The following is a 72,089-nucleotide window of genomic DNA, read 5'->3' on the forward strand; positions in this document are numbered from 1 at the left end:
TGTTTGGAGAGAAGGTTAATGACATATTTTTGTTGAGATAAGAGAAGACCATTTGAGGTTGGGCGAACCTCAACACTGCAGAAAAAGGAAAAAGCCCCAAGATCCTTCATCATAAAATTTGCTTAAAGTTTACATTCTTTGACGTCAACAAAAGAAGCATCACTCCCTGTAATAATTAGATCATCAATATATATAAGGAAATAGATAAAAGTATCATCCCAAAAATAAACAAATAAAGAGGTGTCAGCTCGAGATGCGACAAAGCTAAGAGAGACCAAGAAAGCGTGAAGCTCCAAATGCCAGGCACGCGGAGCCTGCTTCAGGCCATAAAGCATCTTATGCAAATGACACGCATGATCCGGCAACTCGACACTGCACATACCCGAAAGTTGCACCATTTAAACCTCCTCTTCAAGGTGACCATTAAGAAACGTATTGTTGACATCAAGTTGGTGAAGACACCACTCCCAATTCACAGCCAGACTAAGAATAATGTGCATTGTTACTAGATTAATAACAAGTCTAAATGTATCATGAAAGTCAACACCAGAATGCTGATGAAAACCCTTGGCAACATAGCGAGCCTTATACCAATCAATTGTGTTGGATCGAGATGCACGTGAAAGGGGGGGGGGGTGAATCACGTGGTTTTCAAATCTTGTCTTTTAGGTTTTAAAATCAAAGTATAAGCAGCGGAAAAAGAAAATAAAAGTAAAGAACACAAGAAAAACACAGGCGGTTTTACTTGGTTCAGAGCCTTCGGTGACTCCTGCTCCAAGACCCAAGTCCCGCGGACCTATTGATGGGTAAATCACTATAAACCTCTTCCGGTACCTCCAAAAGAGAGAATCGAGTACAGAGAAAGAAGGAACAAGTGCAACACCCTGCACTTGTCCTATTATAAATAATTAAAACTTAATTACAACTCATTACCCAAGACCTTTGAAGATCGTTAACTTTGGTTTGGTGTCGGTTGGTTCCTCGGTAATAGCCGGGTGCAACAGCGTCGTAGTAGGGTCACAACAGTAGTCCAGAGCAGTTAGAACCTTAATCGGATGCGTAGAATTTTGTATATCAATTATTGAAGAAGCTTTGGGCGAGCAACCTTAAATAGAGCATGGAAGGCGCCTCCAATGAGGCAAGTTTGATCCCGAACAGCTCGGCTCTTATCCGCTATGATGCCAAAATTTTATCCTATGGAAGGCGCCTTCCATAGCCATAGAAGGCGCTTTCTATGAACAGTCCGAAGGCGTCTTCACTAAGGCGCCTTCGGACACTGTTCATCTGAAGCCAATGTTCTTCTTTTTGCCCTGTAAAATAATGTTAATCCAAAAATACCCTGCAAAATAAGTGTTAGGATAATTTAATAATAATACATAGTAGTAATTAGTTCATGTCCTTCTAGGACCAGGAACTAGTCAAGGTCTCAGCTTAGGAATCTCAAATGGACCTAAACTGGACTGACACCTATTGTCCCTTCAATCGAGATGCATCATCACTTGGTCACTCTCCTCCAGTGACTTACCTTAACTTATCAGTTTGTCATACATCCGGTCAGTCCGTCGACCTGTCTGGACTTCGTGCCAGCTATCTAGTTGACCCATTGACCTAGCTGGACTTCTTACCAGATACCTGGTCAGTCCGTCTGTAACGACCCAATTTTCCCTATTTCAAGTTCTAAAAGTCCATAAAAATATTTGGAAATACTTTTAAAATATTCTAGAGATTTTTAGGAATTTTTAGAGTATTTTTACGTAATTTTTGGAGGTCGTTTAGTATGTTTACAAAAAGAAAGAACTTTTGACAAAAATTGTTGAAAGCGAGGTTCGACCTCACGACCTCGGGTCAGACTGACCCAAGCAAAAATCGGCCCAACCAGCTGAGCTACACAGTTTTGTTAACCTTATATGGAGTGAATAATATTTAAGCAGTAGTTAGTGAATAGAGAATAAATAGGAAGAAAAATAGTTGCAGCCGAAACTCGAACCTGCGAGCCGCGCTTTAAGCAAAACGCAGCCAACCAACTGTGCCAGCGGCTATTATTAATTAAGGAAAGAACGGACAAATATTTAAGGTATAGTATTTAATAAAATAACCCTAGGTTATAAAAAGAGGTCAAGTTAAGAGAGGAAAACCTAAAATTCTCTCTCGAAATTTCTCTTCTCTTCTCACGCGACGGCGCCGACTCCTGCTCGGGCGAAAACGCAGCACCTCCTAGGGCTCCGTTTCCGGCGGACGGCGAGGACTTCTTTCCGGGAGTTGTTCACGGATTCGTGGTCTCCTCGTCAAGGAGAACACGCGGATAGGAAGGGATCGCCGAGACCTTCACTTCATCCAAACCCTAGAGCACTTTCCCTTCGGTTGTAAGTCCAAGAACCCAAAGTAAGTGCTTCTCACCTGCGGTAGGAGTAGCTTTCGGGGTTTTGTTTGCATTTTTGTTGTTGTGTAATGAACAAGAGCATCCCTTCATCCTAGCATATTGTCTAGATTTCAACCTTTGCTCTAGCAATTCGGTTTGGGCTTTGGATCAAGTCTTTTTGTTGTTTCTTTTTTAGAGCACGGACATTTTTTTTTGATGGTTTTCCTTGATTGTTACAACATGCTTATTTAGATGTATTTACCTTACATTTCAAGCATGTCTAAGTAGTTATGTTTCCTTCAAGTCACAGCATGATTAAAGGATTGTTAAGATTCAAAAAAAAAAATTAGTTTTACAAGCTTACTACTTGAAATCTGTTGCTGCCGTGGGCCTGACTAAACTTATTTCCTATGACCATGTAGTCTTTTAATTACTGTTGAGTTTTGTTTTGAATATATACAGATATATATCAGTGGCATATGGTTTTAGAATCTCTTGCATAATGTATATATGTGAGAAGTACAAGCAAAGCAAGACCAGGGTCACAAATTGATCCTGAATTCCAGAATTTAGAATCAAAGCACACTAAGTGCTTAAATAAATGCCAAGGCATTTTATTATAAGAAGTATTTAAAGATAAAAAGTATTTTACTTTTAAATGGCATGTACCGGACACAAGGTCCAAGGGATGGGCTCCAAGATGCCCCTAGGCACAAGGCCTAGAAGTATCTTAGTAGTTTTGGGATTAGCTACCTCGATTCTTATTAAGAATGTGCGCTAAGTGGTACAATACCGGGCCCAAGAGAAGTTGATTATTATTTTCAAGTATAAGAGTATAAGTTGGAGAACAAATAGAACAGTTTCTTTCATCTAAGTTGCAATTTTGGCAAGTTAAATCTATTGTTCCTTTTAGAGATGCATGATTTAGTTGTAATTGCTATTTTCATGTGGAGCATGTATTTCCTGCTTTCTTTTATGCACATGCATTTCTTATCGATTTTTTGTGAGTAGATAGCACTTACTAAGCTTTTAGCTTATAGATACTACTTTCCTCCTACTGCAGATAAAGGAAAAGCTCAGGTATGAAAGAAAGGCGACAAGGTGGTGATGGTGAAGGTGTGTGATAGCTGAACTATGGAAGACTTGGGACATTGTTGAGACTCATTTAGATTCTTTTATCTGCTAGGAAAATAAAGGAGTGTACATGCTATTTTGTTACTGCTAGATTGGAGTTATTTTGCATTGTTAAGGGTTAATTTAGATTGGTATTCTAATAGTGTTGGAGCAGTTGGTTAGAGGTTGATAGAGATTAGTTTTCCTTACACTACTAGTTTTGTTTTCTTCTTATCATTTAGCTGGATTAACTGTTACTGCTAAAACTGTTTCGGTTTGGAAGTACTGTGGCTGTTTTCCTTTGATATAACTGAAAGTTTAATTAGACTCTTTATTCAAAATATTAGAAAAAAAAATAGAGATTTGTTATCAGTTTGGTTGCATTGCTTGGTTCTGAAAATGCCTCTTAGTACTGCCGAAATGTTTACCTGTCTTTGTGATTTATGTTGCTTGCTGGAACTTTTGGAATTCGGCTGGAGTTGTATTGTTTTTTTTCCTTCTTCTCTGGGCTGATGGGAAAAGGAGACTTGGGTTGCTGTAGTGGAGGATATAAACATGCAAGAGCGGATACTTTATGTTGCCTGCTTAGTGTTAGATTGCATGCTCAATTTCAATTCTAATATGCTGTAGGTAGCTGAATTTATTTTGTTGCTACGAAATTGTAGTGAGATGTTTTAATTGGTGGCAGAATAATTACTACTTCCTTGCATGTATGCTAGCTGTTGTCAAGTAGAGGCATTAATCTTCTATAATTTTTCTTGATAGCAATTGCCATGCATGCTTGCTATAAAGTGTAGTAAGAACTAAAATAAATGATGGAGTTCTATGCTCAGATTATTTTTTTCGTAGATTTTAAATATTTCTGATATTAGAGTAACTAACATCAGTTAAGTAGAGTTTAAGTAAGTAATAGTCACCCTCAGAGTAGAGTTATAAGAAGGGTGGTTGTTACACCGTCGACCTATCTGGACTTCGCGCTAGTTATCTGGTCGGCCCATCGACCTAGCTAGATTTTGTACCAACTATCCAGTCGATCCGTCGACCTAGCTGGATTTTGTACCAACTATCCGGTCGACCTGTCGACCTAGCTAGATTTCCTATGCACTTAATCAAGTGGTTAGATCATGACGAAACATAACTTAACTTACTTGTCATTCATCAAAACCAGGGTTAGACCGTTAGTGCAAACCACACTAACAATCTCCCCCCTTTTAATGCAATGACAACTTGGATTAAGTTAGGGGGAAAATGCAAGCATGAATAGACACATGATTTGGTTTAAGTTATTCGGATTCTGATTTGTTTCAACTTAACCCTTTAACCCTCCCCCCTTTGGCATTCACAAAAAAAAAATATGAATAGATATAAAACAATTTGCTAGGGAAAGTAAAAAAAGCATTTATAATACAATGATTCCCAGGATTACTTTGAGGGAGGGCAAAATGTGATAACTATAATATTTAAAAAATTTGATAACATATGTTAAAATATGTTCAAAGATAGTTTTGAAATCACTTATCCTTTCAAAAGGATAAAGAAACCAACTTATTAAAAATTTCAAAGTTAAAAAAGTTTTGGAAAAAAATATTTTTAAAAAACTTTTTCAAAGTATTTTCATGACATCTTATAAAGCAGATTTTAAAGATTTTTAAAGACATTTAAAAAAAAATCGTATATTAGTATTTTCACAAGATAAATAAGGTTGAAAATACTTTTAAGATCTACTAACTTTAGAAACTTTGAAGTTTTCTAGAAAAAATTTGAAAATGTTGAGTTCTCAAAAAAAAAACTTTAAGAGATTTACGGTTAAAGTTTTCCAAGATAAAAGTTAAAATTTAAAATTGTTAGGAAAAATTGAGACGATTTTCAAAATAATTTTTCAAAACATGCTTAAATTTTAAAAATGGATTTTTGAAAAAATAAAACGGAATGTGTTCAAAGTTTTGTGATCCTCCCCCTGAACTTGAGATTACTTCAAAATAATCTAATTAACTATAAATCATCCTTAATTGTCTAACCATTAGTTACTAACTAACTATCAGAAGATAGCAGTGTTCACTTAGTTAGTTAGGTTAAGTCTTTTTATCCAATTAGTATTTGACTAAACTTAATTACTTAACCTAATCACTATAAGTTTGGTATTTAATGTCCATACTTATGTTGATGCACTGATATAATCATCTTAAGTCTAGGCAAGCTGCTTATGCATCTCACCCCTTTCTAAGTTTAGAATACACAAACAAGGCAGCCCTAATGTGTTGGTGAGATGCTCAAGTCCTAAATCTATAGAAGCATGCTTTCTATGAATTCAATCTAGACTAAGGCTAAAACTGATTTTGAAAATTCTAAAAACAGGGAATTTTGAGAAACATACATAAAGAATTTTGCTCTAGAATTTAGAAATGTTGAAAATAATATGGAAAATATTGGTCCTAGTCTATTAAACATATTCCTAACTAACGTCGTAAGTTGCTGAATTCACCTTTAGGAAAGAGTTTGGTGAATATGTCAGCTAAGTTTGACTTGGACTCAATGTAATTGAGTTCAATGCCACCTTTAGTGACATGCCACCTTTAGTGACATGATCCTTAATAAAGTGATGTCTAATTTCAATGTGCTTGGTTCTTGAATGATGCACAGGATTTTTTATTAAATTAATTGAGCTGACATTGTCAATTAGTACTTTTATTTTTGTAAAGTTTAAATTAAAATCTTTTAGAGTGTGCATCGTCCATAACAATTACACAACGTATTCTCCGATTGTTATATATTCTGTCTCAGTAGTAGATAAGGCAACCCAATGTTGCTTTCTACTAAACCAACTGACAAGTGATGGGCCAAGTAACTGACATCCACGACTTGTACTTTTATAGTCTAGTTTACAGCCAACATAGTCTGAGTCAGAGTAACCTATAAGTTCAAAATTAGTTGTTCTAGGATACCAAATTCCTACATTTGAAGTTCCTTTTAGATATTTGAAAATTCTTTTTACGTTAGTTAAGTGAGATTCTTTAGCACAAATTTGGTATCTAGCACACATACTAACTGTAAATAAAATATTAGGTCGACTTATAGTCAAGTATAGAAGGCTACCTATGACACTTCTATAGTGTTTTAGGTCAACTGGTTTTTCATTTGGGGCATTATCTAAGATTGTGTTAGTTGTCATTGGAGTTTTTATTTCTTTGATGTTTTTCATTCCAAATTTTTTAAGTAATTCCTTAATATATTTTTGTTGATAGACATAATTTCCTTTATTAGTTTGTTTAATTTGTAGACATAAAAAGTAAGTTAGTTTACCTACTAAGCTCATTTCAAAATTTTGTTCCATTAAGGTTATGAATTCTTGTAAGAATTCTGAATTAGTTGCACCAAACATTATGTCGTCTACATATACTTGGGCTATAAATATATCTTGTTCAATTAACTTTACAAAAAAGGTTAGGTCAATTTATCCTTGACTGAACCCTTTGGAAATTAGGTAGGTGGTCAATCATTCACACCAGGCTCTAGGTGCTTGTTTAAGACCATATAAGACCTTTTAAAGCTTAAAGACATAGGTAGGATGATCTAGACTCTCAAATTTAGGTGGTTGGCCTACATACACTTCTTCTTTTATTAGCTCATTTAAAAAGGTAGATTTAACATCCATTTAATAAAGTGTAAATCCTTTATGGGTTGCATAGTTAAGTAGCATTCTAATAGATTCAAGTCTAGCTACTCGGGCATAGGTTTCATCATAGTCAAGTCCCTCGACTTGACTAAACCCTTTAGCCACTAGCCTAACATTATTTCTAATAATTTCCCCATTTTCACTTAGTTTATTTCTGAAAATTTATTTTGTTTCTATTACCTTTTTATTGTTAGGTGGTGGTACTAAGTCCCAGACTTTGTTTCTTTCAAATTGGACTAGTTCTTCCTGCATGACTATGATCCAGTCTGGGTCAAGTAAGGATCCTTTTATCGTTTTGGATTCAATTTTTGAGATCAAGGATATTTGACTTGAATTTCTAAAGGATAACCTAGTATAAACTCTTAGGTCTGGGTCACCAATTATTTGGTCAATTGTATGATTTGGGTTTACTCTTATGGTTCTAGTAGGTTCATTTAGTTAAAGTTGATCTTCTTCTTCGTGACTTAGGTTTTCACTGGCTCCCCCTTGACTGGTGGTACCTCGAATAAATTCGATTATTTAATTCTGGGTTTGTTCTTGGGTTTGGTTGGACTCTTCAAATTTTACATTTGAGGTTTCTTCAATTCTTAGTGTAACTTTGTTATATACTCTGTAACCTCTACTATTAAGCGAGTAGCCTAAAAGAATTCTAGTTTCTATTTTTAAGGTAAATTTTCCTAAGTATTCTCTTGTATTTAGTATGTAGACTGGGCATCCAAATACTTTAAAGTATTTAATATTTTGTTGTTTATTATAATAGAGTTCAAATGATGTCTTATTATGAGTTTTGTTTATAGTGGTCCTGTTTTGTACATAGCAAGTTGTGCTAACAGCTTCTGCCCAAAAGTATTTTGGCAGATTATACTCATTTAGTATTGTCCTAGAGACTTTAAGTAGAGTTCTATTCTTTCTTTCTACTATTCCATTTTATTGGGGTGTCTTAGGGCATGAATATTCGTGATGATAACCATTTTCAAGGTAGAATTGATTAAAGTTGTGATTTCTAAATTCGTCTTCGTTGTCACTTCTGATTCTTTTAATTTTTTAGTCTTTTTATTTTTAATTTGTTTGTAAAAATTACTAAAGATTTTAAATATTTCATCCTTATTTTTTAAGAATTTTACCCAGGTAAATCAAGAGTAATCATTTATTATTACTAGGCAATATAGACTTCCATTTATTGATTTGATCCCATGGGAGTCAAATAGGTCTAAGTGAAATAGTTCTAGGATTGAATTTGTTTGAAGTTGATTAGTTGATTTGTGAGTAGACTTTATTTATTTTCCTTGTTGATAGGCATTACAAATTGTTGAGTCTAAGTTAGGTAATTTTGGTAAGCCTCTAACTGACCCATTTAATTTACTTATATTTCTAAAGTTTGTATGTGACATTCTTCTATGTCCTAACCAAGTTTCTTCCTTTTGATTTTCAATTTTAAGTTCCTTAGTAATCTCACCCAATATATATTTTCAATCAAGGAATCCTATGATTTTGTGAGATGAATTAAGTTTAATTTCAGGGTTGAATTTAACTTTGTGTTAGATTCAAGTTTAGCTTTGGGCTCAACAAATATGCATTCTTTGGATAAACTTCTGGGCTATAGTGAGTCACTTGGATATCATTAGAGTAATCATACCTTCAAGATTTTTCAAATAGTCATATCCACTGAACTTAATACAAAACTTTTGTCAAACTAGTTAGGATTCGTAAGGGGTAGCTTCAGTTAGTTCCACTAAGTCAAATGTATCAAATCGAAGTCATATCTTCCTAGACATGCATAGACATAGTTTTCCTAACCTACTATCATCTAAAACTTCACCAATACTTTTGTTAAGTTAAACTGTTGTCCCTATTTTAGCTAGTCCTAATTACTCTACCAGGTAAGTTATTATTTTGGAGGTGCCAACTAATTTGGAGCCTCCCCCTGAATTATTGAACATTTTGAGTTTAAGTTTTGAGTTTATGTCGATTACTTTTATAATTATAATATACTTTATTATAATTTTTATTTATATTGTATTTATTTAAGTTAGGTTTAAATAACTTAAGGTTTTTCTTTTGTTTTGTATTTATTTTTGAAAATTTGACTTTAGAGTTTAACGGTGAATCTTTTGATTTATATAATAATTTTTATCGTTAGGTATATAATATTGATTGAATCCTACTTGCGTGGTTAGACACACTTTCGGAACTTAAGCTTTACTTTGATTTTTTATTTTGGTTAACTAAAGATATAAAGGATTTGTTGGTTGAGCTGGGCTTATATCCGAGTCTGGACTTGTTGTGCACAACTCTTTGTGATCCAAGTATCATGTCAAGATACTTGGATCTAGTTGTGAATTTTTCATGTAATTCCTTTAGTTTAACTATTTCATTTTTCAATCTAAAATTATCCTCCTCAAGTTTTGCAATTTGAGTTGGGATTTCAGTTTGAATTGATTCAGTTGTTGAGTTTAATTTTAATTGTTCATTAAGTTTATCATTATCTTTTGTTAGTTCGTTTATTTGATTTTCATAAATAGTTAATTTCCTATTTAAGCATGCAATGATTTAAAAGAATTTTTTATTTAAACTAAAGTATACCTCATCAGAACCTTTAGAAATGAGTATGGACTCGTGGCTCAACTCGGGCTCGGACCGGTCTTCCGATTCACTTTCCGATTCTAGTCCATATGCCTTCAGTGCGAGGTAGTTGGAATGCTTCATTTCTTCGCTGTCTGAATCTTCCCCTGATGATTCGTCTCACATTACTTTAAGAGCCTTCTTCTTTTTCAGATTCAGGCAATCGGTCTTGTAGTGCACCTTCTTGCTATATCCGAAGCAGGTCACGTTCTTCTTGTTGGAGTTGATCTTCTACATGTCCTTTTTGCTGAAATTCTTCTTTCTCCTGGTGAACATTTTTCTTACCAAGTTTACCAGGTGCTCTTCATCATCTGAGTCTAGGTCAAACTTGACTTCAGGTTCCGGTTTGGATTTGGACTTGTCTTTTGATGACCCTGCAATAAGAGCAAGACATTTCTCTGATTTAGCGTTAGTTTGTTCATGCAGTTCTAGTTCACAGAATAATTCATCTAATTTTAACTTTGACAAGTTCCTTGAAATCTTATAAGCATTCACGATGGATGCCCACAGTGCATTTTGAGGAAATGCATTTTAAGGCACACCTTATCAGATCCTAATTCTCGAATTGGTGGTCGATTATATGGAGTCCGTTGAGGATGTCCTTTATTCTCGCGTGTAGTTGACTGACAGTCTCACCATCCTGCATTTTGACATTAAACAATTTATTTAAAAATAAATATCTCTTTGTTACCTTAACGTCGTTGGTTCCCTCGTGCAGTTCTATGAGCTTGTCCCAAAGTTCCTTTGCATTTTCATGTGGGCCAACGCAGTTCAGCTCTTCTTTCGTTAGCCCGCACTGAATTGTGTTGAGAGCTTTGAAGTCGATCTGTGCCTTTTTCTTCATTTCCAGATTCCAATGTTTTGGGTCCATTGGAATTTCGGCATTGTCGACGAGAGTTTTGTAGCCTCTAGTGATGCTGAACTACTGGTCGAAGTCGGTTTCAGGTACATCTCCATCTGCTTCTTCCAGTAAGGGAAGTCGTCACCGTTGAATAGAGGAGGACGAACGGTGATGTACCCTTCAAGTTGTGCCATTTTACAGCTGTAGAAAAAAAACTAAAACGAGGTACCAAGACTTGGTCTTGGATTAGCAGTGTTTGAGATAAATAAAATGTAGAAAAATTTGAGAGGTGTTGCACCTATCTCAAATTAAAACCTAATGAAAATAATTATCTGAATAGGTAAAGTTTTACCAATTTAGATAGAACAAAAAATGATAATTCCCCCGACTTGATTGGTGGTTGCACCAAATCAAAGTAAAACTTGCTCTGATACCACTTGTTGGATCGAGACGCACGTGAAAGGGGGGGGGGGTAAATCATGTGGTTTTCAAAACTCATCTTTTAGGTTTTGAAATTAAAGTATAAGCAGTGGAAAAAGAAAATGAAAGTAAAGAATGCAAGAAAAACACGGGTGATTTTACTTGGTTTAGAGCCTTCGGCGACTCCTACTCTAAGACTCAGGTCCCGTGGACCTATTGATAGGTAAATCACTATAAACCTCTTCCGGTACCTCCAAAATAGAGAATCGATTACAGAGAAAGAAGGAACAGGTGCAACACCCTACACTTGTCCTATTGTAAATAATTAAAACTTGATTATAGCTTGTTACCCAACACATTCAAAGATCGTTAGCTTTGGCTCGGTGTTAGTCAGATCCTCAGCAGTAGTCGGGTACAATAACGTTGTAGCAGGGTCACAGTAGTAGTCCAGAGCAATCGGAACCTCAATCGGACACATAGAAGTTTGTATATCAGTTGTTGAAGAAGCTTTGGGCGAGCAGCCTTAAATAGAGCATGGAAGGCGCCTTCCATAGCCATGGAAGACACCTCCAATGAGGCAAGTTTGATCCCGAATAACCCGGCTCTTATCCGTTACGACGTTAAAATTTTATCCTGTGGAAGGCGCCTTCCATAGCCATCGAAGGTGCCTTTTATGAATAGTACGAAGGCGCCTTCACTGCTTGAAGGCGCCTTTAGACACTGCTCATCCGAAGGTAATGTTCTTCTTTTTACCCCGCAAAATAATGTTAGTCCAAAAATACCCTATAAAGCAAGTATTAGGATAATTTAATAATAATACAGAGTAGTAATTAGTTCATGTCCTTCCAGGAATAGGAACTAGTCAAGGTCTCAACTTAGAAATCTCAAATGGATCTAAGCTGGACTGACGCCTACTGTCCCCTCAACCGGGGCATGCCCTCATTTAGTCACTCTCCTTCAGTGACTTACCTTAACTTATTAGTTTTCCAGACATCTGGTCAATCCGTCGACCTGTCTGGACTTTGTGCTAGCTATCCGGTCGACCTGTTGACCTAGCTGGACTTCTTACCAAATATCTGGTCAGTCCGTCGACCTATCTAGACTTCGTGCTAACTATCCGATCGGCCCGTCGACCTAACTAGATTTCGTACAAGTTATCCTGTCAGTCCGTCGACCTAGCTGGATTTCGTACCAGCTATCCGGTTAGTCCGAGGAGGAGGTGATGACAAATGGAAAAATATGTTCCAAAAACTTAACATGACGAGATACAAAGACTCTTTTGTGAGTGACATCATAGCACAGGAAGACACTCTGGGTGAGAGAATAGCCAAGGAAGACACAAGAGGTTGACTTGGGATCAAGCTTGTGGTGAGAGTAGGACCACAGCCATGGAAAGTATAGACACCAAAATACTTGAAGCTCAGAAAGATCATGAATGGTGGTGAACAATTTTCAAAAGAGGACATATGGGAAAGATCGACCTTAGGCATGCAATTTGATCCTGTCCAGAATCTGATCCTTACGGAGGTCGACGGAGATGGCGTTAGTGTTGATAGAGAGGCGACTTTAACACACCTTGTGTATGCGCGTCAGAAAGCACTACAACAAAAACCCTCATAGACATCAGTTTTCCACCGGTGTCTATTACATTTTCGACCGATGTCTATGAAGGCGATGTAAAAAGTCTGCCATTTTAAACATCGGTTTAAAACCGGTGTAGTATCACTTAACGACACCGGTGTTCGAATCGGTTATTAACCGGTGTAGTATCACTTAACAACACCGTTTCATCAACGGTGTAAAACCGATATAATATTATATGTTAATAACACCAGTTTTGACAGCGGTATACGACCGATGTAATATTAGTTAATAACACCGGTTTTGCAGCGGTGGAAAACCGATGTAATATCAGTATTTTTTAATAGTACAAATTTGATTTCCGAAACAGTAACAAAAAAAATACACAAATATTCACAAATTACACAAATATTCTTCATTCAACTGTATCTATAAAATACACAAATATTCACAAATTACATAAATATTCTTCTTACAACAGTATCCATAAAATACATAAACTAATAAATTAGTTACTTTGGTTTTGCAAAGTAACTAATATTCTTCTTACAACAGTATTTACAACTAATAAATTAGTTGTTGCCTGAATTCTTGTAATTCTGTATCCTGTTCGACTAATCTTTCTTCTGCCATTTTCTTCTGAAGGAAGGCATCATCCAATTGTTTCTGTAAAGCCAGAGCTCGAGCTTCTGCTTTTTCCCATCCTAACAAGTAGATCATGCATGGTTTGTTCTTAAAACAACATAGTTTCTGTGTTGGGAAGAAAATGAAAGGAAAAAAAAAATCTAACATGAAATTGCTTCCTCAGCTACTTTTGCTTGCTTTGCCAAAAGATCATCTTTAGCATTGGACTCGCTGCGGACAGAAGATAGCTGTTCGTTCAAGTTTTCTACAGATTTCTCCAACTCCAGGGTCTTCCCTTTCTGAGAGAAATCATAGGCATTTACAAATTGATTCTCAACATAAGAAGAGACATATGCTCAGTCTAGAAGAGCTAAAAATTTGTTTGGTACTGATGAGTTGTTGCCTTCTTTATTTATAATCCAAAAAATTAACAATAAAAAACCAGTAATAAACAATCAAAATCAGTAATAGAAGATATCGATCTTTGAGTCCGAGAATTGTTTATACTGAAACATTAGTTGTGCAAAAATCAGTAATAAACCATCAAAAAGATGATTTGATTACTGCTAACCTCAATGTTCTTCCCTGTGGACTTCCTATTCCATATCCACGTCTTGCTCTCCATGATTCCCACAAATTACTGAAACATAGAAAGAGCTTGAATTTAGAGACCAGTGAAAAAAATGTCTTGTTTAAATTAAGAATGAAATTGAGAAATCCTTTGACTCTTCAACAGTAATATGTCAAATAACTTATACACCACTTGATGCACCAAGTACCACAATTCACGTCACATCTAATTTATTGCGAAGTTCAACTCTTCAGATATTTACAAATATTAGCTCCAACACACGTTGAATTTTACACGTTGGTTTTGTAAATATTCTTCTTACAACAGTATTCTTTTTACAACAGTATCCATAATATTCATCTATCTATCATTTCAACCTAATAAATTAGTTACTTTGGTTTTGCAAAGTCTCCCAATTGTGTAGGAACCTCAGTAGCTTTTATCCCAAGTTCAGAGAAGAAGAATAATAATGAGGAAAATCAATTTCTGTATTTACAACACTATTTTGATGTTAAATGTTGTTAACATGTTTGTTTAACATTGTTGTCTCCTTGTTTAGGAGCATTCTTCATAGCCCGTATGAATTTTTAAACAAAGATCATGTCTAGTACTATTTTTCATTTTTCTTATTGATGGAATTGAACCCAAATCCTTTGCTAAGAATTAATTTGTCTCTGGAGCACAAAAAATTATGAATTTTCATAACCTCAATCAAAGCATTAGTTTGCTTTTTGTTCTAGCATCTAAAGCAAAAGAAAGTACATAAAGGATAGAGGATAAGGAATAACCATGACAAGAAACTAGGAAAATATATAATAACAGTAGTCCTTCAAAGACAATGAAAATAAAGTAACTAACTTAAATCTGAAGGTGATGCGTAAGTTCAAAAATCTTAATAAAATAAATTAGAAGTCGACATAAAAGGATATAACTTTATAAGTAATTTAGAAATTATAGACAGTTTTAGCAGCCAACAATAAAATAAATTAACAACAAAACTAACCTAAAGACCTTGTAAATAGATTGCAATTTCAGCAAAGAACACGAACTTGCTCTAGGTGCCGGTGCCATATAGAACGACCTCATAAATAGGTTACAGCTTCAACAAAGAACATGAACTTGCTACTGTAGTCATGTAGGATCAGCAAGTGCTCACGTATCTTGACTCGAGGAGATTCTTCAAAGTTTCCTGGAGAATCTATCATTAGTGGCAATACAGTTTAATGACAGAATCTGCTCCAGCTGTGAATAGCCATGGCTGCCTCGGATGAAATTTACAATCTAAAACACTTGTTCAATTAATAAGTTAATGTTAGGTCTAAGATAGGCAGGAATTGCAATTTTTATTTGAGTTAGAAAGCCATCATTTCTTAATCTAGACGCGGTAAATGAAAAACAAGGAAAATAACAAAGTTGGCAACACAACTGACCTCTGTCATTAGAACTGTTGTTGCCACGCAGGATTTCCAATGGGACGATGAGAGGATTCTGATTAAGATCCGAATACACCGTCCCATGGAACACATAAGCAGTGCAGTCTTCGGAACTTGAGGCAAAGAGAGGGTACAGGCGATGGAAGGTGACATTAGTTATGTCTTTGGGATGGGTCCTGTAGATTTGCAGGTTAAAAATCATACACAATAAGATTAGATACTTCTAAAGAGAAGGGTCCAAAAATTGGAAATTCATCATATAAGGGATGCGAGAAGTTAGTAAGATACCATAAAAAGTAATAAAACACAGAGCCTAACAAATAATTTGAGCTTACTTCAAGGTTCTATATGGTTTGGATGAAAGGTCCATATCAAACCACCACATTTTTCCTTCCTTGCTGCCCACAATAACATTGTCGCCTATACATATAATATTTTGTTATAGAAGAAAAGAACACATGAATTCAAGTTTTGCTGAAAAAGAACTACAAGAAAATTACCTGCTGGATGAATTGCAATGGAAGAAACTTCACGAAGACCAGTCTCAAGCTTCTTAACGAGCTTTTGCTTTAAAAGATCATACACACGGACATGATTCTTGGTTGATATAAAGAATATCGACCGTGTTGGATGAAAAACTGCAGCTATTGGAAGACCATGTAACTTCTTAAAAGGATTTTGTGTGTGTTTCTTGGAGAGTTGGTGTATCAAGATTGCTCTTGAATCACCTATAATAAATAAGTCAAGGGAGTTTCAAGGTTTATAAAACGCAGAAAATATAAATGTGCATAACCAATGGCTATAGTGTAACTTGCATATGATATCTAGACATCAACCAAGGAATATAGGAGTTGCTTGCTAACATCATATTCTAAAAGTGGGATTGATACAGTCTTTTATTCTGATTGTTTGTTCAGTGATGTTCCAAACATTAGATAACTAAAACACCTAACCGGTCTTCTATTGCTTCCTCTGGAACTCCTTTTTATGGTACACAAAAGAGAATTTGGTATGCCTAAACTTTTCAGGGCACTTTAGGTTTCATCCTGATTCCAGCCTCAAAGGCTAGGTAACTAGGTATAATGTCATGATTTTTATATATTTCCAATTTGTCAGTGTGTATTAGAAAAAAGAAAGAAACAAAAATGAGATATAAAATAGGCACTAGGAATGACTAAAAATAAGTACAACTAAAATTCATAATTAGGATATCACTAGGAACGACAGTAGTGAAATAGTCTCCTTTTCGATGCCAATCAATTTTTGTCACAACCTGCAAAGCAAAAGAATGAATAAGAGAAAGGTAGTGGCAAATACTCTACCAATTAAAATAAAGTAATCCAAAGGATTAAGTCTATGCCCAAAAACAATTAAGGTAATTTGATGTGCCTATATTGAAATTAATTACTATACAGATACATATGTACTCTGAAGGGGGGATACACAGTGAATATAGCTCACCTTGTAATGCTTTAATCGGATGCAATCATATTTATCATCTCGAACCCATCTCACTGCTGGAGTGGTATTTCCTAAAGCACAGAATCGAGTGCCAACTGATCTGAACAGAAACTAAAATAATATTATGAGTAAAAACACTTACCCTCTTCCTCCTCTAGTTTTGATTCCTCCACATGAAGCAACTCCTTGACCCTTGCTTTATTCTCTGCACTTCCCAATCCAGTATCTAAAATAAGCACATCGCATCCACTGAAACAATGTGTAAATGTATGTTAGAAAGAAGTAGGGTGGAATTAGGCATCGAAAACTGAATTAAAAAAAAAACCTTAGAGGGTGGAAATTAAATTACAAAAACCTGGAGGTGGTGGAGAAGTCGAAGAGCTTGCCGCGGCTGGAGAAGATGATGAGGGAGAGTTCGACGTCGCAGAGAACAGAGAGCTCGTAGGCCTTCTTTAGCAGCCCGACCTTCCTCTTGGAGAAGGTCACCTGCCTATTGATCTTGTTCTCTATTCTCCTCACCTCAACCCTCCCCCGCCCCATCCTCAACCTTTAGCAATCAGACGATTAAGAAGAATGAAAAGAGGAAACGAGAGGTTTTGAAGATGACCGTGTACCCAGCGAGCGAAGAGGTCGAGAAGGAGAAAATGAAGCACGGAGAGCCCTTTATGCCTGTAATTTTAGGGTTTTAGCAGGCAGACATACTTCGTTATTCTCGTACTGCACTCGATCTCTCTGCTTCAGAAGAAGGAGACCCCTTTACACAAGATCAGATATCTCGATGTTGTTCTCTCTTCCTTCAGATTCCCTCACGTTGCCGACCAACCGTGCCATGGTGGTCGTGGGCATCCTCTCGCTGTTCGAATCTCGTCGGCCCCTACCTTAGCCGGGAAGAACGAAGAGAGGAAGGAGGAGGAAGAGAGGATCAGACGAGGAGGCAGAATGGAACGATTTATGCTGCGATTTTGCTTAGGACCGAAGCAGGTGGTTTTGATCCTAATCGAGAGAGGAAGGGGCGTCGATCCAGGAAGGGGAAGAGATCCAAGAAGGGGAAGAGGGAGATGAGGCTGAGAGAGATGGTCGGAGGTTTAGGTTTAGGTTTAGGCTGAGAGAAGAGGCGCGATATTAGTTTAGGTTTGGAGGTAACTTTGTGAAGTGTTATAAATTTTAGCTGGTGGAAAAATTAAATTATTATTTTTTGGTTCATTAACATCGGGTTTTAAAAACCGCTGTTAAAACCAGCGTCTATTAACAAAAAAAAAGGCGCTCATAGACATCGGCTAAAAAACCGATGTCTATGAACGAAAATCTGCGCTCATAGACACCGATTTTTAGAAAAACCGGTGTAAAATACTCAAAGACATCGGTTTTTGCTTAAAACTGTTGTTGTTCCACCGATGTCTATGAGGGTTTTTCTTGTAGTGAAGGTGAACCCCCACATGGAACCCCAAAGTCTGTAGTAGGAGAACTAGTGGTACTTAGACTCTCCACACACTCAAACAAGCGCCCAGAGCATTAAAGACCAAAAACCAAGAAAAAAAGTCCCTAGTGTAGGCCCCCCGATGCTAAGTTAAGTCCTTTTTCTCCAGAAAAGTAGTGTATGATGGAAAAAAGAACTGTTGAAGATGAGTGCAGATGTGTGTGTACTTGGCCAAGAAAGAGGATCTTCCTTTTTATACGACTCTGTATATCTTTTGAGCTTGACCGCTGTTAGAGAATGTCGGGTGTCAAGGCTTGTCGGGTGAGAGAGGATGTACGACAACCTCCTATTGGTAGAATGAAGGTTCCATTCTCAGAGAGTGGCAGATCACTGGAATATTCCCTAGCGTATGACAATTATTCTCTGATAGGAGGTTACGATTTTCTAATATTGTTGTCGCTTAGTGCTTTCGTCTTACCCAGGTTCAGCTACAGACAACCTGGGATGATCGCTCAAATGTGCTACTAGGACTGAGCCTTGATAAAGAGGATGAGCTATGGTAAACCGACCGGGTTTTATTTGAGACTATGGTGAGGGACCCATCTTTCATGATTTGACTGCTGAAGAGCCGGTCGAGAGTTGTCATAGTAAAAGTACTAGGACCATCTACAAAGCCCGAGCTGGGGAAATTCGATTAGTCGGAGGCATACCAGGAACTAGACCAAGCTTCGTCTTATGTCTCAGATCTGGGGACTTGCCCTTGTTGGTGCTGATAGATCGTTTGGAGTGATAGAGGGGGGGGGGGGGAGGGTGAATACCGCGTGTTTAAAAACTATTCTTTTAATCTTTTAAAACCAAAGTCATGCAGCGAAAATAAGAAAAGAGACAAGGTTTTTTTACTTCGTTCGGAGCCTAGCTCGACTCCTAGTCGAAGGCCCGCGATCCTTGATCGCACCGATGGGTAAATCACTATAGCTCTTCTTTCCGAGATCCTCGGAAAGAAGCAGATTGTACAAATGAGCAAGATAGTAACAACCCTACCATCTTGCTTAAGTGAATTACAATGCAAGCTTATATAAAAATATACCGACAAGTAAATGCAGTTGAAGCTTTGGTCGGCACTTCCGGATAGTGTTGTTGGTGCAACCTTAGGTCAAGGTTGACCTGGTTGACCCGACTCGAGTTGACGTGACTCGAGTTGTATTTTGATGTTTGACTTGGGAAGATTGTCGGTGCAACCTTAGGTCAAGGTTGACCTAGTTGTGTTGCATGTTGATGTTTGACACTCGTGAGAGAGTTCTATTCTTGATGTGGGACAAGAATAGATGTTTGGGAGATTATTGGTGCAACCGTAGGTCAGGGTTGACCTGGTTGACCTGATTCGGGAAAAGTCCAAGTATGGAGACTTGGCACGGAAAAGTCCAAGTAGGGAGCTTGGCACTGGAAAAGTCCAAGTATGGAGACTTGGCACGGAAAAGTCAAGCAGGAGCTTGGATCTTGGAAGTGAGTAAATCAAGTAAGGTCAAAGCTTGACTATGAGACTAGCAAAGGTAAAGTCTAGTCAGGTCAAAAGTTGGCATGATGACTAGCAAGGGAAAGTCAAGCTGGTTAAGGGTGGTCAGAAGCTTGGCAAGGAAAGTCCTAGCAGGATGTTAGGCAAGGAAAAGTCTAGGCGGTGAAGGATGATGGAAGTCTCGTAAGTGGCAAGGAAAATCCAGATGGATCGAGGGTGATCGGACATCGGTGTTGAGAAGTCCAAGTGAGTGAAGCTTGGCATATGGAGTCGGAGAGGGCTCGGTGGCTCGTTCTCGAACTAGGTTAGAGGGCACTCTAAACCTAGGAGTTGGATCGGATGGTGACCGATCCGGTGATGTGCGTTGCCACGATCGGTCGGTGACCGATCGTAATCGAATCGATGGCTCACGATTATAATCGATCGATGCGGAGACCGATCGAGGCAACGCAACTGCGAGAAGAAAGCCGTGGATCGGTCTGGTGATCCACCCATGGCTGATCGATCGGCGGGCCGACCGATCAGTGACGATCGTGAGGTAAGCTGATCGGTCTATGGACCGATCAGAGGTTCCTGATCGGTCCACGGACCGATCAGGGCTTGATCGCGACACCTGATCGGGGACCGATCGGGTGACAAACGAAGCTTCGCGCTGGTGATCGATGCGGGCCGATCGAGGTTAGCCGTTGCGGCCAGCGGCTAGTTTCTTCACTGTCTTCTTCGCGGTATAAAGGGTCGAGAGCATGGTACTTCTTCTTCCTCTTCTCTTCTTCTACAGAGCTACTGTTCTGGTGCTTGAGCTTTGTTGAGCTCTTCTTCACAAGCTTCGCGTGAGCTTCTCGACTGGGATATCCTGCTGTTGTAGGTGTTCTGAGGAGCTGCTGCTTCAACGAATCCAGTCGGCGAGGAGGCAAGAAAACCTGTGTTTTTACATTTATTGTTCTTGTCTTCTTGTATTTCTTGTTGTATTCCTTTCTTGCTATTGCAAGAATATTGTGGCGAGGTTTCTCCACCCACAAGGAGTATATTGTATTAGCCGATTTTCCGGGGACTCATCCACCGACGGATTGATAGGCTTCGTCCACCTTACGGACACGCCGAGGAGTAGGAGTTTCATCTCCGAACCTCGTTACATCGATGAGTTGAGGTTTGGTTTGTTTTGTTTTCGTTTCCTTTTGTTATTTCCGCTGCTAACCTAATTTGTAGAAAGAAACGAGCAAAGATTTGGGGTCGGCTATTCACACCCCCTCTCTCTAGCCGTACAAAGGATCCTAACAAGTGGTATCAGAGCGAGGCCGCTCTTCATCGGATCAACACCCGTGGGAGCAAAGCTAGAGATGGATCTCTATGGAGAAGATGTCACGATTCAACCCTTCTACGAGTCTCACGACAACTTCACATATTGGAAGGTAAGGATGATGTATTTTCTTAGGACTAATATGTTAAATTGGTTTTGTGTACAAGAAGGGTTTTCCCCTCCGATGGATGAGGAAGGAAAACCTATCAAGAAGAAGGAGTGGACGAAAGAGCAAATCCGACAATCCGAAATCAATGACGAGGTAACGAAAATCATTGAATTTTCTTTACCTAATGATGTTTTGTGTAGGGTAGAAGGATACAATAGTGCCAAGGAGTTGTGGAACAACTTGGCCAAACTTCATGAGAAGAACTCCACTTCAAGTCATGAAGAGGAGACAAGTGAGTCATCAAGTAGCTCACTTCATGGAGATAGAGAATTAGGAGTTGAGGGTTACTCAACATCTAAGGAAGAAGAGGAGGAGAGTTCTTCTTCAAGTTCGGAGCAAGAAGAAGAAGCTTCTACCTCCGGAAGGGATGAAGAAGAGAGCTCGCATCCACCCTCATCCCTAGGTAACTCAAGCATTTTAGTTTCAAATAAATTACATATATTATGCTTTGAGTGTAGGGAGTATGGACATTACAAGAGCAAATGTCCAAAGAGAGTTAGGAAGACTCCACCGGCGCCAAAGGTCAAGGTAGCCGGAGTCCCGACACGCAAGGGCAAGGAGCACGTGGTGTGCTTCCAATGCAAGCGAAGGGGACATTATCGGAGTCATTGTCCGAGGGGGAGGCAACCTCACAAGGGCAAGAGACCGAGCACATCGATAGGGGGAGCTAAGGCAAACCCTAAGGTAACCTCTAAGGTTCATTTTTGCAACTCTAATAAAATGCATGCTAGGAATTTTATTGCACTTGTCGATAATAACAAGCATGATAACCTTAGGAATCAATACATGTGCTTAGGAGCCAAGCATGTTAGCCTAGATAAGAACAATTCTAGAAATGCTAACCCTAGAATTAACTCATCTAAGGCTAAGGAGAACCTAGGTAGAAACCCCAAAACAACTAGACACATGCCTAGGAATACCTCAAAGAAAAATGACAAATCAAAAATTGAGGTATTAGAGAAGGAGAATCAAGTCTTGAGGTCAAGACTTGATACTTTGGAAAAGGCTCTTAAGAACTTGGAGAAGTCATCTCTAGGGTTTAAGGGTCAAAAACCAATGTCCAAGGACAAGAAAGGTTTGGGTCACAAACCTAAGTCCCAAGTGGTCAAGCCCACTTACCACAATGTTCCATTCGATTATGGAACAAAACCTAGGGCTAGGAAGACCATTACCAAGGTTACAAGGGGAGTCACCCCTATAGTTGACCTTGATGAGACCCAAATGACCAAGGCTTTAAAGCCTAAGAGGGTCATTAGGAGGGTTGCTAGGGAAGTTATCCCTAGTGAATATTTAGTGAACCCAATGAGCTCTAATAGGTATTGGGTTCCTAGGAGCATCTTCTCTACCCCATAGATGGGTTAGAGAGTGTCAACTCCAATAAGAAGGGTAGTTAACCCAACTTTGAGGAAATTGACACTCAAGGAGCATTTTCAAGGTTTTTGGGAACCTTTGAAAATGAAATGGAATAATCTTTATCATTCACTCCTTGGAAGAGTAAAGTGTGCCAAAGTGAGAATATATTAATCTTACTTTAAATTGACACAATTTGGAAAAACCTAGAGAAATATCAAATTGGGATTTTGATATTCTCTTAGGTAATCAAGGCAATCCGGGCCTTAATTTAGAAATGCTACTCTTGTAGAATTTTAAATGGTATAAATCAAACAAGAGATCAAGAAATGCCAATTTGGGTTTTGACATTTTCTTGGAGCACTTTTGGCAATCTAGGATTAGAATTTAAGTTAGCTAAGTGATTAAGGATACTTAGATAGGTAATCTAGGTATTTTATTTGTGTTAACTTACCATGGTTGTTTGCCATATGCCATGTCATGACATCATATTTAATTTATGATCATTTGAAATGTCATGATAATGCTTAGGTTATTATATGTCATGCTCTAGTTAAGTTTCATACTTTATGCCATGACATCATGACATTGACACATGTTTTCCATTTATGATATCATTTTATGTCATGTCATCATCTCTTGCATTAATAATCAATTGAATTGATTTAAGGATGAAAAACACATTTTGATATTGAGATCAAATTTGTGTTTAGAAAATGCATGAGACCTTAGTCTAAGATACCTAAACCCATATCTCACATCAAAATTGACATGGATGTGTTTGATACACTTTAGATGTGTGTGAGATATTAAGATCATGAGTTAGGATCAAGGTGCATAGTTCTTGTACCTAGATGAGCCTAATTCAAGAAATGGAGGATCATAGGGAAAGCTTGTGTACAAGTCATGTACATTTAGCCCTAAGATTATGGTCCTAAATTAAAAGGTTTAAAATCATTTTGAAATTGATTTGTAAAACCTTGATGAAGCCATCTTAGTGATAGCATTCATCATTGAACATTGTGATACAAAGTTGAGTTAAACTTGAAATATTTCAAAGTTTTTGAACTTTGTATCAAGATTGAAAAATGGAAGTTATTTTCATGAAAACTATTTTTCCATGATAATATATGATATGAGGAATGTATCCTCAAAATTTTACGATTTTGGAATTTTCGGAATTTATTAGGAGTTTCGAATTTCAGGAAGGAAATCAATCTCGATTCGAGTATGGATCGTCGTCACCGACCGAGAAGTCGATCGGCATGAATCGGTGACCAGCGGAAATCCATCGACGGTGAAGGTGGATCGGTGCTGGCCGATCGAGGGATTCGATCGATGCGGGGACCGATCGATCGTGCGAGTTCGATTTTCAACCGTTGGTCCGAAATTTCAGGTGGAAGTTGGGTTTGTGGATTTCTAAAGGTTTGAAACTCGCTAAGACATTGTTGGTGCAATGGTCAGGGGGAGTTGACCTTAGGGAAGTTTACCTAATTGTCAAGGGAAGTTGACTTTTAGGGGGAGTTTTTACTCCAAAAGACTTTTAAGGATTAGTGATATGGGATTATCACTAAGTTGATTGTTGAGTTTAGTATCAAGGGGGAAATTAAGAGTTTCAAATGAAAGGTATGGGACTTTCATTAGGAAGAAACTCTTGACCTTGATACCCTCCTTTTTCTTTTTGATGTGTGTCAAAAAGGGGAGAGTAGTCATTGGAGAATTATTGGGGAACCCAAGTTAGGTTATCGGGTTAACCTAAGCTAGGGGAAGAATGTCAAGGAATGTTCAAGGAAGAATATTGGAATTCTTTTTGATGTGTGTCAAAAAGGGGGAGAATTATTGGGGAACCCAAGTTAGGTTATCGGGTTAACCTAAGTTTGGGGGAGAAACGTTCAAGGGAGAATATTGGAGTTTGGAAAGAATGTTCAAGGAAGAACATTGGAAAACCTGAGTTAAGGTTATCGGTTTAACCTAACTTGATTATGGTTTTGTCAAACATCAAAAAGGGGGAGATTGTTGGTGCAACCTTAGGTCAAGGTTGACCTGGTTGACCCGACTCGAGTTGACGTGACTCGAGTTGTATTTTGATGTTTGACTTGGGGAGATTGTCGGTGCAACCTTAGGTCAAGGTTGACCTAGTTGTGTTGCATGTTGATGTTTGACACTCGTGAGAGAGTTCTATTCTTGATGTGGGACAAGAATAGATGTTTGGGAGATTATTGGTGCAATAGTGGATCGTGGTTGACCTGGTTGACGATTCGGGAAAAGTCAAGTATGGAGACTTGGCACGGAAAAAGTCCAAGTAGGGAGCTTGGCACTGGAAAAGTCCAAGTATGGAGACTTGGCAAAAGTCCAGGGAGCTTGGCACGCGAAAAGTCCAAGTATGGAGACTTGGCAACGGAAAAGTCCAAGTATGGAGACTTGGCCTGGAAAGTTCAAGTATGGAGACTTGGCAGGGAAAGTCCAGTGAGTGAAGCCGGGCGGTGGGAAAGTCCTAACTGGGATGTTAGGCGGTTGGAAAGTCCCGTGAGTGAAGCGAGGCGGTGGGAAATCCTAAGGGATGTTAGGCAGTGGAAATCTGGTGAGTGAAGCCGGTGGAAAGTCTGGTGAGTAAAGCCGGGCAGGGAAAATCCAGATGGATCAAGGGTGATCGGACATCGGTGTTGAGAAGTCCAAGTGAGTGAAGCTTGGCATATGGAGTCGGAGAGGGCTCGGTGGCTCGTTCTCAGAACCGGTAGAGAGGGCACTCTAAACCTAGGAGTTGGATCGGGGGTGACCGATCCGGTGATGTGCGTTGCTGATCGGTGCGGTGACCGTCGGAATCGATCGATGGCTCGCGGTTATAATCGATCGATGCGGAGACCGATCGGGGCAACGCAACTGCGAAGAAAGCCGTGGATCGGTCTGCCGACCGATGCTCACTGATCGATCGGCGGACCGATCGGGCATAGATCGATGGCGTGAGGCGGCTGATCGGTCTATGGACCGTCGGAGGTTCCTGATCGGTCCGAGGCCGATCGGGGCTTGATCGCGACACTGATCGATGCGGGACGATCGGTGACAAGCGAAGCTTCACGCGCCTGGGCGTGATCGATGCGGGCCGATCGAGTTCTAACCGTTCTGACATAACGGCTAGTTTCTTCATTGTCTTCTTCGCGGTATAAAGGGTCGAGGCGCTGCACTTTCTTCTTCCTCTTCTCTTCTTCTACAGAGCTGCTGTTCGGTGCTTGAGCTTTGTTGAGCTCTTCTTCACAAGCTTCGCGTGAGCTTCTCGACTGGGATATCCTGCTGTTGTAGGTGTTCTGAGGAGCTGCTGCTTCAACGAATCCAGTCGGCGAGGAGGCAAGAAAACCTGTGTTTTTACATTTATTGTTCTTGTCTTCTTGTATTTCTTGTTGTATTCCTTTCTTGCTGTTGCAAGAATATTGTGGCGAGGTTTCTCCACCCACAAGGAGTATATTGTATTAGCCGGTTTTCCGGGGACTCATCCACCGACGGATTGATAGGCTTCGTCCACCTTACGGACACGCCGAGGAGTAGGAGTTTCATCTCCGAACCTCGTTACATCGACGAGTTGAGGTTTGGTTTGTTTTGTTTTCGTTTCCTTTTGTTATTTCCGCTGCTAACCTAATTTGTAGAAAGAAACGAGCAAAGATTTGGGGTCGGCTATTCACACCCCCCCTCTCTAGCCGTACGAGTACAAAGGATCCTAACAAGTGTGACTTGCTGAGAAGATGAAGGCTTGTAGTACGGTTTTCTTACAGAACAGAAACTGAGTCGATCAGAGAAGAGTTACTGAGCCTCAGACCTCGAGCTCCTTTTATAAGTGCCATTGTTGTTTGGTTGACCGATCCCTCTATTCGGTCGACCGAACCCGCTCCCTTCCTTCCTGGCTGGAGTCTGACGTTGGCTCGATCTTTTACATTAACTAATCTTTAATGGTTCGGTCGACCGAACCCTTTTATCGGTCGACCGAACAAGCTTTTTCCTTGTTCGTCGAAGTCTGCCATAATCTTATTTTAATGTGGCTTTAATGTTGATTGGATCGGCCGACCAATCCCTGGGTTCAGTCGACCGATAGCCAATCTTTCCTTTGCTGCTGATCGGTGCTGATGAACTGGCTAGGCTGAGTCATCATGGTTCGATCGATCGATCTTACGGTTCGGTCGACTGATCAGGCTTTGATATGATTCTGGCTCAGCTCTGATCTGGACTGACTTATGTGCTGATCTTACTTGGTTCGGTCGACCGATCCTCTCGTTCGGCCGACCGATCCAACTTAACCTGCAAGACAATGTCAAAAATAACCTGCAACACAGATGTTAGACCAAAACAACCTGCAACACAGATATTAGCACAATAGTATAATAATGAGAAATAAAAGAACAGTAGAACTGTTCTTGATCTCAACTTGGAAACCTTCCCAGTTTCTTCAGTTGGATCAGCGACCTAAGGTTGTTCCCTTCGGGAACCCGACCTCACTGTCGCTCCTCCAGTTTGTTGACCTCAACGTACCTGCCAGACTTTGATCCTCCAGATCTAGTTTGGACTTTTCACTCAGCCTTGATCAACTCCCCAGGACTTTTCCTTCGATCTTCGGTCCTCCAGACCTCTCGATCACTCTGCCAAGCCTCGACCCACTTGGACTTGCGCCTGGGTTCCACGACCTGCTAAGATTTCTCCGCCTAGCCTCCAGCTAGGACTTTCCCGGTTGAGTAAACATCCCGCACACTCAGTCAACTTGTTAGATCATAACAAGACTTAACTTGAACCTTTGACAACATCAAAACTCAGGTTTGATTCTGGTGCAGCTTGCACCAACAATCTCCACCTTTTTGATGTTTGGCAACAAAGGTTCAAAGTTAAGTTAAAAATAAGCAGAGTTAAGTAAACAAACATTTAACTCTCCCCCTGAGTTCAATAATTCCCCCTAAATTTACTATCTCTCCCCCTTTGACACACATCAAAAATAGGGGTAATACCAACATGTTTGAAATAGTTTAAGAGAAAAACTAAGTTTGAGTTAGAAAACTGATTTGAAAATTTTTAAAATCAAGGTTCTCTAAGTATAAGTTAGAAGTTATTCGATTGAAAATAATAGTAAAAAAGGTTTTTTTTATAAAAATCCATAAAATATCTAAGCTTTGAATTATTAAGTTAAATCTATTTGAAAATGTATTTTTGAAAAATTATCTAAGAAAAACTTTGGAAGTTAGAAATTTTTAAGAGAAAATAGTGAACTAAGTTTTTAAATTAGTCTTAAATTTTTTTTTTTAATCTAAGTCAAATTTTGAAGAAGAAACTTTGAAGCAAAAAATATTTTTAATCAAGAACATTTATACTTTTTTTTTTTAAAAAATAAGTATATAATTTTTGAAATATTTTGGAAAGAGAATTTTGAAATATATTTTAAAATCCATAAGTCTAAAAGAAATAAGTTTTGAAAATATGAATTTTGAAAAATTCTGGTTTTGAAATGATGTTGATGCTCCCCCTTAATTAAATAATCTAAAGACCAAGCGATATATGAAAAATATATGTTAGACCAACGTTTTGGAGTAATTTAGTTAATTATTTAAGTTAAACTTAATAAAGGTTAGTTTTGAATTGATTAAGATTAATTAATTTAGGATTAAATTTAAATTAATAAAATACGGTGATTAGTTTAAGTTGTTAATCAATTTTAGATTAATTAAAGCAACTTAATAATTAATTGATTAAAATTAATTAATGTTAATTTTTAATTAGATTAGATTAAGATTATTTAAACGTGAATTAATTTACGTATTAAATTAGAGAATTTATAAATTAATTGATTAAGTTGAGAATTAAATTTCGATTATTTTGAATTTTGTGTTAATTAGATTTGTAAAGTTAATTTAATTAACTTCAAATTAATTAATGATTTAATTTTTGTTTTAATTAAAATAAATTAGGTTTGAGATAAAAAATTTATTGATTTATTTATAATTTATTGTATAAATTAAAGTTATTTAAAATTAAGTTAAGTTTTAGTTATTTTAAGTTTAAAATTTAATTAAGTTTTAACAAAGTTTTATTTTAAAAAAATTAATTAAGTTTTAATAAAGTTTTTAAAAAATTTTTAATTAAGTTTTACAATAATTTTAATTAAGTTTTTTAATAATTTTAAATTAGTTTCGAAATCATTTTAATTAAGTTTAAAATAATTTTAATTAAGTTTTAAAATCATTTTAATTAAGTTTTAAAATAATTTTAATTAATTTTAATAAGTTTTAAAATAATTTTTAATAAGTTTTAAAAAGTTTTAAAAAGTTTAAAATAATTAATTAATAAGTTTTAAAATAATTTTTAATAAATTTTAATGAGTTTTAAACAATTTTAAATAATTTTTTTAATAAGTTTTAAAATAATTTTTAATGAATTTTAATGTGTTTTTAAATAATTTTTTTAATAAATTTTAATAAGTTTTAAAAAATTTAAAATAATTTTTTAATATGTTTTAAAAAGTTTTAAAAAGTTGAAAATAGTTTTTTAATCAGTTTTAATATAAGGTTTGATAATTAATTATGAATTTAAGTTTGAATTAGAGTTGATAATTAATTATGAATTTAAGTTTAAATTAGGCTTGATAATTAATTTTGAATTTAAGTTTGAATTAAGTTTGATAATTAATTATGAATTTAAGTTTGAATTAGGTTTGATTATTAATTTTGAATTTAAGTTTGAATTAGGTTTGATTATTAATTTTTAATTTAAGTTTGAATTAAAGTTTGATAATTAATTATGAATTTAAGTTTGAATTAGGTTTGATTATTAATTTTGAATTTAAGTTTGAATTAGGTTTGATAATTAATTATGAATTTAAATTTGAATTAAAGTTTGATAATTAATTATGGATTTAATTTTAAATTAGATTTGATAATTAATTTTGAATTTAAGTTTGAATTAGGTTTGATAATTAATTATGAATTTAAGTTTGAATTAGGTTTGATAATTAATTTTGAATTAGGTTTGATAATTAGTTATGAATTTAAGTTTGAATTAGGTTTGATAATGAATTTAAATTTGAATTAAAGTTTGATAATTAATTATTCAATAAAGGTTATTGAACTCATGTTAGATTCAAACTTAGCTTTGGGTTAATCAAGCAGGCGTCCTAAGGATAAGCTTTCGGTTCAGTGGCGAGGCATACGACCTACTTGGATATCATTAGACCACTTGCTGAAGGCTTTCCAAACTGTTTCCGCCCAAAAAACTTAATACTAAATTTTGGTCTAACTAGCCCATGTTTGACTGGGGTAGATTCGGTCAGATCCACTAAGTCTAGTGCACCAGGTAGAATTCCATATTCAGCCTAGACATGCCTTCGACAAAGTTTCCTTGACGTACTATCATCCCAATCCATTTCGATGCTATGTTATAGGGTTTGGTAAACCTTTTTCATCTAACCATTCCAAGCATAAATAAACCTAGTCCTAAGTATTGAGTTTGGTTAATCAGGTTGGTTGTATTATTTTTCTACTTGCTCCCCCTGAGTCATAGCTTAGATAAGGTCTATCTAAGTAATGGATTTGACTCTTAGGGACCAAGTATATATTTGGTTCAATTTGTTTGATTAAAAATTTTGTTTGGACCCATGCTTGGACTTGACTTCTAACTTTTTGACTAATTAAAGACAAATATGATTTGTTTGTTTGTTTAGGGTTGTAGCCAAGTACTGATTTGTTGTACACGACTCGTTGCGATTCAAGTACCATATTTATACACTTGGATCCCAGTTCGAACTTTTTCAACATTTTCTTGAGTTACTCGACTTGTCTTTTCAAGTTGGAATTTTCTTCCTCAAGTTTTGTAACTTGAGTCAAAGTTCCAACTTGCACTTGATTAGTCGAGTTACTCAAGTTAACTTGTTCCTTAAGGTGGTCTATTTCCTTAAGTAGCAAGTTATTTTGTTTTTTGGATTTTGTTAATTTTTTAAACAAGCATTTAATTACTTTCAACATTTCAGACTTCGAATTAAAAGTTACCTTATCGTGTCCTTTTGAAACTGATGCAAATCCATGGCTTATCTCAGACTCGTCGTCAGACTCTGACTCATACTCATCTTCAGACTCGGATTCGGACTCTTCAGTCTTTGCCATAAATGCTATATGACTCAAGTGCTTTGGTTCTGGTTTTATTCGAGGCTTAGCTTCCTTGTTTGGCCCTGCATAGAAAGCTAACCCTTTCTTAGCTTGACTCAAGTTAGTCTGCTCATGTAATGTTAATTCACAAAATAGTTCGTCTAATTTAATAATGGAAAGATCCTTCGCAACTTTATAAGCATCTATAATAGATGCCCATAAGGAGTTTCGAGGGAATGAGTTAAGTGTATACCTGATGATATCACGATTCTCAAGTTGATGGCCGATGATATGCAGTCCATTTAGGATGTCTTTAATCCTCATGTGTAGTTGGCTTGCCGACTCACCATCTTGCATTTTAATATTTAGTAATGAATTTAATAAAAGATCACGCTTTATTACCTTTGTATCATTTGTCCCTTCATGTAGTTTACTTAACTTATCCCACAAATCTTTTGCATTGTCGAAGGGGCCGACTCGTTTGAATTCTTCTTTTGATAATCCACATTGTAGAGTGTTGAGTGCCCTTGAATCAATTTGTACTTTCTTCTTTATTTCTTCTATCCATTCCTCTGGATTGTTGACTGGTGATGTGTAGCCGCATCGGATAATAAGCCATTGATCAATGTCTGTTTTGATAAAAACTTCCATCCTCTTTTTCCAGTATGAGAAATCGCTTTCATCGAATAGCGGAGGATGCACGGTCGAATATCCCTCGGATTGCACCATTTGTTCTTGCACCAAAAATTGAGAAACAAAAAGAATTTCCAAGACTTTTGTCTTGGGATTAGCAGTGTGAGATAAAGAAAGAAAAAAAACTTAAAAATTAAATAAAACACTTTTAAAGCAAAAGAAAAAGTTTTTAAAGTTGCTCGAAAAATGGTTAAGTAATTTCAGAGCTACCAGACTCTGATACCAATTGATAGATCGTTTGGAGTGATAGAGGGGGGGGGGGGTGAATATCGCGCGTTTAAAAATTATTCTTTTAATCTTTTGAAACCAAAGTCATGCAGCGTAAATAAGAAAAGAGACAAGGTTTTTTTACTTCGTTCGGAGCCTAGCTCGACTCCTACTCGCAGGCCCGCGATCCTTGATCGCACCGATGGGCAAATCACTATAGTTATTCTTTCCGAGATCCTCGGAAAGAAGCAGATCATACAAATGAGCAAGATAGTAACAACCCTACCATCTTGCTTAAGTGAATTACAATGCAAGCTTATATAAAAATATACCAACAAGTAAATGCAGTTGAAGCTTTGGTCGGCACTTCCGGATAGTGTGGCTTGCTAAGAAGATGAAGGCTTGTAGCACGATTTTCTTACAGAACAGAAACTGAGTCGATCAGAGAAAAGTTACTGAGCCTCAGACCTCGAGCTCCTTTTATAAGTGTCATTGTTGTTCGGTCGACCGATCCCTCTGTTTGATCGACCGAACCCGCTCCCTTCCTTCCTGGCTGGAGTCTGACGTTGGCTCGATCTTTTGCATTAACTGATCTTTAATGGTTCGGTCGACCGAACCCTTTTATCGGTCGACCGAACAAGCTTTTTCCTTGTTCGTCGAAGTCTGCCAGAATCTTGTTTTAATGTGACTTTAATGTTGATTGGATCGGTCAACCGATCCCTGGGTTCAGTCGACTGATCAACCCATCTTTCCTTTGCTGCTGATCGGTGCTGATGAACTGGCTAGGTTGAGTCATCATGGTTCGGTCGATCGATCTTACGGTTCGGTCGACCGATCAGACTTTGATCTGATTCTGGCTCAGTTCTGATCTGGACTGACTTATGTGCTGATCTTACTTGGTTCGGTCGACCGATCCTCTGGTTCGGTCGACCGATCCAACTTAACCGGCAAGACAGTGTTAAAAATAACCTGCAACACAGATGTTAGACCAAAACAACCTGCAACACAGATATTACCACAATAGTATAATAATGAGAAATAAAAGAATAGTAGAACTGTTCTTGATCTCAACTTGGAAACCTTCCCGATTTCTTCAGTTGGATCAGCGACCTAAGGTTGTTCCCTTCGAGAACCCGACCTCACTGTCGCTCCTCCAGTTTGTATACCTCAACCTACCTGCCAAACTTTGATCCTCCAGATCTAGTTTGGACTTTTCACTCAGCCTTGATCGGCTCCCCAGGACTTTTCCTTAAATCTTCGGTCCTCCAGACCTCTCAATCACTCTGCCAAGCCTCGACCCACTTGGACTTGCACCTGGGTTCCATGACCTGCTAAGATTTCTCCGCCTAGCCTCCAGCTAGGACTTTCCCGGTTGAGTAAACATCCTGCACACTCAGTCAACTTGTTAGATCATAAAAAGACTTAACTTGAACCTTTGACAACATCAAAACTCAGGTTCGATTTTAGTGCAGCTTGCACCAACAGGTGCGGTTAGCACTAACGGTCTAACTCAGGTTTTGATGAATGACAAATCAGGTTAAGTTAGGTTTGTCGTGATCTAACACTCTGACCAAGTGTGCAGGCGAAACCCAGACAGGTCGACGGGCTGACCGGATGTCTGGCGAGAAGTCCAGCTAGGTCGACGGGCTAACCGGATAGCTGGTGAGAAGTCCAAGGACGTCGACGGGCTGACCAAACGCTTGGCGAGAAGTCCAGCTAGGTTGATGGGCTGACCGGATAGCTGGCGAGAAGTCCAGACGGGTCGAAGGGCTGACCGGACGTCTGGCAGGTGAGTAAAGGTAAGTCACTGGAAGAGAGTGACTGTGAGGATGCGTTCCCAGGAAGGGAACATTAGGCGTCGATCCTGCTTAGATCAATTTCAGATATCTAAGTCGAGATCGTGACTAGATTCCGGTCTTGGAAAGATGGAATCTAAGTCATACTCTTTTTGTTAAACATTAAACTGAACTAACACTATGTTTTGCATGTTATAAATTATATATTTGCCTCGGACTAACCTTGTCTTGCAGGAGAATAAGTTTTCTGGAGAAAGGTAGTCCAGGCGCCCGGAAGGGATCCGAGCACCCGGGAGGCAACTTTTATCCTATCGCGTCGTCGCCACGTGGAGCTCGCTGGTTGGACTTGCCACGTCTCACTAGGGCGCCCGGAAGGAATCTAGGGCGCCCGAGCCTCATATAAAAAGAGGGTCAGGGGTGGAGCTCAAAACAACAACTGACAAGAAGATCTTCTACTGCTTGCTCTGCTGCTCTGCGCTCCTGCGACGCTAACGAAGTTCCGACAACACAATTCTCCTTTTCAATTTATTTCTCTGTCGGTATTTCTTTTAGTTTCATTAGCATTTCCTGTACGTAGTTTGTAATAAATTTTGAATTGCTAGTGATTGCCCACCGAAAGTACTCAAAGAGTGCGGGCCTTGGAGTAGGAGTCGACACAGGCTCCGAACCAAGTAAAATTGGTTTGTGTTAGCATTGCTTAATTTTTCTACTGCGTTTAACTCTTATCGAAGAATTTTTCATATTCGATATTCACCCCCCCCCCTCTATCGAAACATCACGATCCAACAAGTGGTATCAGAGCAAGTACCGCTCTAATTTGGTGCAACCACCAATCAGGCAAGGGGGTGATTTGTTTTAAAATTTTTTTATTTTCGGCTTTCAGCTTTTCGCATATCTCCAAACTGGTATTATTACCTTTTTGGAATTTTTTCCGTCGTAATTAAATCTAAATTGGTGCAACACTAATTTAGTTATTTTTATTTAATTCTTCCCGCACTACTAAATCCAAGACCAAGTCTTGGAACATTTCCATTTATTTTTTTTTTTGCAGATTAAAAATGTCTCAGATCGAGGGCTTCAGCATAGTGCGACCTCCCCTTTTCAACGGGGATGATTTCCCGTACTGGAAGAAGCAGATGGAAGTATATCTAAAGACAGACTTCGATCAATGGCTGAGCGTCACAAGAGCCTACAAAATACCAGTAGACAGCTCCAGGAATCTACTGGATCCTGAAGAATGGACAACAGACTTAAAGAAGAAGGCATCAATAGAGAACAAGACAATCAACACATTACAGTGCAGATTAACTAGAGAAGAACTGAACCGGGTCGGACCACATAAAAACGCTAAAGAGCTGTGGGACAAACTGATCGAGTTGCACGAAGGAACGAGCGACGCCAAGGTAACAAAACGAGACTTGCTTTTAAATAGAATATTTAATATAAAAATGCAGGAAGAAGAAACGGCCAACCAACTCCACGCAAGAATCAAAGACATTCTCAACGGACTCCACGTAATAGGGCACCAAATGGAGAACCGGGACTTAATAAGGTATGCCTTAAACGCTTTTCCACGCAACGGCTTATGGGCATCTATCGTAGATGCCTACAAGATCTCAAAAAATTTATCAAAATTAAAACTAGATGAGCTTTTTTGTGAATTAGAACTGCATGAGCAAACTAACGCCGGGGTCGAGAAAGGTGTAGCTTTATTTGCAGGTTCCTCAAAAGAAAAGAAGAACAAGTCTGACCCGGAAGAAGATTCTGACCAGAACTTTGAAGATGAAGAACACCTGGTGAACCTGGTAAGGAAGATGTTCACCAGGAGGAAAAGAAGCTTCAGCAAGAAGGACCTTCAAAATATCAATTCTCCAACCGATTCGAGGAGTGTGACGTGCTTCAGATGCAACAAGAAGGGCCACTACAAGAACGAGTGCCCGAGATTGAAGATCGGCAAACCGAAGCTGACCAAAAAGAAGGCCCTCAAAGCAACGAGGGACGACTCCTCCTCGGAAGAATTGGAAGCAGAAGATCAGAAGCACCAGAGCCACCTCGCGCTGATGGCCCGCGAAGCAGAGTTGGAAGATGAATCGGAAGACGGGTCCGAACCCGAATCGAGCCATGAGTCTGCACTCATTTCTGAAGGTTCTGAAGAGGTATTCCTAACCTTAAATCGAAAGTTCTTTAAAATCATTTCTTGCTTAAATAATAAATTAGTTAAATTAGAAAATGAAAACAAATTGCTCCTCGAGGAAAACCAAATCCTCAAGGAACAAGTTGTAAATAATAAACCAACTCAAGATCTAACACTTGAGGAGGAGAATTCATCATTAAAATTAGAAATTAATAATTTAAAAAATATGTTAGAAAAATTTACCACCAGATCCAAAAATTTAGACTTAATTCTAAATAATCAAAAAGCATGTTATAATAAAACCGGATTCGGATATAAGTCGAACTCGAATAAAACTTTTAAATCATTAGTAACCCAATACAAATCAACAAATAAAGCCTGGGTTCCGAAAGCGTGTTTAACCACGCAAATAGGACCTAACCAATATTATATCCCTAAAGATAAAATATATTACGTAAAGTCAAATAAACCAAATAAAAAACTAGAACACAAACCTAAACCAAAAAATTTAAAATCTAAACATATTAGAACTCAACAAAATTTAAACTATCACCAAGTAAAATATAATTATAAAAGAAATAGACATAAACCAAAAACTAAAAATTAAATCAATGGCCATTAATTCAGGGGAGGCTCCAAAATAGCTGGCACCTCTAAAACTAACCTACCCGGCAGGGTAACCCTAACCAACTTACCCGACAGGGTAATTAGGATTAGTTAAAAAGGGTTCAAGTTAACTTGATAAATGGTATTGGTGAAATATTGGATGATAATACGTTAGGGAAGCTTAGTCTATGCATGTCTAGGAAGATATGACTTCGACTTGGTGCATTTGGTTAAGTGGAACTGACCGAAGCTACCCTTTATGGATCCTAACCAGTTAGACCAAGGTTTTGTACTAAGTCCAGTGGATAGAACTATTTGGAAAACCTCGAAGGCATGGTTACTTTAATGATGTCCAAGTGACTCACCATAGCCCAGAAGTTTATCCAGAGAACGCCTATTTGTTGAACCCAAAGCTAAACCTGAATCTAACACAAGTTAAAAATAAACTCAAAAATTGAACATAATTCATCTCACAAAATTATAGGATTCCCAGATTGAAAACATAGATCGGGTGAGATGACTAAGGACTTAAACTAAAATTAAATTAAATTAAATTAAAATTAATTAAAATTAAATTAAATTAAAATCAAATTAACTTAAAATTAAAATTAAAATTAAATTAACTTTAAAATTAAATTAAAATAACTTAAAATTAAATTAAATTTAAATTAAAATTAATAAAAAAGTATTTTTAAACTTAAATTCTTTTTAACTTAAAAATTTATTTTAAAACTTAAATTTTTCTTAAACTTAAAAAAAATTATTTTAAACTTAAATTTTTTTAAAAATTATTTTAAAAAACTTAAACTTAAATTGTTTTTAACTTAAAAATTATTTTAAAACTTAAATTTTTTTAGCTTAGAAATTATTTTAAAATTTTAAAATTAATTTTTTTTAACTTAAAAATTATTTTAAAAATTAAACCTATTTTTTTTATTTAAAAATTGTTTTAAAAATTAAATTTAAACTGTTTTTAACTTAAAAATTACTTTAAAACTTAAACTTAAAATTTTCAACTTAAAAATTATTTTAAAATTAATTTTAACTCTTTTAATTTAAAAATTGTTTTAAAAAATTAAACTTAAATTTTTTTAAACTTAAAAATTATTTTAAAAAATTAAACTTAATTTTTTAACTTAGAAATTATTTAAAAAAAATTTTACTTAATTTTTTTTTAACTTAAAAATTAAAAAAAAATTTAACTTAAAAATTGTTTTAAAAATTAAACTTAAATTGTTTTTAACTTAAAAATTATTTTAAAACTTAAACTTATTTTTTTTTAACTTAGAAATTATTTTAAAAATTTAAGCTTAATTTTTTTTAACTTAAAAGTTATTTTAAAAATTAAACTTAACTCTTTTAATTTAAAAATTGTTTTAAAAATTAAACTTAAATTGTTTTTAACTTAAAAATTATTTTAAAACTGAAACTTAATTTTTTTTTAACTTAGAAATTATTTTAAAAAATTTAATCTTATTTTTTAACTTAAAAATTATTTAAAAATTAAACTTATTTTTTGTTTTAACTTAAAAATTTATTTTTAAAAAAAACTTAAATTTTTAAAAAAATTAAACTAATTTTTTTTTACTTAAAAAACAAACATCTTAAAAATTAAATTTAAATTTTTTCTAACTTTAAAATTTTTATCCACTAAAAAAAATACAAAACCGGAGTAAAAAACCAGGGGTGGGCGCCCCTGGTATACGGACCTGGGGCGCCCGGAAGGGATCCGGGCGCCCCGCCCCACTTGACCCCGGATTCGTCCCGGGCGCCCGGAGTCCCCTATATATAGGGGGCAGGGGCGCCCCCTCCACTTGCACCTCCTCCTTTCTCTTTCGTTCAAAGCTTCTTTCAAGCTTTACTACGAAAGCGTTCAAAAGTAAATTTTTCCTCGTTCTACGGTTAATACGAGGTCGCGAATCAACCGAGGTCGTCAGTTCTAAAAATATTTTGACAATGGCTCCTCGGTAAAATTCTTATCTTTGATTTAAATTTTTAGAATTTTGTTGCATGCTTGTTTTCTTTAATTAGTATAATTTTGTTTCATAATTTAGGAAACGTTCTAAATCTGGTGCTGGGCCCTCCACTCCTAGCATTGACCCTAGGTTTCCCACTGATCAGCTTAGGATTAAGTTTGAGTCGACCATCTACATGGCCATTAGGACCAAATGTATAGATAGAGCATTCTTTTTATGCTCTTGCATTCAGTATAGAGGCTATAAACCACTATAACTTACAGAACCTTGTTGAATGTACTAGCCCAGTAAACATAAGTCTGTGTGCCGAATTCTATAACAACCTAGTGAAAGTAGACGACTTTACCTATACTACTAGGGCAGCTGGCACTGATATCACGCTATCCCCTACTACCATCTGGGATTTTTTGGATGTACGGTCATCCACTTGTTCCTTTCAGTGCTATCCTCCCAGGGAGCTACCATTTGGAGATCCATACTCGCATATTACTCTTGATATGATTTATTCATATTTTTTGGGGGCGAGCGAGTACCCACTATGACCCTGTTTAGGTCAGTTACCCTTCGAGTCCAGGACTACGCCCTTTATAGGGTCTTAGTCTTCTGCATTCTACCACTGAGCACTCGCGACATCGCGATGATGCGCCCATTCCACTCTTTTCTCCTCTATGCCATGTGTCATAGGTTAGATATTGACATTAGCCTACATATCTTTTCCACCATTATCTACTCGGCCGGATACGTGACTAGTGGGCGAGTTCATATGCCCTACTATCACATTCTGACAGCATATATGTCCTCTTTGGGCATTGATGTTACCAGAGGTGACATCCGCTATATGACCGAGTTTGACGTTATAGGAGCTAGGAACTTTTCCCTAGCTAGTATTCATATAAATGGTGAGGGTATCATGACTTGGCAGAGGGGGGCACAACACCAGCATGACCCAGATGCCCAGCAGGAGGAGGCAGAGCAGGATGAGTTCTTTCTCGCACTGTTTCCTTACGAGGCCGCTCCTGCCCCAGCACCAGCTCGAGCCCCACGTCCCGCTCCTCGCACTCTAGTCGATCGAGTATCCGGACTAGAGAGAGCGATGTCGAGCCTCCAGCAGGAGTCCTTCGAGTTTCACCGAGACATACGGCGAGAGGTCTCCGACTTACGACGAGAGGTGCGACAGGAGGTCTCCGACTTACGACGAGATGTGCGGCAGGAGATCTCCAACCTGCGACGAGACCTGCGAGAGGATGACCGGACCCGACATACTGAGTTGTTGGCACTACTTCGTTCTCTGGGTTCTGGACCACCTCCCTCATCAACTCAGTAGTTATGTTTGTTATATAACTCTGTTATGACACTATTACAAATCTTGTAGTATATCTTGATCTATTGACTATCACTTCAGATTTGATTGGTTCTGCTTTAATTTGATAGACTAGAATTTTTCAAAAATTGTTTTAAAAAATGATTGTTTTAAATCCTAGGTTAAAATTATTTTTCAAAACTTTCCTATTTGTAGAATTTCAAAACAATTTCAGCCTTAGACTAGAAAAATCCCTTTAGAAATCATGTTCCCCTAGGATTAGTATTTGAACATCTCACCAACACCCTAGGTTTACATTACTTGTGATTGACATACATAGAAAGGGGTGAGCTGTATAGGACAATTGCCTAGACTTAAGATGCTTATGTCAGTGCATCAATATAAGTCTGGGCGTTAAATATAAAACATACATTGATCAAGCTAAGTTACTCAGTTTAGTCAACCACTAACTGATTACAATGCACTTAACTTGACTAACCAAGTGAAAGCTACTATCTTCTAATAGTTAGTAAGTACCTAATTGGTTAGACATCTATTTTAGATGTCAGGTTTAGGGGGAGGATTAAATCAATACTTAGTACCAAAATTATTTTCTCCACTTTAAAAGTAATTTTAAAAAATTGTTTTCTCTTAAAAATATTTTCTTAAATCTGATCTTATAAACCTATTTTTGGAAATCTAATTTGATAAATCTATTTTTGAAAACTAGCCTTTACAAAACTAAGTTTCTAAATTGGATTTTATAAACTAAGGTTTTGAAAATTGAATCTTTTACAAACTTAGTTTTGAAAAATAAATTTTAATTATTTTTGAAAAGTAGATTTTTCAAACTTAGTTTTGAAATTTTAATTTTGAAAACTCATGTTTGAAAAATATTTCAAAGTTGAAACTTATTTTGAAAATTTAAACCTTGATTTTGAAACTTTGGTTTTGAAAACTCATGTTTGTAAAGTGTTTCAAAGTTGAAACTTACTTTGAAAAATTTTGAAACTTAGAACTTAAACACTTATGCTTGAAAATTAAACTATCTAAACTTAGCTTTCCTAAACTTATACTTGAAAATTAGCTTTTAAAATTTTTTCTTATGTTTGCAAAGTCAATTACTTTTTGCAAAAATTATCTTTCAAAATTACTTAAAAGATACTAAGTTATGTTGCTAAATTAGCTATATTCAGAACTTAGTTATTTTACCAAAGTTAAGAAACAAAAGCTAAATTACTATTTAAGACTCCCCCAAGTTAACTTGACATCATTTCTTACATTTTAACTTTGTCTGTATTCTGTATTTTGAGTGTTTGACTTATGTCCTTATTTGATGAATGCCAAAGGGGGAGGGATAGGTGGTTAAGTTAGAGAAACAAAAACAAAATGTCAAATTTAAAAACTAACTTAAACCTTAAAAATCATGCTGGTTTTTTGTCACGCCTCAGGTAGTCCCTGTCCGAAGAAATTTCGGCAGCATCTCCCATGTACGGCGGACAATATGAAGCTCAGTATACATATATCTCTATACCTCGGCCACACACGGCCGGAATAATACAATACAATTAAGAAATAAACCACGCAGTTTATATCAACATTCCACACAGATATAATATATGATCAATCCACACAGTTTAATAAGGAAAGACGATATAGAACCTCGAACATATATGTAAACAGCCTACTTCACTACAACGAAAAAAACAAATCCACGAAGTAATGAAAATATAACCGCAGCGGAAAACAAAAGTAGCAAACCCGAATGTTCAATGTAAAATCCACAATACAAACCCACAATACAAACCCACAATACAAGTATATAAGATGCAAAAGCAAAATATAATCCGACAAAGAAAATCCTCGCGATAATGGGGCTAGCGACTGGAATCTCTCCTGACGGCCTCAACCTGAAAAATAGTAACAACGGGGTGAGTTCAAAGAACTCAGCAGGTAATCCAATAGATATGTATAGCAACATATAACTACCAGTAATATCCTAAGGTACAGTCTCCTAAACCATAGACCTCAGTGGATACCATATAGACATGCATAATAAGATATGAATAGCAGTAATCAGCATGCGGTACAATTTTCTGAACAAAAGTAGGAAATGCAAACTGAAAAGGCTGAAAAAAAACTGTACTCACCAGGACCTCCTATCTGAATATAAGGGTCATCAGACTAGATACAAAATGTCACTTATATGCATGTCAATCATATGCAACCAAAAACCAAGTGCATCATCCAATATGCAACAATCACAAACAATAAATGCAATCTATGCATATGATGCAAATATGACATGTGTCAGCCCTGACACCAGTCAGCCATCTCACATGCGATGGTGAGACTGAGTGGGTAGGGCTATGACAATTGTGCACTCTGTCATCACTACCACAGAGTGACCGAGTGGACGGGATCTTGTCGGAGTACACCTATCCTCCTACCTCAAACATAGTGAGGGAGCCAATGCTCTCAACTCCCGGTACGCGATGGCGGGGAGGGATCCCTGTACCCCGTCGTGTCGTGCTACCCATGAGCACCTCGGTGCACCACCGAGCAACCTGCCATACACACCCGAGTGTTGTGCCACTACCCATGCAGTGGACACGTTGTGTGCAGGCCCATGTAGCCAGCCGACGAGCTCAACAATAATGGAGTCGTCCATCGCCCAGCATGCAATCATGCGGTATGGTGCATGCGGCTACGAATGTCATACCTGAACGTATCCTCCTCCATATACGTAGGTGCCAAAAGGTAAACGCTATATATATAACAGAGATATAAACAACATGAATCCAACAATATATAACAAGTATCTCCAGCATCTAATCATGGGTAGATAAGCACTATAAGTAACCATAACCACGAACACATATACACATGGCATGAGATAAAAGTAAACCAGACTAATGTAAAGCATCTAACAGTAGAAGCATGTGATAGGTATCAACTAAGCTAAGACCAGGGAAGAAATAAATCTACCATCTATCACTAGTAACCATATATAAACTATACATGTCATAAGACAGTATCAAAAGATAAGTCAAAGGGTACCCGCCTCAAATAGAAGGTACAAATCACGCAATCCAAAGTCGACGTCGAGACGCCTGTCTCGAATCAGAATCCTGTGTCAAACAACATATATATTTTATTTAGCTAAATCCAAATGAAATAGCTAAATAAAATTTCCAAAACTAAATTAGGGCAAAACCCTAATCACATCGATCACAACCTACCTAATTAATCTAACGGTCAATTAGGGTTAGTTACCAAATCCCTAATCACCAATTAGATTAGAAATGTAATCTTAGATTAAATCCAATAGTTGACTAGGGTTAATTGTCTTAACCCTAATCATTCCATTAATTTAATCTAAGTAATTAAATCTAATCAAAATCAACATAACCCTAATTCAAATCTACACATCATGTATCAACTAATCAGGGATTAATCCAATACATGAATAGCAATTCAATACCTGTCCTGTTGATCCACAACACTAAGTAATGTTGCTGCTAGACAATGTTGCTGCTGTTGGAGTGTTGCCGGGACTAGAAAATTCATAGAACAACCACCTACTAGATTCTCCACTGATCGGATCAAGAAGAAATCAAGCAAGCAGATGACTGATTAGGAACACCACAGAATAGCACCTCATCATCTACTGGAAACAACCGGATCACGCAATAAACCTTCAAGCCTCTGCTCGACAACTCAATTGATCTCATCACCTTCAACTGATGCCTCAATCACAGCAAGATGGAGATGTCCAAGACAGCAAGTAATTAGATCCGACCTCTCCCTCCTTGTTCAGGACCGAAAGAAAACCCCCACAATCTAGATCAGAGCCTCACCTCCTGATCAAATCAAGATTGGAATCGATCGGATCAAATCAAAGAAATCAAAAGTAAGAATCGGCGATGCCTTACCTTCAAGAATACAGCTAGGGCACACCTTTGCCTTCGCGACGATCGATCGGAGCTGACAGAAGGGATCTAGGGCAAGGGATCTAGGGCACGGTTGCACAAGGAAGAGGGAAGAAGAAGAATCGAAGCTAGTTCCTCACCTCTGTGCTCCGAGCCCTAATCTGCACCGACGATTGATGATGGCACGATCGGTCAAGGGCAGAGGGAATCGGCCGCTGGTAGCCAAGGAAGCTTGACGTTGGTGAGTCTCTAGAGAAGAAGACCTCCGCCGGCAATCTGCTCCCTGGCGTCGTCGGCGTCGGAGAAGAGACGAGAGGAAGGAGAGAAGGGATCGGGCAGCATCGGGGAAGGAGGAGAAGAAAGGAGATCGGGATAGCGTCGGGGCAGAGAGGGGAGAAGACATCAGGGAAAAAGGAGGAGGAGAAGTCGGGCACATGTGGGAACGGTGATTTGGAAAATGAATTAAAGGAAAAGAAAATGATTTATAATTAAAAACATTTCCTCACCTAAATAGGTATCACAAATAGACCTTATCTGTACCCGGAATTGATCCCCTCAAAACTTGTCGTACGAGCTCCGAAAAATTCTCAGAAAATTTCTAAAAATTCCGAAAAAATTCTGTAAGGCTATTTCTCAAATAACCTTATTATTTAAATTTTCCGAGATCTCACATCCTCCCCTACTAATAAAAATTTGGTCCCCAAATTTCGCTATAACCAATAGCAAACACTGAAATATAACCATGCAGTATAAATGCTGGAGAAACTCTAACCCACATACCTCAAGTAAAAAGATGGGGGTATCATGCTCGGATCGTATCCTCCAGCTCCCACGTAGCCTCCTCGTTAGAATGATGCTGCCATCCGAATTTAACCAGTCGGACCGTCTTGTTCCGTAGCTGACGCTCCCTACGGTCCAGAATCCGTACCGGAACCTCCTCGTAAGTAACATAAGGCTGAATAGGAACAGATATATCTGACAGAACATGTGCCGGATCGGATACGTATCTCCTCAGCATAGATACATGAAATACATCGTGAATGCCAGCTAGAGATGGCGGTAGCGCCAGACGGTAAGCTACTGCTCCAATCCTCTCCAAGATCTGGAATGGTCCAATATATCGGGGAGCTAGCTTACCTCGGAGACCAAATCTCTTCACCCCTTTCGTTGGTGAAACTCTAAGAAATACATGATCACCAATGGAGAACTCCAGGGGTCTCCGTCTCTGATCAGCATAACTCTTCTGACGGTCTTGAGCCTCTGACATCCTCCGTCTGATAGTACGAACTAACTCTGCATCCTGCTGAGCTCTCTGAGGTCCTAACAGCTGGCCTCCCCAACCTCCTCCCAGAGGGTGGGTGTCCAACACGGTCTACCATACAACGCCTCAAACGGTGCCATTTGGATAGCCGAATGATAGCTGTTGTTGTAGGCAAACTCCACCAAGGGCAGGTGGTCCTCCCAACTGCCTTCGAAGTCCATAACACAAGACCTCAGCAAGTCCTCCAAAGTCTGGATGGTCCGCTCTGACTGCCCATCTGTCTGCGGATGGAATGCCGTACTGAAACGAAGTTGTGTGCCCAAGGCCTGCTGCAGACTCTGCCAGAACCGGGACGTGAACCGCGGGTCTCTATCAGATATAATACTCAATGGAACTCCATGCAATCTGATAATCTCTCGACAATATAACTCTGCTAATCGATCCAGAGAATCAGTCTTCCGGATCGCTAAAAAGTGTGCGGATTTGGTTAATCGGTCAACGATTACCCAAATCGCATCATGGCCTCGTCGAGTCCTAGGCAATCCTACCACGAAGTCCATAGTAATATGCTCCCACTTCCACTCAGGAATAGGGATCCTCTGAAGTAAACCAGCAGGTCTCTGGTGCTCAGCCTTCACCTGCTGACAGATAAGACATCTGGCAACAAACTCCGCGATGTCCTTTTTCATACCGTTCCACCAATAGGAACGCCTCAAATCCCGATACATACGGGTCCCGCCTGGGTGGATAGCAAATCTAGATCGATGAGCCTCCTGAAGTAACTCCTCCCTGACCGGGTGAGACTGAGGTACACATAATCTGCCTTGAAATAAACAATACCTCGTCATCTTGTGTAAACTCGGTCTACTGTCCGGAAGCTATCTGGCGCTAATGAATCAGAATGCTGATCTCCGGCTGAGCCTCTCGAATCCTCATCACGATCGACGATGAGCAACCATGGTAACAAGAATACCTGCTCCTATCTCCACTCCTCAAGGCCCAACTCGGAGAATCCCTGAATCAAGTCCGTGACAAAAACTCGGTGACAAGCTAAAGTCCCTCTGGACTTCCTGCTAAGTGCATCAGCAACCACATTAGCTTTACCCGGATGGTAGCTAGTAGTACAATCATAATCCTTCAGGAACTCCATCCATCTCCTCTGTCGGAGATTGAGCTCCTTCTGGGTGAAAATATATTTGAGACTCTTATGATCAGTAAGAATCTCAAAAGTAATACCATAAAGGTGATGCCGCCAAATCTTCAAAGCAAAGATAATAGCGGCTAGCTCTAAGTCATGTACTGGGTAGTTCTTCTCATGCTCCTTCAACTGACGAGAAGCATAAGAGACCACCCTACCGTGTTACATCAATACAGCGCCCAAGCCCTGAAGAGATGCGTCTGTATAAAGTACAAATCCGTCATCACCAGAAGGTAAAACCAAGACTGGTGCTGATACTAATCTCCGCCTCAGCTCCTAGAAGCTGGTCTCGCAAGCCTCTGACTACGTGAACTTCACGCCTTTCCTAGTCAGACGTGTCAGTGACATAGCAATGCTGGAGAAACCCTCAATGAATCGTCGGTAATATCCAGCCAAGCCCAAGAAACTACGGATCTCTTGGACTGACTTCGGCTGCTCCCAGCTAGTGATAGCCTCGATCTTCTGAGGATCTACAGAAATACCTCGGCTAGACACCACATGTCCCAGAAAACCAACTGAGGATAGCCAAAATGCACATTTGCTGAACTTCGCATACAGATGATGTCGTCGAAGAGTCTCCAGGACTATGCGAAGGTGCTGCGCATGTTTCTCCTCGGAACGTGAATAGATCAATATGTCGTCGATAAACACAATCACAAACTGATCTAAACACTCCAAAAAGATACGGTTCATCAAATCCATAAACACTGCAGGAGCATTGGTAAGCCCAAATGGCATTACCAAAAACTCGTAATGTCCGTATCTAGTGCGAAATATTGTCTTCTGAATATCAGAATCTCTAACTCTCAGCGGATGATATCCAGACCGTAGATCAATCTTAGAATACACTGATGTATCTCTGAGTTGATCAAATAAATCCTCAATCCGTGGCAAGGGGTATTTATTTCTGATAGTCACTGCATTCAGCTGCCTATAATCGATGCACAACCTCAGAGTACCATCCTTCTTCTTGATGAATAGTACTGGAGAACACTAATGCGGAATACCGTGGGGTTCTCTACAAGGACACTGGAATGCTCCTGCCCGTGCATGCCATAAGCAGGTGCTGCAAGGGGATCTGTCCTTTGCTGACGATGCGAAGATTGGGCTTTCGGCCCGCCTCGCTGAGTCCCAGACTGACCAAATTGTCCTCCCGAAACAGAACCCCGGAAGCTATATGCTGAGTCTTCAGCGAACAGTCTCGGCTCATGTGCCTAGACAGTTTGCAATAATAGCAAACTGACTGTTCCAGGGTGCATGCAGAGGTGATGTGATCTCAGGATCTACATCGGGTGCAGTGAGAGTCATCGGTGGACAGTTTCCGGTTCGGCTGAGAAGACCGGGAACGTCCAAATGAATATCGTCCTGACTTCTGGAGTCGCCCCGATGACCCAAAAGTACCCTGACCCGTCTGAGTGCGACTGCTCTACTGCTGTCCCGTAGTCGGTGGCTGGTGGATCTGTCCGGAAGTCCGATCAGTCTGTTTTCTCTGCTTATCCGCATTTGCTCTCTGCTGAACTAACTCAATCATAAGAGCTCTATCCCGTGCCTCTGTGTATGATGCATTCCCAAAACTGGCAATCTTCACTTGAAGATGCCCGTCCAGTCCCTGGACAAACTGGAGTATACGAGATATGTCCTCGGTAACCAACTCAGGACAGAATCTAGCTAACCGATTAAATTCGGCATTATACTCCATTACTGTGCGGTTATTCTATCGAAGACTCAGAAAATTCTGCCGACGTGTCATCTGATACGCCTGGAAAAATATACTGACTCTCAAATACCTCCCTAAATCTCGTCCAGGTAATATGTTGCTCGTCTATAATCGAGCACTGCGTGTCCCACCAGATCTCTGCCCCGTCTCGTAAGTGGTAAGCAGCCAGCTCGGCCTTCTCCCACTCGGAGCAGGCCATGTAAGAGAATGTCCGCTCCATAGACTCTATCCAAGATTGAGCCACGCTCGGATCAGTCTCCCCGCGAAATAGCGTAAATTGGCGTTTCACCAACTCCGCCAAGGCTGGGATCCATGCTCGTGCTACAACCATATCCGTAGATATCGCTGCGGTACTGGGCAGAATCACTGGAGTTGATCTTATGGGTGGTACTGATGGATAGGTTGGAAGAGGTACCACTGGTGCTGCCACATAAACAGGGTAGGAACCACTAATGGAACTACAGAGTAGGCATAAGTAGGGATGACTAAAGGTACGATGGGCGGTACCGGGTAAGATGTAACCGGTACTGCTGGTGCAGGTACCGAGTATGTAGTAACCAGCACAGATGTCTGTGGTGGTACCGAGTACGCAGTAGGCACGGCTAGAGAAGGTGCCGAGTACCCTGTAGGTACTACTGGCGGTACATGCGAGGTAGGTACTTCTGAAGTCGGAACCGTCAGGATCTGACAGTCTAACGTGGTCACAATACCCTGAGGAGTCTATCCCTGACGGACAGGCTCAACCCTAACAGAACTCTCTGGAGACTCTGTCTCTAGAGAATCGATCGCCCTCGTACATGTGCGACCACGTTTAAGTACTAAAACACGTATCATATATGTAAAAAATATGTTATTCAGATATCACTACAGGTATAAAAACTATAAAATTACCTGATTTACCTATTGCCGTCTAGAGATATCCTGTCGCTGCTTAGCCCCAAATAGAACCAATAAAACCTCGTCAAAATACCTCGGAATTCCGAAACGATAAAATCGACGGAACCCCGTACAAATCCAAAATACCGAGAAATGCTCACGAAAGTGAGCCTCGTAAATCCGAAACCCGACAAGTAGGTATCGTAAAACTTTGCTCTGATACCAAATAAATTGGTATCAGATAAACCTCGAAAATCTAAAACGAAGAGCAAGTATCGTGAGCCTGGCTCTGATACCAAATAAATTGTCACGCCCCAGGTAGTCCTGTCCGAAGAAATTTCGGCAGCATCTCCCATGTACGGCGGACAATATGAAGCTCAGTATACATATATCTCTATACCTCGGCCACACACGGCCGGAATAATACAATACAATTAAGAAACAAACCACGCAGTTTATATCAACATTCCACACAGATATAATATATGATCAATCCACACAGTTTAATAAGGAAAGACGATATAGAACCTCGAAGATATATGTAAACAGCCTACTCCACTACAATGAAGAAAATAAATCCACGAAGTAATGAAAATACAACCGCAGCGGAAAACAAAAGTAGCAAACCCGAATGTTCAATGTAAAATCCACAATACAAACCCACAATACAAACCCACAATACAAGTATATAAGATGCAAAAGTAAAATATAATCCGACAAAGAAAATCCTCGCGATAATGGGGCTAGCGACTGGAATCTCTCCTGACGGCCTCAACCTGAAAAATAGTAACAACGGGGTGAGTTCAAAGAACTCAGCAGGTAATCCAATAGATATGTATAGCAACATATAACTACCAGTAATATCCTAAGGTACAGTCTCCTAAACCATAGGACCTACAGTACAGTCTCCTAACAATATAACAGGTATGCATAGCTGAATAAACTGTAATGAGTAACCAGAAGCATGTAATACAGTTTACAACAAGAATAATAAGAAATGCATAACTGAAATAAACTGTACTCACCTGCGAGGCTTGGGCGAATGACTGTGGACATACACAGATAAAGATAATAAGCATGTAATCTGTATGCATGTCAATCATATGATCACCCAAGTGCATCATCCAATATGCAACAATCACAATAAATACAATCATGCATATGATGCAATATGACATGGTCACCCACGCTGGTCTGTATCTCACACACAATGGTGAGACCCGTGGGTAGTTGTGACACGTGCACTCGCCATCACTACCCACGAAGTGACCAGTGGACGGGATTGTCGCCGAGTACACCTATCCTCCTACCTCAAACATAGTGAGGGCGCAATGCTCTCAACTCCCAGGACGCGATGACGGGAGGGATCCATGACCCTGTGTCGTGCTACCCATGAGCACCCCGACGGTGCACCACCGAGCAACCTGCCATACACACCCTGAGTGCTGTGCCACTACCCATGCAGTAGACACGTTGTGTGCAGGCCCTCATGTAGCCGGCCGACGAGCTCAACAATAATGGAGTCGTCCATCGCCCAGCATGCAATCATGCGGTATGGTGCATGCGGCTACAGAATGTCATACCTGAACGTATCCTCCTCCATATACGTAGGTGCCAAAAAGGTAAACGCAGATATATAACAGAGATATAAACAACATGAATCCAACAATATATAACAAGTATCTCCAGCATCTAATCATGGGTAGATAAGCACTCTAAGTAACCATAACCACGAACACATATACACATGGCAAGAGATAAAAGTAAACCAGACTAAGGTAAATCATCTAACAGTAGAAGCATGTGATAGGTGTCAACTAAGCTAAGACAAGGGAAGAAATAAATCTACCATCTATCACTAGTAACCATATATAAACTATACATGTCATAAGACAGTATCAAAAGATAAGTCAAAGGGTACCCGCCTCAAATAGAAGGTACAAATCACGCAATCCAAAGTCGACGTCGAGACGCCTGTCTCGAATCAGAATCCTGTGTCAAACAACATATATATTTTATTTAGCTAAATCCAAATGAAATAGCTAAATAAAATTTCCAAAACTAAATTAGGGCAAAACCCTAATCACATCGATCACAACCTACCTAATTAATCTAACGGTCAATTAGGGTTAGTTACCAAATCCCTAATCACCAATTAGATTAGAAATGCAATCTTAGATTAAATCCAATAGTTGACTAGGGTTAATTGTCTTAACCCTAATCATTCCATTAATTTAATCTAAGTAATTAAATCTAATCAAAATCAACATAACCCTAATTCAAATCTACACATCATGTATCAACTAATCAGGGATTAATCCAATACATGAATAGCAATTCAATACATGTCCTGTTGATCCACAACACTAAGTAATGTTACTGCTAGACAATGTTGCTGCTGTTGGAGTGTTGCCGGGACTAGAAAATTCATAGAACAACCACCTACTAGATTCTCCACTGATCGGATCAAGAAGAAATCAAGCAAGCAGATGACTGATCAGGAACACCACAGAATAGCACCTCATCATCTACTGGAAACAACCGGATCACGCAATAAACCTTCAAGCCTCTGCTCGACAACTCAATTGATCTCATCACCTTCAACTGATGCCTCAATCACAGCAAGATGGAGATGTCCAAGACAGCAAGTAATTAGATCCGACCTCTCCCTCCTTGTTCAGGACCGAAAGAAAACCCCCACAATCTAGATCAGAGCCTCACCTCCTGATCGAATCAAGATTGGAATCGATCGGATCAAATCAAAGAAATCAAAAGTAAGAATCGGCGATGCCTTACCTTCAAGAATACAGCTAGGGCACACCTTTGCCTTCGCGACGATCGATCGGAGCTGACAGAAGGGATCTAGGGCAAGGGATCTAGGGCACGGTTGCACAAGGAAGAGGGAAGAAGAAGAATCGAAGCTAGTTCCTCACCTCTGTGCTCCGAGCCCTAATCTGCACCGGCGATTGATGATGGCACGATCGGTCAAGGGCAGAGGGAATCGGCCGCTGGTAGCCAAGGAAGCTTGACGTTGGTGAGTCTCTAGAGAAGAAGACCTCCGCCGGCAATCTGCTCCCTGGCGTCGTCGGCGTCGGAGAAGAGACGAGAGGAAGGAGAGAAGGGATCGGGCTGCATCGGGGAAGGAGGAGAAGAAAGGAGATCGGGATAGCGTCGGGGCAGAGAGGGGAGAAGACATCGGGGAAAAAGGAGGAGGAGAAGTCGGGCACATGTGGGAACGGCGATTTGGAAAATGAATTAAAGGAAAAGAAAATGATTTATAATTAAAAACATTTCCTCACCTAAATAGGTATCCCAAATAGACCTTATCTGTACCCGGAATTGATGCCCTCAAAACTTATCGTACGAGCTCCGAAAAATTCTCAGAAAATTTCTAAAAATTCCGAAAAAATTCTGTAAGGCTATTTCTCAAATAACCTTATTATTTAAATTTTCCAAGATCTCACATTTTTTTTACTCACATATTTTTCACTAACTTAACCAGATTATCATTCCATCAAAAAGGGGGAGATTGTTGGTGCGGTTAGCACTAACGGTCTAACTCAGGTTTTGATGAATGACAAATCAGGTTAAGTTAGGTTTGTCGTGATCTAACACTCTGACCGAGTGTGCAGGCGAAGTCCAGACAGGTCGACGGGCTGACCGGATGTCTGGCGAGAAGTCCAGCTAGGTTGACGGGCTGACCGGATAGCTGGCGAGAAGTCCAAGCGGGTCGACGGGCTGACCGGACGCTTGGCGAGAAGTCCAGCTAGGTCGACGGCCTGACCGAATAGCTGGCGAGAAGTCCAGACGGGTCGAAGGGCTGACCGGACATTTGACAGGTGAGTAAAGGTAAGTCACTGGAAGGGAGTGACTGTGAGGACGCATTCCCGGGAAGGGAACATTAGGCGTCGATCCGGCTTAGATCCATTTCGGATATCTAAGTCGAGATCGTGACTAGATTCCGGTATCGAAAAGATGGAATCTAAGTCATACTCTTTTTGTTAAACTATAAACTGAACTAACACTCTGTTTTGCAAGTTATAAATTATATATTTGCCTCGGACTAACCTTGTCTTGCAGGAGAAGAAGTTTTCTGGAGAAAGGTGGTCCGAGCGCCCGGAGGTCCGGGCGCCTGGAAGGGATCCGGGCGCCCGGGAGGCAATTTTTATCCTATCGCGTCGTCGCCATGTGGAGCTCGCTGGTTGGAGCTGCCACGTCTCACCAGAGCGCCCGGAAGGGATCCGGGGCGCCCTGAGCCTCATATAAAAGGAGAGTCAGGGGTGGAGCTCAAAACAACAACTGACAAGAAGATCTTCTACTGCTTGCTCTGCTGCTCTGCGCTCCTGCGACACTAACGAAGTTCCGACAACACAATTCTCCTTTTCGATTTATTTCTCTATCAGTATTTCATTTAGTTTCATTAGTATTTCCTATACGTAGTTTGTAATAAATTTTGAATTGCTAGTGATTGCCCACCGAAAGCACTCAAAGAGTGCGGGCCTTGGAGTAGGAGTCGACACAGGCTCTGAACCAAGTAAAATTGGTTTGTGTTAGCATTGCTTAATTTTTCCGCTGCGTTTAACTCTTATCGAAGAATTTTTCGTATTCGATATTCACCCCCCCTCTATCGAAACATCACGATCCAATAGCCCTAACTGTGACTGACCAGGAATTATACGACTAATGACGTGATGTGGTCTAACTCCCTTCTTTTCTTGACTGTTGACTGTCACATCCCCTTGACTATTGACTGCCACATCCCCTTGACTTTTGACTTTCTGGCCCTCTCGGGTCCCTCCTTTACGTGTCATATCATAGTTAATAAAATAGATTGCTGCAGCAAAGGCATAAGGACAAAAAGTGAGTGGAATAGACGCTCTGTGCAATAAAGTGAGACAAGTTTTGACAATATGACGATGACGATGTTCAGAGTATCTATTGTGTTTAGGAGTGTGTGGAGGAGTGGTAAGATGACTAATACCATGAGTAGTAAGAAAGGAGCGAAGGGCTAAGAATTCACCTCCATTGTCAGTGAAGAGTGTTTTGATAGTCATCGAGAACTGATTTTCAACAAGAGTTTTGTTGCAATAAAGGTAGAGTATACATCCAAATTTTTACGTAAGGGATAAATCCATATATAATTTGTAAAATGATTAACAAAGATAACATAATACTTGAATCCATCAAATGATGTTATAGTGTTGGATCGAGTTACACATAAGAGGGGGGGGGGGGGGTAAATCACGTGATTTTAAAAACTTATTTCTTTTCGGATTTTAAAAGATAAGTATGCAACGGAAATTAAGTAAAAAAAATAGAAAACATGATCGATTTTACTTGGTTCGGAGCCTTCGGCGACTCCTACTCCAAGACTCAGGTCTTGCGGACCTATCGATAGGTAATCCACTAAAATACCTCTTCTAGTACCTCCAAAAGAGAAAATTGAGTACAAAGAATTTAGGCGAAGTGTAACACGCTACACTACCCTTTTTAGTAAATAAGTACAAAAACTTTGTTACTAACACTTAGGGATCATGTGAGAGCGCTCTTGTGTAGGTGTCGATCTTTGGACCACGATAAAAAATCCTCGGAGCAGTCGTTGGGTGCATCAGCTTCGCAGCAGAGTTGTAGCAGGAAGTCAGAGCAGTCAAAACGTAACCTCAAATTCACACGTAGTAGCTCGTATAGTAGTTGTTGTATGAAGCTTGGTCGAGACTGTCTTATAAAGGCCATGGAAGGTGCCTTCCATAGGCATTGAAGGTGCCTCCAATAGGTCAAATATGATCCCGAAGTCACTGCACCTTATCTGCGACGATGTCCAAATTTTATCCCTTGGAAGGCGCCTTCAAGCCATTGAAGATGTCTTCCATGAACAGTGTGAAGATGCCTTCCAATGCTTGAAGGCGCCTTCAAGTACTGTTCATCCAAAGACTTTTTACTTCTTTTATCCTGCAAGTTGTGTTAGTCCAAAACTAAAACATATAACCTGCAAAACAAGGTTAGCACAGTGAAAATAAGTTGTAATTAGCTCCTGTCTTCCTAGGACCAGGAACTAGTCAAGGTCTCATATTAGGGGTCTAAAATGGACCTAACCTAGACCGACGCCTACTGTCCCTCAATCGGGACGCGTCTTCACAAAGTCACTCTCCTCCAGTGACTTACCTTTACTTACCATCTTGTAGTCGGTTGACTAGTCTTCTGACCCACCAGGTCTTCATGCCAGTTGTCTGGTCCGCAGACCCAACTGAACTTTTGTCGGTTGTCCGGTCCCTTGAATCCAATCGAACTTTCTACCAGACATCCGGTGGGCCCGTTGACCTATCTGGACTTCGTACTAGCTATCCGATCCCACGGACCTAGTTGGATTTCAACCTGGTGTCCGGTCCTTTGGACTTATCAATTCCTGCACACTTAGTAACACAATTAGATCACAAAATACCTAACTTAACTCACTTATCATTTATCAAAACCTGAGTTAGATCATTAGTGTAAATTGCACCAACAATCTCCCCTTTTTAATATAATGACAACCTGGGTTAAGTTAGAAGAAATATACAACCAATACACACAAAATTATTCTAAGAGAAGCAACATAAAAAAATGAGTTAGTTTTGTTTCTCTTTATCATTTTTGGAGTTAAGTTATTCTTTCATTTTTTGTTTGTTTTCTAACTTAACCCCTAACCCTCCCCCTTTGATATTCATAAAAAAAAGAGAGTAGATAATAGAAAAAATATGTGATAAGTAAAGTAATGAGTGAGAATGATTAAATTTTTCAAAAAAAAACTTTCAGGATTATTGAGGAAAGGAGTTAAAAGAGTTTTATAAACCTTAAAAAACTTTCATCAAAACACTCGTATTTTAAAAAATATCAAAATTTTGTGCAAGAAAAGTTTAGAGTTTTTATTCTAGGTTTTGAAAGATAACTTTTACAAAACTAACTGCAAAGTTTAAAGTTCAAATAGTTTTGAAGAAACTTTCAAGGTAATTTTCAAAAATAACATAATAGTGGTTTTGAAAAGTACTTATGTAAAAAAATATTTTTGAAATGAGTTTTGAAGAATTTTTTAATAAGGAATTTCAAAGTATCTTAAATAAGAATTTGAAAATATTTTCATAATTTCTTCAAGATATCTTAAGATAAGTTGTATTGTCATTCTCAACCTACTTGTAAAATATAGTCAACATTATCTAGAAACGTAATTTTTTAAAATATTTTTCAAAAAGAATTTTGGAAAAGTTTGAGTGTGTTTTCAAAAATATTTTTCAAAGTATATTTAAAGTAGTTTTCATAGTAGTTCTTTTAGTTCAAGTATTTCGCCTTTCAATTTGGAATTATCCTCCTCAAGTTTTGTAATTTGAGTTAGAGTTTCAAGTTGAATTGGCTTAACTGTTGAGTTTGAGTTTAGTTGATCGTTAAGTAATTCATTTTGTAGATTTAGTTTGTTTATTTTATTTTCAAACATAGTTAATTTTTTATTTAAATATGCTATTATTTTAAAAAACTTTTTGCTTAAAGTAAATTGTACCTCATCGGAACCTTCGAAAATGAATGTGGTCTCGTGGCTCAATTCGGATTCGGACTCGTCTTCTGAGTCAATTTCCGATTCTGGTCCATAAGCCATCAGTGCGAGGTAATTGGTGTGCTTTGGTTCATCGCCATCTAATTCCTTCACGGATGATTCGTCCCAAGTCGTCTTAAGGGCTTTCTTTTTTTACAGATTCGGGCAACCATTCTTGTAGTGCCCCTTTCTATAGCATCCAAAGTATGTGACATTCATCTTGTTGTTGCTATAGTTTGAGGTTGAGTTGATCTTCTACAGGTCCCTTTTTGTGAAAATTTTCTTTCTCCCAGTGAACATCTTCCTTACCAGGTTCACTAGATATTCTTCATCATATGAGTTTTGGTCAGACTCAACTTCAAGTTTGAGTTTGGTTCTGGTCTTCTTTTGATGTTCTTACCATAAAAGCAACACCTTTCTTGGGTTTAGTGTTAGTCTGTTCATGTAGTTCCAATTCACAAAAAATTTCATTTAACTTTAACTTGGATAAGTTCTTCTAAATCTTATAGACAACCATGATGGATGCTCACAGTGCATTTCGAGGAAATGCATTTAGAGTGTACCTTATAGGATTATGATTTTCTATCTGGTGGTCAATCGTGTGTAGTCCATTGAGGATGTCCTTTATCCTCACATGTAGCTGATTTGCAATCTCACATTCTTGCATTTGTTATATTAAATAATTTATTTAAATATAGACCACTTTTTGTTACCTTTACGTTGTTGGTTTCCTCATGTAATTCTATGAGTTTGTCGCATAGCTCCTTGGCATTTTCGTGTGGGTCGACGTGGTTTAGCTCCTCCTTTGTTAACCTGCACTAGATTATGTTGAGGGCCTTGAAATCAATCTAGGCCTTCTTCTTCATTTATGAATTTTAATTTTCCGAGTCCATTGGAATTCCAACATTGTTAATTGGTGCCTTGTACCCTTTGGTGACGCTAAACCATTTGTCGAAGTAAAATTTCAAGTACACCTCCATCCGCTTCTTCTAATATGGGAAATTGTCCTCGTTGAAGAGTGGGGGACAAACAGTGTTGTACCCTTCATTTTGGGCCATTTAGAACTGTAGATAGAAAACTAAAGAAAGGTACCAAGACTTGGTCTTGGATTAGCAAAGTTTGAGAAGAAGAATAAAATTTTGAGAAACTCAAGTGATGTTGCACCAACTTCAAGTTAAAAATTGAATGAAAAATTATTATTTGAAAGAGTAAGTTCTACCAATTCAAATTGAGTACGAAAAACTAAAATTCGAAAAGAAAAGAAAATAATTCCCCTTGGCTTGATTGGTGATTGTACCAATTCTGAGCAGAACCTACTCTGATACCACTTGTTGGATCGAGTAGCACGTGAGGGGAGGGGGGTGAATCACGTGATTTTGAAAACTTATTTCTTCATAGTTTAAAAGATAAGTACGTAGTGGAAATTAAGTAAAAAACCACTAGAAAATACGATCGGTTTTACTTAGTTCAGAGCCTTCGGTGATTCCTACTTCAAGACCTAGGTCTCGCGGACCTATCAATGGGTAATATACTAAAATACCTCTTCCAGTACCTCCGGAAGAGGAAATCGAGTACAAAGAATTTAGGCGAAGTGTAACATGCTACACTTCCCTTTTCAGTAAATAAGTATAAAAAATTTATTACCAACACTTAGGGATCGATGTGAGAGCGCTCTTGTATTGGTGTCGATCTGCTAGCCATGCTTGGAAGTCCTCGGAGCAGTCGACGGGTGCAGCAACTTTGCAGTAGAGTCATAGCAGGAAGTCAGAGCAGTCGGAACCTCGAATTGACCGTAGTAGCTCGTATAGTAGCTGTTGTATGAAGCTTGGTCGAGACTGGCCTATAAAGGCCATGGAAGGTGCCTTCTATAAGCATTGAAGACACTTCCAATGGGTCAAATCTGATCCTGAAGTCACTATGCCTTATTTGCGACGATGTCCAAATTTTATCCTTTGGAAGGCGCCTTCAAACCATTGAAGGCGCCTTCCATGAACAGTGCGAAGACGCCTTCCAATGCTTGAAGGCGCCTTCGGGTACTGCTCATCCAAAGGTTTTTTGCTTCTTTTGCCTTGCAAGTTGTGTTAGTCGAAAACTAAAATATCTAACCTGCAAAATAAGGTTAGCACAGTAAAAATAATAAGTAACAATTAGGTCCTGTCCTCCTAGGACCATGAATTAGTCAAAGTCTCAGATTAGGGATCCAAAATGGACCTAACCTGAACCGACGCCTACTGTCCCTCAACCGGGATGCATCCTCACAAAGTCACTCTCCTCTAGTGACTTACCTTTACTTACCATCTTGTAGTCGGTTGACTAGTCTTCTGACCCATCAGGTCTTCATGCAGTTGTCTGGTCCACATATCCAACTAGACTTCTATCGGTTGTCCGGTCCCTTAGACCCAACTAAACTTTCTGCCAAACATTCGATCGGACCGTTAACCTATTTGGACTTCACACCAACTATCTGGTCCCGCGAGCCTAGCTGGATTTCAGCCTGGTGTCGAGTCCTTTGGACTTGTCAATTCCTGCACACTTGGTAACACAATTAGTGTCACGCCCCCAGAGGAGACCCTGTCCGAGAAAATTTCGGCAGCATCTCCCCTGTACGGTGGACAATAAAAAATTTTCTACAAGCACTAAATACTCAGCCACATGCGGCTGGAATCATAACAATAATAAAAATCAATCACCACGCAGTTTATATATATATTCAGCCTCTGGCTGACACAACCACGCAGTAATAATACTCTGACTCAAAAACTATCCTACTCAACTACACTCGTAAAGCTCAAAACCGACGAACTCACCTCTTCTGCCATCCAGGCAGGCATGTAGTAGAATAAAAACCAAATTCAAATCCATCAATATAATAAAATCTATATCATGTCCATAAGCAAATAAATCCAGAACATAACGAGTTCAAACAGTCTAGAACAGAAAGAAACCAAAGAAAACCAAACATATCCTGAAGGTCTGCAGGACCAGCACTACGTGCAGTGAGGACTAGCGACTGGAACTCCCTCCTGACAGCATCAACCTGAAAATATCAACAATGGAGGCGGGGTGAGTCCAACACTCAGCAGGTACAATTGATATGCAAAGTAAAGAAATAACACCTAACACTAATCATGCGTATAGTCTCCTGATATAAGAAAGATATAAATATGCATCTGAAGTAAACAGGAGAATGCTGTACTAACCAGGTCCTGAGTATAAGGTCAAACAGTCCGAGTGGTATAGGAATCCTGTATGCATGTCAAACATAGGTATCCAAACAATATGCAGCATATAAATGCAAACAAACAAACAAAACAATAAATGCATCATGCATATGATGCCAATGATGCGCCCTGGTCACCCTTGACGCGGTCGATCATCTCATACAAACGTGAGGCCGAGTGGGTAGGGTTATGACAACGTGCACTCTGTCGTCACTACTCCCGATGAGTGACCGAGTGGACGGATCTTGTTGAGTACACCTATCCTCCTACCCCAAATCATAGATGGGGGAGCGCAATGCTCTCAACTCCCGGTACTCAAAGACGGGGAGGAATCCCTGCCGGATAACACGTTGTGTCACACTACCCATGAGCGGACCAACGGTGCCTAACAGAGTCCCTGCTGCAACACACACAGCCTGAATCGACCACTAACCCATGAGTGGTGGTGTGTGCAGATCCATGTAACTGACGATGTGCTCAATAATAATGGAGCGGACTATCGCACAGCATGCAATCATGCAAATGGTGCATGGAACTAACCACAAGAATATCCTGACCTAATCCACATATATATAAAAATGCATCAAAGGTCAACGAATCCAAAACAATCCAAAGGTATACAGAAGGTATAAAACCTAGGTCCTGAACATGGTCAAGCATGGCATATCACTACCCCTATAAGCATGTATAAACAGGTAAAATATACCTGAGATGCAAAACTAATCAATCAATCAAGCATGTAAGATTTGGGTAGTGATTAACCGAAACAGATAAGAAACACAATTAATGCAACATGTTAATTTAATTACTAAGCATATCAAATGACATAAGTCAAAAGTACCCGCCTCTGATAAAATGGTCCAAATCTGACTCCGAGATACTCGTCTCGCGTCAAAGTCCTGTGATATCAAACATACATTTTTATTTAGCTACAAATTAAACGAATAGCTAAATAAAAATCCTTAAGAATAATTTAGGGAAAAACCCTAAACCATAATCTCGACCTTCCTAAATTAAATCCAACAATTAACTAGGATTAATTTTCTTTAACCCTAATCATAACATTAGATTAAAAATCTAAAATTAATCCAATCTACCAATTCCCAACATAAACCTAATCAATCTACACAAAGCTCAAAACCCTAAACCTTACCTCAATCCACAGCCTTGATTGTTGATCCCCACACAGTTTGTTGCTACTGGAATAGGAATGCCGGCTACTGAAATTCAAGGTAAACAACTGCTGGACAAAATAATAACAATACCACAGTGATCAGCCCCACAAATTCAGCACAAACATTCTAATCAAAAATCCAAATACCCCAATTTCCAGAATAACCTAAGCACCTTACCTTACTTTTCAACAGGGATGTTGCTGCCGGAGAAAGGTAGTCGCTGGATGGTGATCACCGGACCCAAGAAAAGGCCTTAGAATAACACCTTGCAGATTTTTTTTTTCCTACTGATCGGACATCAAACATGAGATCAAAATGGAGATCACAATGCAACAACAACCTATTCTTCTTACCTTGCTGTCACACTGCCGAACAACTTCTGCTCTGAGAAGGAGGCAAGGTTCGGAGGTAGGGCACAGGAGGCGTGACCACAGTGAGGAAGAAAATGTGGAGGCAGTAGCGAGGTGGAAGAAAGACTCGCCACTAAATGCTAGTGAACCGGCGCTAGGGCAGCAAAAAGGTGGTCGGCGTCGGCAGAGGAGAAGAATTGGTCGGCTTGGTGCGTCGCCGGCGGCTAGGGCTTCGGCAGCAGGGAGAAGAAAACTGGGACTGGCTAGGGCACGCTGCTTCGGCTCGGGGGGAGAAGTAGAGAAGAGGAAGGAAACCGCCGAATGGTGGTTAGGGCAAGGGAAGAAGGCACGCGATCGGCGTCGGGGAGATGAAATGAGGAAACGGCGACACAAAGAAAAGAAAAGAAAAATAAATAAAGAAAAAGGAAATTTAGAAATTCAACTTTTCCTCATTTAAATGGGGTAGCCTAAACAGGCTTTTCCGGACCCCGTTTTTATCCCCGTCAACTCATCCATACGAGCTCCGAAAAATTTCCATAAATTCCGGAAAAATTCCCTTATTAATATTCCCTATTTTTTTCCCGGTATTTTACATTCTCCCCCACTAATAAAAAATTTGGTCCCCAAATTTCGTTATCTACCATCAGCACATACTAACAACAGATATAGAGTATAAATGCTGAACGGTAAATAAATCACATACCTCAAGTGAAAAGATGGGGATATCGAGCTCGGATAGTGTCCTCGAGCTCCCAAGTAGTCTCCTCATCCGAATGATGCTGCCATCCAACTTTAACCAGCCGGATGGTCTTGTTCCGCAACTGACGCTCCTTCCGGTCGAGAATCCGTACCGGAACCTCCTCATAGGTAATGTCAGGCTGAACTGGAACTGGGATATCTGCCAGCACATGCGTCGGATCGGGTACATATCTCCTCAGCATGGATACATGAAATACATCGTGCACGCCTGGGATAGTGCCGGTCGGTAAGCTACCGCCCGATCCTCTCCAAGATCTCGAGGACCAATGTATCATGGAGCTAGCTTACCGAGGCCAAATCTCTTCACCCCTTTCGTGGGTGAAACTTCAGAAACACATGGTCGCCAAAGAACTCTAGTGGTCTCCGTCTCCGATCAAGATAACTCTTCGGCAATCCTGCGCCTCGACATCCTCCTCTGACATCCTCCATCTGATTACGGCCAACTCTATGAGGTCCCAACAACGGGCCTCTCCAACCTCATCCCAAAGGACGGTGTCCGACAAGGTCTACCATACAACGCCTCAAACGGTGCCATCCGGATAGCCGAATGGAAGCCGTTGTTGTAGGCAAACTCTACCAACGCAGATGGTCCTCCCAACCGCCTCCGAAATCCATAACACGACCTCAGCAGGTCCTCCAAAGTCCGAATGGTCCGCTCGACTATCCATCCGCTCGGATGGAAAGTCACATCAAACGGAGCTGTGTGCCCAAGGCTCGCCGCACTCGCCGTAAACGAGACGTGAACCGTGGATCTCTATCCGAAATGATACTCAATGGAACACCATGTAGTCTGATAATCTCTCGACAATACAAATCTGCGAATCGATCCAGGGGATCCGTCCTCCGAATCGCCAAAAAGTGCGCGGATTTGGTTAATCGATCAACGATTACCCAAATCGGTCATGGCCTCGCCGTGTCCTCGGCAACCCTACCACAAAGTCCATGGTAATGTGATCCCACTTCCACTCGTGAATAGGAATCCGCTGAAGTAACCCTGCAGGTCTCTGGTGTTCCCTACTGACAAACAAGACACCTAGCTACGAAATCCGCGATGTCTTTCTTCATGCCGTTCCACCAAGGAACGCCTCAAGTCTCGATACATACGGGTCCCCGGATGGATCGCAAATCGAGAACGGTGTGCCTCTCAAGTAGCTCTGTAAGACCGATGAGACCGAGGTACGATAATCCGCCTCGAAGTATATGATACCTCCTCGCCTCGTGTAAATTCGGTCACGCCTAAGCTATCTCGATCGCTAATAAACCGCAAATGCCGATCACTAGCTGGCCTCTCGGATCCTCGCCTAATCGACGATCGAGCAACCATAGTAACAAGAATACCCTGCTCGGTCCCTGCTCCTCAAGATCTAACTCCGAGAAACTCGAATCAAGTCCGTGATCGAAGTCCGGTGGCAAGCCAAAGTCCTCTGGACTCCTGCCGAGTGCATCCGCAACCACATTAGCTTTCCCGGTGGTAGCTAATGGTACAATCGTAGTCCTTCAGAACTCCATCCTTCTCCTCTGTCAAGATTAAGCTCCTTCGAGTAAAATATATTTGAGACTCTTATGATCGGTGAGAATCTCAAATGTGATACCGTATAAATGATGTCGCCATAGCTTCGAGCAAAGATGATGGCAGCTAACTCCGTCATGAACTCGGTAGTTCTTCTCATGCTCCTTCAACCGACGAGAAGCATAAGAGACTACTCGCCGTCGCATCGTAACGGCGCCCAAACTCAAGAGATGCGTCGTAAAGTACAACCATCATCTCCGTAGGTAAAACCAAACCGAGCCGACACTAATCTCGCCCGGAAGGCGGTCTCGCAATCCTCGACCATATGAACTTCACGCCTTTCCGGTAAGGCGGTCACGATAGCAATACGCGAAGCCTCGACAAACGCTCGGTAATATCCGCCAATCCTGAAAACTACGGATCTCAGATCGACTTGGTTGCTCCCAACCTCCGATCTTCCGAGGATCAATGAAATACCGCTAGAAACCACGTGTCCAAGAAAACCAACCGAGGATAACATTCGCTGAACTTCGCGTACAACTGATGTCGCCTAAGAATCTCCAAGACTATACGAAGATGTCATGCATCCTCCTCTGAATGCGAGTAGACCAATATGTCATCAATGAAAACGATAACAAACCGATCCAGATACTCCGTAAAGATGCGGTTCATCAAGTCCATAAACACCGCTGAGCATGGTAAGCCCAAATGGCATTACCAAAACTCATAATGACCAGATCCGCACGGAAAGTCGTTCCGATATCAAAATCTCGACCTCACCGATGATATCCGGATCGCAGATCAATCTTAGAATACACCGATGTACCGAGCTGATCAAACAAATCCTCAATCCGTGGTAATGGATATTTATTTCGATATCACAATTCAGCTGCCCGTAGTCAATACATAACCTCATGGTGCCATCTTTCTTCTTGACAATAGAATCGAGAACCCCATGGTGAAACACTAGGGCGAATACCCTGTCTAAAGCTCCGGAGTTGAACCTTCACTCGCTCAACTCTTTTGGTGCCATACGATACGGAGCTGATGTCGGCGGTTCCTAATCACCAATAGCGAACTCCACCGCCTTCGAGGCAACCGGCAGCCTCCGAAATACATCCGGGTATTCCTTAATAGGAACATCGAGAGTCGAACTACTCATCGCCCTCGATCGATCAACGATAATGAAAACCATGACAACCGTGAGATGCGCTACCGAATCAGAAATAATCGAGATGCCGTCGTCTATGCCGGTGAAACTCCACGAGGGTTGGTTCGAGGCCAAGGTGACCACCGTCTGGCAATCAACGGTAGCATGATATCGATAGCCAATCCATGCCAAGAATGACATCAAACTCGATCATCTCCAATACTAGAAGATCTACCGTAAGTATCATGTTGCCAAAGTCTAACGGCAACCTCGATCTCCTGGGTGACGCCTAAAGTATCACCGACGGTAGGGAGACAGTCAATCGCCGCAACCTAACAAGGAGGTAATCTACCAATCTCCCGCATAAAGGTACGGATATAAAAGAATGCGAACTACCAAGATCAATCAAAATATCGCAGAATGCATAAATAGAAATCGCATCGCTGAAAACGGATCCGCCGGCCCGCCGAGCATCCTCTCTGGTAATAGCATGAACACGACTCTGGCGGAGGAGGAGGTGGTAATGCCGCCAAGGTCGCCATCGAGGCGCCGCTGACTATGTGCGATAAGACCGAGAGGATGGTGATCGATATGCGGTACCGGCCGACCGAGTCCGACATCGCCTCGAGTCGGATAATAAGGTACTGAGCAAAACTCGGGTGCTATGACCGAGTACTCCCGCCCAAGCATGCCAAATGCCGCGAGGGAGTCGCCTCGCCGACGTCAGGAAGATTGGGCTTTCGCCTCCTCGATATGCCTCGATCGACTAGACCGCCCTCTCGACTGACCTCCGGCTGCAGCCGAGCCTTCACCGACACCGGCTCAGGTGCCTGTGCAATAAAAGCAACCGACTGTCCCAGAGCAAGCCGGGTGAGGTGATCTCTGGATCCACATCTCAAACAATGAGTATCACCGAAGGTGGTTGCTTGCTCACGAGAAACCGGAACGCCCCAAGAAGACCGCCTGATTTACGAGGCTCACGAGACGCCCAAGTACCCGACCGACCGTCTGGAGTGCTCGAGGCCGCCCTGCCGCTCGTGTCTGGACCGCTCAAGTCTCGACCCATATGCTTTTTCCGTCCGGATATGCCGTCACGAGCTAACTCTATCATCAAAGCTCGATTCAATGCATCGAGTAAGATGTAATCCCTAATCCGGCAAGTCGTACATGCAGATAACCATCCAATCCTCAGATAAATCGTGATTACGCGAGTTCGCCTCCGCAACTAACTCGACAAAACGAGCCAACCGAGGAATTCAAGATATACTCAACATCGAGCGATTATTCTCGCCTCGACTCATAAAATCACGAGCCATCCGATAGGACAAGGAAAGAAACGGCTCAAAAGCCTCTCAACTCGGTCCATGTGACGCATGCTCACCAATAATAGAACCGAGTAACCCACCAAGCATTAGCTTCATCCCGTAAATGGTAAGCAGCCCTGCTTTCTCCCACTCTGAGCAAGCCATATAGAAGAAAGTCGCTCCATAGTCTCTATCCATGACAAAGCCATACTCGGATCGAGATCTCCGTGGAAAAGAGTGAAACGAGTCTTCATCGCTCGCCAGTCTGGAATCCTAGCTCGTGCAGCGATAATATCAGTGAACTGTGTCGGGACGGCTACAGGAGCGATACTACAGGTGGTACCGCTGAATAAACCGGAGGAGGAACTCTGCTGGATATACCGGAGCATAAGCCGCCGGTGGTACCGCCTGGGGACAAAAGTGGTGGTGGAGGTACGGTGAAAAAGGTACGGATATGGTGCACCGCCATCAGAGGCACTCGGGGCACCGTGCCACCGTGTCTGCACACCGAGGTCCAAGTGGCGGTGGTCCCGAATACGCCGGGTGCTCTGGAGCATATGTCGGGTACACCAATGGTACCCTGATGGTACGGTAAATGTAGGCGTGGATACCGCCGGTGTGGCCAAAGTAGGTATCTCTACAGGATCGGGATTTGAGAGCCCGATGCTCCTGCTGCATCCTGAGTCTGCCCCTGACTGACAGCAAAAGGCATCTCGGCATATCCAGAGATCCTGTGGTCCTCGCACGTGGTCGCCCAAGACCACGCCTCGCAGCAATACTAGTAGATCGCCTCATATCTGTTAAATTAAATTACGGATATCAATACAATATAACCAACATAAAATAACAACATACCTATTTGTCATCTGGAGATGCGCTGTCCAGTCCCCCAATTTGACCTCAAAATTCAACGATATATCGAAATCCAAATAACCAAACGGAACCAAACGAACCAAACACAACCATATCGAACCGATAATGCCCGCTTGACTCGCAAACTGCTAACCCAAATATCCGTAATACCAACAAGAGGTATCCGATAAATCTCCGAACACCAAAAGCGGTATCATAACCCGCTCCGATACCAAATAAATTGGTATCGATAAATCTCAAAATCCAAAATACGAAACAAAAGATCGTGAAACCGTGATCCGATACCACTAAATTGTCACGCCCAGGAGGAGACCCTGTCCGAGAAAATATCTCCGGCAGACAATCAAAATTTTCTACAAGCACTAAATACTCAACCACTGCTGGAATCATAACAATAATAAAATCAATCACCACGCAGCTTATATATAATTCGTATCATACACAACCACGCAGAATAATACTCGACTCAAAACCATCCTACTCAACTACACTCAGAAAGCTCAAAACTTTAACTCACCTCTTCTATCATCCAAGCAAGCATGTAGTAGAATAAAAACCAAATCCAAATCCATCAATATAATAAAATCTATATCATGTCCATAAGCAAATAAATCCAGAACATAACGAGTTCAAACAGTCTAGAACAGAAAGAAACCAAAGAAAACCAAACATATCCTGAAGGTCTGCAGGACCAGCACTACGTGCAGTGAGGACTAGCGACTGGAACTCCCTCCTGACAGCATCAACCTGAAAATATCAACAATGGAGGCGGGGTGAGTCCAACACTCAGCAGGTACAATTGATATGCAAAGTAAAGAAATAACACCTAACACTAATCATGCGTACAGTCTCCTGATATAAGAAAGATATAAATATGCATCTGAAGTAAACAGGAGAATGTTGTACTAACCAGGTCCTGAGTATAAGGTCAAACAGTCCGAGTGGTATAGGAATCCTGTATGCATGTCAAACATAGGTATCCAAACAATATGCAGCATATAAATGCAGCAAACACAAACACAAGCAATAAATGCATCATGCATATGATGCCAATGATGCGTCCTGGTCACCCCTGACGCCAGTCGATCATCTCATACAAAAGTGAGGCCGAGTGGGTAGGGCTGTGACAACCGTGCACTCTGTCGTCACTACTCCTGATGAGTGACCGAGTGGACGGGATGCTGTCGGAGTACACCTATCCTCCTACCCCAAATCATAGATGGGGGAGCGCAATGCTCTCAACTCCCGGTACTCAAAGACGGGGAGGAATCCCTGCCGGATAACACGTTGTGTCACACTACCCATGAGCAGACCAACGGTGCCTAACAGAGTCCTCTAACACACAAATCGACCACTAACCCATGAGTGGTGGTGTGTGCGAATCCATGTAATCATGGCGATGTGCTCAACAATAATGGAGCGGACTATCGCACAGCATGCAATCATGCAAATGGTGCATGACACTAACCACAAGAATATCCTGACCTAATCCACATATATATAAAAATGCATCAAAGGTCAACGAATCCAAAACAATCCAAAGGTATACAGAAGGTATAAAACCTAGGTCCTGAACATGGTCAAGCATGGCATATCACTACCCCTATAAGCATGTATAAACAGGTAAAATATACCTGAGATGCAAAACCAATCAATCAATCAAGCATGTAAGATTTGGGTAGTGATTAACCGAAACAGATAAGAAACACAATTAATGCAACATGTTAATTTAATTACTAAGCATATCAAATGACATAAGTCAAAAGTACCCGCCTCCGATAAAATGGTCCAAATCTGACTCCGAGATACTCGTCTCACGTCAAAGTCCTGTGATATCAAACATACATTTTTATTTAGCTACAAATTAAACGAATAGCTAAATAAAAATCTTTAAGAATAATTTAGGGAAAAACCCTAAACCATAATCTCGACCTTCCTAAATTAAATCCAACAATTAACTAGGATTAATTTTCTTTAACCCTAATCATAACATTAGATTAAAAATCTAAAATTAATCCAATCTACCAATTCCCAACATAAACCTAATCAATCTACACAAAGCTCAAAACCCTAAACCTTACCTCAATCCACAGCCTTGATTGTTGATCCCCACACAGTTTGTTGCTGCTGGAATAGGAATGCCGGCTACTGAAATTCAAGGTAAACAACTGCTGGACAAAATAATAACAATACCACAGTGATCAGCCCCACAAATTCAGCACAAACATTCTAATCAAAAATCCAAATACCCCAATTTCCAGAATAACCTAAGCACCTTACCTTACTTTTCAACAGGGATGTTGCTGCCGGAGAAAGGTAGTCGCTGGATGGTGATCACCGGACCCAAGAAAAGGCCTTAGAATAACACCTTGCAGATTTTTTTTTTCCTACTGATCGGACATCAAACATGAGATCAAAATGGAGATCACAATGCAACAACAACCTATTCTTCTTACCTTGCTGTCACACTGCCGAATAACTTCTGCTCTGAGAAGGAGGCAAGGTTCGGAGGTAGGGCACAGGAGGCGTGACCACAGTGAGGAAGAAAATGTGGAGGCAGTAGCGAGATGGAAGAAAGACTCGCCACTAAATGCTAGTGAACCGGCGCTAGGGCAGCAAAAAGGTGGTCGGCGTCGGTAGAGGAGAAGAATTGGTCGGCTTGGTGCGTCGCCGGCGGCTAGGGCACCGAGACAGAGAAGAGGTGAGGAGATGGCCGGCGTCAGTGGCAGAGATCAAACTTCCGGCGATGCTAGGGCTTCGGCAGCAGGGAGAAGAAAACTGGGACTGGCTAGGGCACGCTGCTTCGGCTCGGGGGGAGAAGTAGAGAAGAGGAAGGAAACCGCCGAATGGTGGTTAGGGCAAGGGAAGAAGGCGCGCGATCGGCGTCGGGGAGAAGAAATGAGGAAACGGCGACACAAAGAAAAGAAAAGAAAAATAAATAAAGAAAAAGGAAATTTAGAAATTCAACTTTTCCTCATTTAAATGGGGTAGCCTAAACAGGCTTTTCCGGACCCCGTTTTTATCCCCGTCAACTCATCCGTACGAGCTCCGAAAAATTTCCATAAATTCCGGAAAAATTCCCTTATTAATATTCCCTATTTTTTTCCCGGTATTTTACAATTAGATCACAAAACACCTAACTTAACTCACTTGTCATTCATCAAAACCTGAGTTAGACCGTTAGTGCAAACTACACCAACATATAGGAGATGTTCAAACATCAGAAAAGATAATATCCAAAGGAGTATGAGATGAAATACTAGATTAATGAAAGGGTAATTTATGACTCTTATTAATATTGCATGAAGTCCATGAAAAATTAAACAAAGTATCCGCAGGACATGAAAGACCCAAGGATAACAAAAAATGTTGTAAAACACCTAATGACGAATGACCTAAACGACTATGCCATAAGGAAATAGATGACAAGATAGACAAAGAAAAGGTGAAAGGGGATGATAGCATAGATGCAAATTTTGGTCAGTAATAGACACAATCTCTATGGATCCCATTGACTAGTGTCGCTCCCGTACGACGATCCAACACCTGAAAATAGGAATCAAAGAAAAGAAATATAATAGGATTAGTAGCACAAAGTGCAGCAACAGAAATTAAATTTTTCGATATAGATGGCACAAATAAAACATTAGAGAAAACTAAAGAAAAAGATGGAGTGGAGAAAGAGAAAGAATCAGTGTGTGTAATAGGTAGTCTAGAACCATCACCAATAACGACGCTATCATTCCCAGAGTAAGACTCATGTAATAAGAGAGTAGTGCGATCAGTGGTGACATGATGAGAGGTGCCAGAGTCAACCACCCATCCTTGGGAATCAGACTGAGGTCTAAAATGAACAGCAATGTGCGCAAACGATGCACTATACGCTAGACGCGGAGCACGCAAAGGAGCCAACGGAAGCAGAGCAAGCATCGAGGCAGTCATATGACCACACTAGTGAGTAGAATGACCTTGGACACCATAAATCTGACAACTCCCAAGATAACGATTGGGACTGGACACAGCTAGATGTGTAGTAGGACGCGCAGACAACCCAAGAGTAGACATGCGCGACTGATAGGACATCAGCAGAACATGTTGGTGACCACGATAGTTTGAATACCGATTACGAGAATTCCCTGCTCGAGCCACAAGAGCAGTCATTGGTGTCAATTATAGAGATGGTGTCGAGACTTTTAACTAGGCTTTATAGCAGAGAAGCTGCTCGAATAGCTTATCAAAGGTAATAGGGATTGTTGGAGCAATCCCAATGGTCCATGCGACTATGTATTTTGGTGTTTAGGCAAAGGGTTTAAGTTAGGATTACCCTCGTTATTTGATATGTGTATGTAAGTGTACAAGTTTGCATGATACACATACAACTTAGCTTGATCGCTTCAGGTCCGGTGAAGGATGGAGCATCCGAGGGACCGTGGACAAGATGATAAGGATAAGAGCCGAGGGAAGTGCACTTCGAGGCATACGCGAAGGATAGCATTGGGATGAGCCATGAGCTTGAATGCATCTGAGGGACGAGAGCCAAAGAAAGTAAGCTTGAAGGCAAGAGGTCAAAGCTGCGAAGAAGAAGAGTCAAGTGAGTCGTGAGGGTCCGAGTGCGAGAAAAATGTACTCGGAAAAGGTAACCCTAGGTTTAGGGTTCTACTAGTCGACTAGTACTGGGATCAGTCGACTTGGGGAGAGCACAGAGAGCTTATGTACTCAAACGGCTAGGATCAGTCGACTGGTACATGACATCAGTCGATTGGTAGAGAGCCGTTGAGATAGCCGTTGGGCTGGCACCAGTCAATTGGTGCAAGGATCAGTTGACTGGTAACAGTAAAATAGTAGGGTTGTTTTCTTCTAGGCTCTATAAGAAGGAGCTTACGATGGCTGACCAAGGTGATGAAATTGGACTTGGTTAAAGTCTAATTAGTAGTCTACTAGTTCTCAAGTGCTTGTGTAATCCAAGAGGTCTTGGTTGGAGTTGTGGTGAGGTTTCTCCACCCACAAGAAGGCTTGAGATAGCCGGAGTTTGCCGGGGGCTAATCCATCGACAGATAGGGATCGCCCACCTTATGGACAATCATGGAGTATGAGCCCTAATCTCTGAACCACGTTACATCGACGTGTATTGGTTTGTATTTCTTCTTTTTCTTTAGCTTTTATATTTGTGGTTGTATTATTATATTTCAACTTGTGCACTGACAAATATGTAGGAAGTGAATTACTGGGGGCGCCATCTATTCAACTCCCCTTCTAGTCGGCTACACCGATCCTCCTACAATTGGTATCGGAGCAAGGTCACTCTCTGTCGGACTAACCGCCGAGGAAGCTAAGAAGATGACCGACTTAATAGAACCGCCAAAGTATGAAGGAGGAAGCTTATGAAACATCACCTTTTGGATGGTGAAAATGAAGAACTTCTTTGAGACAGATTGAGACATAATGATGGTCATCAAAGAACCATTCAAAGTCCCAAGAGACAAGAAAGGAAAGAGACTCCGACCACGGTATTGGACTGAGGAGCAAACGTCACGATCGAAGGCAAATGACAAGGTAATATCAATGTTGATTGAAATCTTACCTTCTAATGTGATAAGTGGTGTAGGTGAATATGAGAACGCCCACAAGTTGTGGAGCAAGGTGAAGATGGTTCTACGGAGAAGAACCTAAACCTATATAAGAAGAAGAATAACCCAAGGGGATGAGTTTAATTGCTCAAGTTGAGGAGGAGCAAATGGAAGTTGAGCCATGCTCAACATCCGAGGAGGAGAAGGAAGATGAAGTATTATCTACATCCTCAAGAATTGAAGAAGATTTCAAGACAAGTGAAGAAGAAGAAGAAGAAGTCTTGGAAACCAACTTAGTGAGCATCCCCACCGAAGTGAAGTCAAAAGACCACATCATTTACTTCGGGTGCAATGAGAAGGGACACTACAAGAGT

At 40.0% G+C, this 72,089-nt stretch overlaps 1 protein-coding gene across 1 annotated transcript; it reads right to left on the reverse strand.

The window, feature by feature from the left end:
- Positions 1 to 14,961: 14,961 nt before the first annotated feature.
- LOC122014089 (ribosome biogenesis protein BOP1 homolog) lies at positions 14,962 to 17,544 on the reverse strand. The gene is made up of 9 exons (XM_042570275.1): positions 17,459 to 17,544; positions 17,054 to 17,245; positions 16,841 to 16,947; positions 16,699 to 16,769; positions 16,450 to 16,555; positions 15,738 to 15,965; positions 15,573 to 15,657; positions 15,235 to 15,413; positions 14,962 to 15,094 (listed from the first exon to the last, which is right to left on the reverse strand). Exons 1-9 carry the CDS (start codon positions 17,542 to 17,544, stop codon positions 15,009 to 15,011), a joined length of 1,140 nt encoding a protein of 379 aa, XP_042426209.1. The 3' UTR covers positions 14,962 to 15,008.
- Between the last annotated feature and the right edge of the window lie 54,545 nt (positions 17,545 to 72,089).

Source organism: Zingiber officinale, chromosome 8B, assembly GCF_018446385.1.
Source record: "Zingiber officinale cultivar Zhangliang chromosome 8B, Zo_v1.1, whole genome shotgun sequence".
NCBI lineage: Eukaryota > Viridiplantae > Streptophyta > Magnoliopsida > Zingiberales > Zingiberaceae > Zingiber > Zingiber officinale.

Bases quoted from the DNA above. Each gene is read 5' to 3' on its own strand.
- LOC122014089 (XM_042570275.1), bottom strand. From the start codon at position 17,544: ATGCCCACGACCACCATGGCACGGTTGGTCGGCAACGTGAGGGAATCT. The intron at 15,966-16,449 runs ATATCCTAATTA...TATTTATTATAG, and splicing joins CACTACTGTCGTTCCTAGTG to GTGATTCAAGAGCAATCTTG. The intron at 15,095-15,234 runs GTCAGTTGTGTT...TTAATTGAACAA, and splicing joins CAACAGTTCTAATGACAGAG to GTGTTTTAGATTGTAAATTT.